A 72,089-nucleotide genomic window follows, 5' to 3' on the forward strand; every position below is an offset into this window, starting at 1 on the left:
TCCGGGTATGCCAATAAGCAGGGATTGCTACGGTATGAGTTTCAAGGTGGGTTTTGCAAAGGACACTTTGACAGAATGTGCCTAGGAGGTTGGGGCCCGGAGTTGTCAGTTCCCCCATAAATGTACCCAGGAATCATGCCTGATTCTCGGATAAATGTAGGCACATTGTCCCGCAATATCTCCCCTTGAAAATGCAAGCGTGACTCACCACTAGGGTACCCTGCTTCAGCACAGCCCAGAAAGGAGAATGGGGCACAGGGATTAAACATCTATTCCTGTAGCTGAGGGAATCCTTAGTTTACGGGGAGTACTCCAGTTTGTGCCCAAGTGACTCATCACCAGAATAGGGTCCGTGGGAACCCCAACTGTATATAAGGTTGAGGGGGGACTCTGAGAGTCCAGACTGAGTCCAATAGAAAGTGTGTAGGGAATAAGGCAGATAGAAATACAACTGCAAAATGTTTCCTTGTCTGTCCCCTAAGACTCTGAAGTACAGTAAAATATACTTCATTAAATGTAATGTGCTTCTTACAATAGCAACGAATATCCAAACAGGCTGCCCAAGCTAACCATAGGCGCTGGTATGTCTGCTGGACATCTGAGTTCAAAGCAGTCAGAGGATGCCCAGAGGTGAGAATAGCATTTGGTCAGCGGGGAAAGGCGGAGTACCAGGTGCGGAGATCAATTGCAGTCCTCCGGGCTGACACGTGCTCTGCCAGACCTGGTGGAGCCTGCCCCAGTGGGTGGCATTGAGATAGCCAGGGAGAGAGGTGGCAGGCTTGCACATCTCTCTTGGCTATTTCAGATTTCCCGCTGACCCAGCTTTTCTAGCCGGCTTGGCTCTGATTGGTTGCTTGGGAATTTTCCCTTGCATTGATTGGCTGCTGAGTTTTGTGAATGAAACTCAGAATACTATAAGAATCTGTGAGCCAATCAGATTGTAGTTCTCCAGTAGTAAGAGCGCGGGCAGGCTTCTCAAAGTTGCTTCTACGCGAATAGCAGAGCAACCGGCTTCAAATTCAAGCCTGAAAAGCCTGCCAGAGTCTAAGTCCTGACTTTTGCACCCAAGTTCTCAGAAACGATCGTAGCAGACGCAGCTGGGATTTTATGCCGATTTGAGTTCCAGGAAATTTGGAGTAACTCGCAGTCAGAAGGGACCAAGTTCACAGAAGAAAACATACCAGTGGCGTGTGGAACTTTGTGCCGATTTGGGTTCCAGGAGATTCCAGGAGTCCCAGTCAGGGTAAAACTCGCCCAAAGAGTTCCCGGCACCTAGGAAAGTCTAGTTTTTGAACCCAGGCCCAAAGTACAATAAGTGAGTTTTTTTTCTGTATTTTGTTTATCATTGTGTGTAAGTGAATTTATGCTGAATAAATTACAATTTATTTCATGACCTTGTTTTGCTTAATGTATGATCCCGGTAAAAACGTGTAAATAACCTGGTCTCCCGTGACAACATACACTATGGAAAATTGTACACTGCTTGTTACTGTACACAGCTTTTATCGAAGTCTAAAATACTAATCCTTTAAATTGGATTACACAAAACAATTCTAACATCTGTCATAACATACAGGCTTTAATTTGAAACATATAGTATACAAGTAAATGGAAACAGTGTGACTTATTTTTTGAATATTAGGAAACAAATGTATTTGTGTATTATTAGTCAGCATATGATATTAATATAAAGTGCTCAATCTACCCAAATAATTATATTCATATGTTAATCAATTGCATATAGATCCATTTTATTTTTATACGTTTTATTTGTTCTGAAATACAAATACTGCTGGAAAAAATCACGATGAAATAAATCAATAACCTGAAGCACATACAGCATATTCTTAAGCAGGATCACAGATTTCGTAAAAAGTTTTTCCCACACATGACAAAAGATGCATTTATATACTGTTATGGTCTATTGTAACTAGAATACAAATACATGTGGCCAGAGTTCCCCCTCTGGGCTTCCTGCCTTCCCTTTACCTCGCAGTTCCCTTTACCATGCAGTTGTCAGCAGAGGAGTGCGCGTGCACCCGGTGAGCACTGGTAGAAGTGGGGAACAGTGGCAGGCATTGGGTGCTGATAGCTGAGGCGACCGGGTCGCCGGAGGCCCCCCGGCAGCTCCCTTCACAGGGCGCCACCATTTTTGTCTAAATCACGCATGTGCGAAGCTTGCGCATGGTCAGACGGCACAGAGTGGCGGCATAGATAGAGACAACTCTGCATGGGGAACTACAGCGCCCAGTAGGCATAGGGGCAAGGCAGCAGTTGACTCATGGCAGCCAATAGGGCGCAAGTTTCCCCTGAAGGGGATGTAGATACATTTGGCACACTGTGAGACATGCAGTCAGAGCTGGGACAAGGAAGGGGTAGGTTGTGTGTGCAGGGGTCTATGACTCCTGCACTAGGCCAGAAACCCCCATTTGTCCCCAGCTAGGCCCCAACTCCCCTCAGCTTGTGGTTGCTGCAGGGACAGGCCCATAGATAAGGACACTGCCCTGAAGTACTAGAGTGAGGGACCCAGACAGGACACAGTGGTCTCCTGTTCACCGGTGATCTGGGACCAGACACCTGCACTAAAGAAACACTGCATACAGTGGTACAATCCATGCAGGACCCACCCACCATAGAGGCGGAGGCTACACGGTTATCTTCCCTGGATCCGTGAATCCCATTAGCATCACTGCGCACCTGGCTGTGGACACACCCGGCAGGTACCGTTATCCAGCAAGTGCACCAACTCAACACTTTAGTGGGGTCAGCGCTGTCTCACACATTTGGGTGGGTTGGGTCTTGGAGACACTGGGAAGGTTCGGTGTCCAAGAGCACCTCAGTACCTTGGGGGACGGTATACCCTACGTTGTGTGTGTGTGTGTGTGTGTGTGTGTGTGTGTGTATGTGTGTGTGTGTGTGTAATTTGGGGGGTTTCTGAGAGCTTGCTGGGCATCTGTGTGTTTGTTAACTTTGTCCAGCTGGTCTCAGCTGTTTTGGAGGTTAGTGGCATTTCCCACCCAGGGTTTAAAGCTCGCCCTTCCCCACTGTCCAGGTAAGCAGGTTTTCTTTTCATGCAGCTGGTTGCGACAGGTTCAATGCCAGGACCGTCCTTCCTCTAATTATAGAGGTAAATAAGGATTTTAACCTCCTAGTGTTAGGACCTGCGATATTATGGTCATGCCTTGAAAGTGGCTCGAAGGCTTATACGCTTTGGCCAAAGGGTTAACTAAATTACCCTTTTATCAAGAGCTATATAGGTATTTCACTTTGTATTTTTGTCACAATAGATGTTGCTCTAGACTTCTTTGTTTCTTGTTTTATACAATTAGCCACGCCCAGTAGCACCCCTTTTGACACTTATATGTATATATTGTGGTAATTTTGGGGGGGTTTTGAGAGCTTGCCGGGTATCTGTGTGTTGGGTATTGAATGTTAACCTGCCTTCTGAGACTAAGAAATGTATTGAAAATAATTTTGGCTTCAGATGGCAGAAGAGTAATTTAACCTATCTTGGGGTAAGAACAGAACCTTATATAAAACACTACAAGTCAAATATCCCTACATATATAGAAAACGAAAGAAATATCTGGAAGAATGGTCAAAATACTGTATATTCTGGATTAAGAGAATATATTCCATTAGGATGACATTACAGCCAAGATTCTTATACCTTTTTAGGTAGCCTCCGATCCCACATTTATTAAAGGACCTTCAGACCTTGCAACAGAACATACAAAGTCCCTGTGTCATTGACAAAACATTTTGTGGTCTTTGTATCGAAGTAGAGAACAGTATGTTTTGAGCACTGCTCCATTTTTTGCAGCAGAACTAATGTCATATGATCTCCTGTTCCATCACCAATATTTAAGTAATATACTCCACATTGGCCTGTGTGTGATCATCCCTCTATCTATAGGTGGGATTTAGATATGTATTATCATTGCACCATGTTGATGTATAGCAATGTTTCCCGTGGTTACACCAGATGGGGTTTGATTCACATACAGGATTAGTATTTTCAATCTGGGTTTGAGCCCTAGAAAATTATGTTGTTGTACTAAGTTGTTTTATGTTATTGCCAACTATTTTATATTTAATACATGTTTAACTGTGTGTTAACTTATATGTATGTTTAGTAATATGATTGGCTATTGAATATATATCTTAGTTTTATTCTATCATCTCCTCCAATTCTTTCAGGGTAAATATGTGTATTTTATATAATCATGTTTTCTATAGTGTTGGTAGCACGGATAATGATTGCAGCTGAGTAGGGTTTTTTTTCATCAATTACCATCATTGGAGTGTGTATATAATACCGGACCTCCCCCCTCACGTTATCCCTTTGAAAAAGTTAGCCGAGACTGACGAAACGCGTCAGGGAGCGTCGTGACGTCAGACGCACTGACATTGAAGTCTACATCCAGCGCAGGAGCGGACTGATCCTAGCGCTAGTGCTGCAGGCACTACCTACACGGAACTTTTTGTCTGGGACTATTCAAAGCACACCAGCCCTGGGAATCTGCTGGTACACTGCTCGTTCGCCAACGGAGCCTGGGAATGCCCCCAAAGTCTGCAATTTGACCGGATGACTCACATCAGTCCTGGAAATTTGCTGAGACGCTGCTCCTTCACCAACGGAGCCTGGGACTGCCCCAAGAGCTTGCAGTTAGACCGGATGGTGGTGATTATTATCACATATGCTTGATTTTATTGTACTTCTTGTAAGTGCGTTTTTTACCCCTCCCTCCCCCCTCCCCTTCATTAAATATACTTTTATACGCTATGGGCGTGCGCTCTCTCCTCTTCTTTCCTTTTTATATATATATATATATATATATATATAGATATATATATATATATATATATTTGCACCATTCTATGCACTATTATCACTTGATATTTTCTTATTGAAGATTAATATATTAGGTTTAAGCACCATCATATAACACTTCTCTTTTTTGCTTTGTTTGTAAAGGCAAGTAAATATATATAGTAACAAAATAGATTCAACAATAATTGTATATAGTGCTAAATGTGCAATCACTGAAAACTTAAGAAAGAAAGTTATAGAACCAGTCCTTTTGAATTAGTCCATATACTGTAGTACTAGACAATTGATGCTGGTATGGGGGTCTCCGGCTGCTCTCAAAATGGATGAACCACATCCAATGGAAACCTAGAGGAGAAAAAGAAGAGTGAGCGCACGCCCCATAGCGTAAAAAGGTACATTTAATAGTGACAAAAGGGGAAGGAGGGGGAGGAAAATCACTCAAAAGGATACCAGAAGTACCAGATTGACCCAGGTCGGTATTCTTCCCTTACTAATTTAAGGGGGGATTTGTGGTTGCTTTTTATAATCTGGTACTTCGGGATTTTGAGTCACTATGTTGTAGGAAAACTAAAATCAATAAGAATCTCTCCAAAGGATAACTGGACGCATTGAACAAATTTAAAGATAATCAGAATATTGTTATCAGGCTGGCTGACAAGAGGGGAGGCATTGTCATCCAGGACATTTTTGCGTATCTCGATGAGGCACGCAGACTCCTGGGTGATTTAGCCTCCTAATCCACTTTGGAGTCTGATCCGGTCGCTTGCTATCAGAATTTGTTAAAGGAACTCCTCACTCAAGCTCAAATAGATGGCATTATCTCCAAATTGGAATTTAAGTTTTTATTCAATTCACATCCACGCACTCCTGTTTTTTATCATTTGCCCAAGGTGCACAAGTCCTTGCTCAGTCCCCCTGGTATGCTTATCATATCCGGGGTGGAGTCCATGATGTCGGGTCTATCTCAGTATGTTTATTACTATCTCCAACCCTTTGTAGCTCAGCTCAGGTCACATATTAGGGATACGCCCACGTCATTGACTCCATCTCGGATTTTTTTTTGTAACAATTTTTTTATTGGTCACAGTCATAGATAAATTTACATACAGTAGTGTCATGGGCCCACAACATTTCGGTTCATTACTTTCAGAGAAGGACCAATAACAGTTTTCCATTTTCAGTAGGAGAAATAGTAAAGGGGAGAGGAGGGGGGGTGGGAGACAAACATGGGAGGAAGGGAAAAGGGGGGGGAAGGGGGGGATGTGGACTTGCCCAGAGGTGTCCCCGTGTTGCTCTCCAATTGTTTGGGGGGGCTAGTAGACCTAGGTGCTTTGAATTTTTGGGGGTTTATCTCTCGATCCAAGGGTCCCATGTGTGCCGGGGTAGACCTGGCTCAGTCTAGCCGGGGTCAGGTACCACTGGAATATAATTTTATAGATGTTTTTTCTTATTGTCGTACAAATTGAGGTTTTAGGAGCTTGCTCCCAAATATCCTCCCAGTTTTCCAGGTCTATTGGGAGACCTAGTTCGTCCGACCATTTTTGCATATAGCGGTGTTTTGGGGGGTCTGATTGCGGTTCCGTGCTTTTGTCCATCTCGGATTTTAAGTGGAAATCCACTTATCTTTGGGCCACATGTGATGTGGCCTCACTTTACACCTGTATAGACCATGCCAGGTGGATTGAAGCTTTAAGATACTGGCTGGACAAGGACTTGTGTATTCAAAACAAACATAAAAATTTCATTTTGGATAGTGTAAAATTTATCTTAAACAACAACTATTTTTTATTTGAAGACCCTTATTATTTACAGATCTGTGGAACGGCCATGGGAACGAGGTTCGCCCCCAGCTATGCAAATCTCTTCATGGGATTTTGGGAGGAGAGGTTTGTGTGGCAAAATAGGGACCTTGGGGCGGGCCTCGTGTACTATGGCTGTTTCATAGATGACATTATTATGATTTGGGATGGAGAGGAGGCTGTTTTATCCAATATTTTGAGTTCCTTTGACAATAACCCCTTAGGACTTAAATTTACATTTAACATTGATGCAGCATCCATAGTCTTTTTAGATTTAGTTCTTACTTCAGATTCAGATTCAAATATTATTACTTCCACCCACTTCAAATCTGTCTCCGTCAACAATTATGTTCATGCGTCCAGGAATCACCATCAACAGTGGCTCAAAAACTTTCATCTGGGGCAGTTTCACAGATTAAAAAGAAACTGCACCAGAGAAAGTGATTTTCTCCAGCAGTCGGATATACTTGGCCAGAAGTTTTTAGCCAAAGGCTATGATAATCAACTAGTCTCTGATTCTTTCAGTAAAGTGAAATTTTTAGCTAGCAGACCTATGTTTAAAAAATGTAAAGCCAAAAAGAGGGGGTCGCGCTTGAGTTATGATGCCCAAAAGATACTAAAAATACTGGTTTCTCCACTGTGAGATTTATAAACACGTACAATCAGTCTTATAGATGCATTAATAAAATTCTTAATGATCATTGGGGTGTCCTCAAGTGTGATCCTCATTTGAAATCTGTTCTTCCAGAAAAAGCCTCCATTGTATATAGGAAGGCTAGGAGTATAAAGAGCATTATAGCTCCTACCAAACTTATGTCAGCTGGTCCATCCACCACGTCCGTAATTGGGGGTCCCAATGGTAACCATAGGTGCGGACGTGGTCGGTGTATCACCTGCAAACATTTGGAAACTAAGTCTCAATTTAGTTCCTTTACCAGAGGCACTATTTATCAAGTAAGGAGATACATCAACTGTCAGAGTTCCTTTGTAGTTTATTGCATTGTGGTTGCGGCCAGCAATATGTTGGCCGCACCACACATTCTCAGTGTTCGCTTCCTAGAGCACAGGAGAAATGTTTTAAAGGGGATTAATACTCATAGTATTCCCCGCCATTTCAAAATAGCACATAACCAGGACCCCAAATCCATGACCATCATGGGGCTTGAATACATTTCTCCTTGTTCTTTGGGAGGTGACCGATTTAAGATTCTTTGCCGACAGGAAACGTTATGGATCCACCATTTGGGCACACTTGCCCCTGGTGGACAGAATGAGTGTTTAGATGCAAGCACTTTGGTTTAGTCTCCTCCTCTTTTGTGGACTGTCCTTGCTTTGGTACTGGGTTTCACTTCACCGTATCTGGTCTCTAGTTTGTTCTCCATGTGTATATGCATGTGTTCATCTTCTTGTCTCCCCTTTGTTACAACACATGTTCATGGTATACATGTGTATGTATACACATATATATATATATATGTACATATTTTTGTTATCCATCTAGTTTTTATCTAATAGGAGGCCTTGTCCACTCTCTCTCTCTTCTCTCTCTCTCAGGCCAATTCTATATAAACGTTTAATAACTATATATACTGTTCATATGTATTTTTTTTTAGGTCTTATCAGTTGTCAGTGGGTTTTATGATTTATTATTGTACTCACATACACATCTTTAGAGAAGTCTCTGTTTATGTCCCTTTTCCCCATCTTTAATTCTTTATATCAATTTTATTATATTTTATTTCATTTCAATTTATTTCTTTTATTAAATTTTACTTTTATTATTTTCATATGCAAATCATTATTTATCCATCCAATTATTGGTTATTATAATTTTATAGGTTTTTTATATAATATATGTGTATATGTCATTATTAAGGTTATATATATATGTGGTCGACAAATCACCAAAAAATCTACTCACCACCTAGTACCACACGTGTGCTGTTGGGGCCAATAGGAGCTCGCCACGATGTTAAATCCACTCGCCCGGGGCGTGCAAATGTATAGGTTTGTCGAACACTGCATATATATATATATATATATAAATATATATATATATATATATATATATATATATATATATATTTGTTTGTTTGCATTATGTATTCAGGTATATTTTGTTTCTGCTCATCTTGTAGTTAGTCATGTTAGTGTATCACTTAATACTTATTCTAAGTAGAAATTTCTTCTGTTTATAGTTATTTATCCCATTCTATTAGTCTATGTATTTTTGTTCAGTGCCAGTTTTTATATGTCTTCATTAATGTCATTGACTGGCCGTCTTAATACCTATTGCACGAATACCCATGATTTTGAACCTATCATCTGGCAGAAACGGGTTGCTAGGCAACCCTGTGGACATAAATACACAGCTCTAATACATCTAATGATCAGCCCTTTGAGAAAGTCGCTTGTTTGTGATGAAACGCGTCAGGGAGCGTCATTACTGTCCCAGCCAGCTTTATTCTAAAGCTTGCCGGGTGTATCGCGGGCTAACCGTGGGTCTTCTCTCCGTTTAAAACGAAGTTTCCCGCGCGGCGCCGCTTCAATAGATAAGCGCTAATGGCGCTTACTATTGAAAGCGCCCGAGGCGCCGGAAAACCGCCCGAAAACGGCCGAAGATAACCGCGCGCCGTCCGCAGCTGTTTTTTAACTGCGGCGGCAGCTGCATTAGTTTAAAGCTGGCCGAGACTGTATGTCACTACGATATCACGCATGCGCACGAGGAGGCTGCATCGAGCGTGGAATACTACTGCGGCCAGCTAATACAGGAGACAGCCTCTGGGACTCCAAATAGACTGTTTTTAATCGTTTGAAGGTTCCTCTGGATCCCTGCATCAGCCACCCCACTTCTACAGCCTAGAGGGTACATCGGATTGTGTAATACAGACGCAGAGTGACCAGATTGGCGGTGATATTATTCACAAATTGCCTAATTTTAATTTACCCTTGTGAGTGATTTTCCTCCCCCTTCTTCCCCTTTTGTCACTATTAAATGTACTTTTTTACACTATGGGGCGTGCGCTCTCTCTTCTTTTTCTCATATATATATATATACTGTATTTGTATAGCAAATTAGAAACCAGCAGCAAACCGGTAGAAAATGGTTCACAACTTACTGTATACGGCCTCCCTTGGATGTCACTTCTGAGGTACCATGATGTAAGCAAAAAGAATTTTGTACTGATAGCTGTGAATCTCCTCTTTTTCTAGGACCCAAACTGATACCTGTTGCCACAAGTGGCTTGAGGTCAGACAATGGGAAACAACTACAATGCAGGTGTGATATAACCGATTTCATATACTGTATATCATATGGAAACTTGATCCTAACAAAGGATAACCACAAGCTTATTAGAGCACATCCACATAACATTATACATCAACGCTGCACATTGCATTATGTATTCAGGTATATTTTGTTTCTGCTCATCTTGTAGTTAGTCATGTTAGTGTATCACTTAATACTTATTCTAAGTAGAAATTTCTTCTGTTTATAGTTATTTATCCCATTCTATTAGTCTATGTATTTTTGTTCAGTGCCAGTTTTTATATGTCTTCATTAATGTCATTGACTGGCCGTCTTAATACCTATTGCACGAATACCCATGATTTTGAACCTATCATCTGGCAGAAACGGGTTGCTAGGCAACCCTGTGGACATAAATACACAGCTCTAATACATCTAATGATCAGCCCTTTGAGAAAGTCGCTTGTTTGTGATGAAACGCGTCAGGGAGCGTCATTACTGTCCCAGCCAGCTTTATTCTAAAGCTTGCCGGGTGTATCGCGGGCTAACCGTGGGTCTTCTCTCCGTTTAAAACGAAGTTTCCCGCGCGGCGCCACTTCAATAGATAAGCGCTAATGGCGCTTACTATTGAAAGCGCCCGAGGCACCGGAAAACCGCCCGAAAACGGCCGAAGATAACCGCGCGCCGTCCGCAGCTGTTTTTTAACTGCGGCGGCAGCTGCATTAGTTTAAAGCTGGCCGAGACTGTATGTCACTACGATATCACGCATGCGCACGAGGAGGCTGCATCGAGCGTGGAATACTACTGCGGCCAGCTAATACAGGAGACAGCCTCTGGGACTCCAAATAGACTGTTTTTAATCGTTTGAAGGTTCCTCTGGATCCCTGCATCAGCCACCCCACTTCTACAGCCTAGAGGGTACATCGGATTGTGTAATACAGACGCAGAGTGACCAGATTGGCGGTGATATTATTCACAAATTGCCTAATTTTAATTTACCCTTGTGAGTGATTTTCCTCCCCCTTCTTCCCCTTTTGTCACTATTAAATGTACTTTTTTACACTATGGGGCGTGCGCTCTCTCTTCTTTTTCTCATATATATATATATACTGTATTTGTATAGCAAATTAGAAACCAGCAGCAAACCGGTAGAAAATGGTTCACAACTTACTGTATACGGCCTCCCTTGGATGTCACTTCTGAGGGACCATGATGTAAGCAAAAAGAATTTTGTACTGATAGCTGTGAATCTCCTCTTTTTCTAGGACCCAAACTGATACCTGTTGCCACAAGTGGCTTGAGGTCAGACAATGGGAAACAACTACAATGCAGGTGTGATATAACCGATTTCATATACTGTATATCATATGGAAACTTGATCCTAACAAAGGATAACCACAAGCTTATTAGAGCACATCCACATAACATTATACATCAACGCTGCACATGTGCATGTCAATGTCAGTGCGGCCATCCAATCCTGGGAATCTAGGCCTATGTGATGGTGCTGGCACACCGTTTTTTTCAAACGTTTTTATTAGGCAGAAGTTAATGAACAACAGTACACAATATATACGAAGCCTAATATGGGTACATTTTCAAAGATATAGGACAGACAAGGTAGAACTTTGCCAGATACGGCGAGGCCTCTTGATCACTTTGTGGTCCTTGACTGAAGGTGGGGAGGAGGGCATCCTTCTATTGTTTGTCATCTGGTCCTGAAAGGATCAATGAGGAAGGAGGGGAGTGGCCTGGGGATCAGTCGAGAGAGAGGCAAGAAGGAAGAAACGAGGGGAAACAGAGCTGGGAGCGGGGGAGGGGTAGGGAAGGAAGGGGCAAGGTAGAGGGGAGAGGGGGGGGGGGTAGTAGGGTCCCCCTTCTCACCCGCCACCGGGAGCCGACTCCATCACACAACCAATCAAAATCTAGTACCATTGGGAGGGTAGCTTTTAAACCAAATCAGTGCTGTAACCAGAGGTCCCAGGGTTTGTAGAACTCACATGTGGACTGCTTTAGAAAAGCAGTCAGCTTCTCCATTAACATAACTTCATTGATGCTCCTTTTAACAGTTTGTTTGTAGGGAGGGGACACTTTCTTCCAGGATGCCGCAACAGCGCACCTCGCAGCTGTGAAAATGAAGGAGATTCATTTCCTTACTGGCCGGTGAATTTCCTCAATTGGTTTAGCCAGAATGTAGGTCAGTGGGTCAATCGGGATGGTGAGGTCCATTACCTCTTTTATGAGATTGTATGGTGATCCAATATTTCTGAATTACTGGGCATGTCCACCATATGTGGCCCATGTCCCCCTTTTGCCCACAGCCTCTTCAAGATATATCTGTAGCCAGGGGTTAGATTTGTTTTAGTCTCACTGGGGTGAGATACCAGTGGAATAATATCTTGTAAATATTCTCTTTTGTCGTGGTACATATGGAAGTCCTTGCCCCCGATTCCCATATATCTTCCCATCCTCTTTATCTATATCTATGTTCAAATCTGCTGCCCATTTGAGCATATACAGTACTCATGATCAGGCAAGTCTGCTGAGGTCTCCATTCCAGCGTATATTTTGGTGATTAGACCTTTTTGATAAGTTTTGTTTTTACACATCATTTCAAAACTCGTGAGAGGGGGAAATTCCAATTTTGGGGAAAAAAATTGTAGGAAGTGTCTGATCTGGAGATATTTGAACATATCCAATTCTGGGGTTGCAAATTTGGTTCGCAAAGCCTGAAAGCTCAAGAACTTCCCGTCGCTCCTTAGGTCAGCAATCGTCTTAATTCCCCTTAATTTAAATTGATCAAATTGCTTATGTTCACATACAGGGGGGAATTTGGGGTTGTTGAAAAGTGGTGTTACTGTTGGAGCTCTTTAATGCAACAAAGTGTAACAGGCCTGTACTTTGCAAAATTCTTTGGTACCACTTTAACTGCAACTGGGTAGGGTCCCCTCCGATGGTGCTCGCTACTTCGTGGGGCTTCCTGGCGATAATCTGCTGGGCCTCTCTATACGCTGTACTGCTCTCCCTCCAGTCAATGTCCGCTCTCTTTTAGCAGGACATAGACTGGCCCTGGGTCTCACCCGATCGAGCCTGAAGTCATCCAGGCTCCTGCAGATCTAACTCCACGTGCCCTGCCAACTACTCTTAAAGGCTCCTCTCTGCTCAGTCCCGTCTCTGATATAACCTTAGTTATTGGCTGATCTTATATCAATCATAAATCACATGTCCATTGCACACTGGGGAGGAACCTAGCAGGGGGCAGTACGAATGTGTTGCTTGCATCACACCAGGGGTTACAGCTGTGAAGGTTAAGATTCAAGACAAAGCATAAGAGACAGTGATGCAGAGTGTGAAGTTTTGATCTTTTAGGAGCAGTTAACCCCCTCCAAACTGCACTGCATGTCCACTGCAATGATGGGTTAAGATCCAGGGGACAGGGGCTCTCAGCATCACACATTGCGGTATCATGATTTAAGCGGGGGTAATGTTAGGGAAAAGAGCATGAGACAAATATTGACAAGAATCGTAAGAAGAGAGAAGGGTATACAGAGAGAAGAATACACAAAGAAGCTTGAGAGATCAAAAGGAGAAGACAGAGTAGGAAAAGTACAAGATGAGGATATGTTCAGGTGGAAGAGTAGAATAAAATGGAAATTATGGTAAAAAGGTAAAGTAAAGGTACAGTGCGTGTAGGTCCCTCTGTGAGGACTGAAACATAAATTTTTCAATAAAACGTGTGTGTGAGTGTATATATTGTATAAAAGGTATTTAACTGAACTATAAACAACTATGCCGACTTTCCCAGGGGTAAACCACCACAAAAAGTGTTTACGATTAACAACAAAAAATGTAACGATAAAAATTAAAGTGCTTTTAACAATATTCATTTTTTTATTCCTCATCAAAAATCTTCTCACACATTCAATAGATTTCAGTACTGCAACTACACCTCCCATAAGACATCTTCAGAAAACATACTCAAAGGGAAAACAATCCTTTTAAACATAAGAAAACATTAAATGGTTTGTTGAAAGGAAAAATCAAATGGATAATAGAAGATCACAGGTTGCATATTTGATCACAGCATAAATTATTACATGATCACAGCATACTGGATACTGGAAATCCTGCCACGTTTCAGCACTCCTTTAGAGCAGACTGTACACTATTTCAACATGTACCACGCAGGATGCAAAGCCCACCTCTGATTTTGTGACATCACACAACCCACACAATTGTCATTGAAAACTAACAGAAAGTATGAACAATGTGACATTTGACTGTGCAACTTTTTTTTAATAGTGGGGGTAGGATCTCAATATTTTTATCCATAAGGTTTAGAGTTCTTCCTCCTCACATACCACGTAGATTATCAGCTCTTCAGGGGAGGGTCTCCCTTTGCCTCATGTTCTCGCTTACCTGTTGCACTTCTCCCCATTATCTATAATGTATTTACCTTATATTGTCATTTTGTAAAGTGCTGTGTACATTATTGGGGCTATATGAATACTATTATACATACAGTCAGTGCCTGTCTAATGCCATCTGGTGTATGGATAAATCTCAAATTCAGCACCCATGAAACTTATTTATTCACTGACAATATATATTGTATTTACTTAATACATACAGAAAAGAAGGTAAAGTAGAAAGTATATCACTTGTAAAAACAGGTCTACTGAATGCGGCACGTAATCTATACAATAAAGGAATAGAGATGTCCATTTTAAATTGCCATTTATTCAATAATCAATGCCAGTCGATGTTTTAACAAACTGAAAGAATGAGAAAACATTTTTAGCAAAATTTAAGCATAATAAGAGTTTTAAAACAAAATGGTGACAAATGATGCCTCGATATAGTGAAAATTGAGATCAGAATAAACTTCGATAGCACATACTGCAGGTTGAGCTGTGTAAATGGTCCACATTTCTATTCACTGACAGTTCAAACACTTTTTGGCATTTGGCATATTTCCCCCTAATTATTACATGTTAGGCCTCGTCCACGGTGGTGCTGAGCGCGCTCGCTCATGCTGGACATGTTGCGACAATGCACGTGGCCTGCGTGAGCGGGCGCGCCTGCTCGGCACTCAGCCGCTTGCCGAACAAGCAAAATTGATTTTGCAGCTCGCAAGCGCGTCACATGAGCGGTTTGCCCAATGAGGGCGAACCAGCTCCGTGATTTCGTGGCAGACACGCCCCCAGACACGCGCGCACCCAGCCGGCCAGGAATCACCCGGCTGAGCAGGGCACAGCGCACCTGTTTCCACCCTGGACGACTCCTAAAGAGTGACAGTGTAAAAGGTGTTAAGTGAATTGCAAGTTGGCATGACGTTAAATGTGTATACTGTAAATGGAAGGTGAACATGAATCATTTTAATCCTTCAATATTACAAATTACATAACACTTATGATATTGAGATTTTTATATACATCCAATCTTTCTCTTAATACCAGACAAATCTGTTTAAAGCTTGAAATAGCAATGTATTTGTATTCAATTTAGAAATACTCTGCTAATTATTAAAAGGCCATGTTCTTGGTTTAAGGAAGCTTGTAAAATAAAAAGTAGAATGGAATAATTTTATCATCTTTAAAACCGCATGCTACTCGAATCATGTTACTGTGATGAAACATTTCTTCCCCTGTAAAAACAGCATTTGTAGTGATGTTGGTTTTTAGACCTTAATTGTTAGATGTAATAAAATATTGAACTACTAGTTTAGCTTTCATGTAAATAATAGGGACTTCAGACAAAGCCTTTTTGTATGAATAAGGCTGTTCCATTTAGGCGGCATGCTTTGAAGGATATTGGCTGGGACATCTTAAAGAACCTTTGCACTCTATAATTAGATTAGACTTCTTTTCACCAAATGTTGTACAGCCAAAATAAGTTCCTGTGGAAGCACTGATAAGATTTGCCATGGTGAAATAATGGCCTGGGGTGTTTTTATTGTGTATTAAATTATATGTAGCGCTGCTTCCCCTTCCTTCCCCCCACCACCGCTCTGGAAGATTGGCTCGCTACCAGGTGTGGGTTGGTGCATGGTACCTGTAGGCTGCAGGAGATCTGAGGATCTGCGATGACATTGGGATAACAGGACAGGCTTTTGGATGTCTCAGGCTTCATTCCCCTCTTGGTGCAAGCGCCTCCATCCACTGCAGGCTCCAGCGTGGCTGGAGACAGTCCCCACAGTGGAACTCATCATTCATACGCCTCCCCCCCCAATAGACTTTAGACTTAGGCAAGGAGTCTATGTAAAACAGGGCCTTCTTTATTCACATCCACTGCAGATGGTAATACAGTGAATGCATTCTTCAGTCACAGGCCACCGCTTCTGGATGGTACCTAGGCCAGATATCAACCTTGAGGCCTGGGGTTTCTCTTCAGCCCCTGAGGGGCTGAGGGCACGTCTCAATCCCAAGAGGGAGAGACTTAGACTGACTATAATTTAGAACTGCCTCTTCCTTAGGGCAGAAGGGGAGGGTAGAAGGTCTGCACCCAGATGGGCAACACACAGACCCTGTCACACCTTCACTCCTGCCACTCAAGGAAGCTGCAAGAGTAGGGGTAACCAAGATGGTGGGTCCTAACACGGCCTGCAGCTATCCGGACTTACGTGACAGGGAGGGCAGACTGGTAGCCACCAGGCATGGCTACAAATATATCCTGCTTTCTTTAATGAAATGACCCTGGTTATAGTTTTTGGAAATCCACATACAGTATACAGAAATCTCAGAATTTGCAAATGTATTTTGTTTTGTTTGGCCTTTATCTAAAAGTTCCTAATGATGACATGAACTGATGTAAGCCCATAAACATAAAACATACGACGAAAGATGGGCAACCGTTTCACCAAAGTCCAAATCCGTTACGAAAATAGCTTTCCGTGGCAAGTTTAACCTGGCTAATTTGTCTGTTTAATAAAGGATGCCACTAAAAAAAAATGTATTTCAAACAAAAATTTGAGGAAATTGGAGGAAATTTAACAGTGACACAAACTTTAAAAAAAAAACGTGCAGCGTAAAAACGTCTCAAATAGAGACAAGTGGAATTGCGTGCTTCCGCACGGCTTCTGAATAACATAAGTTCCAACCTTTCTGGTAGGTTTGTGGTTACATAAAAAAGTTTGTACAGACATTTGCAGTCCAAATTTTGACACATTCGCCCACCAATACATACAACGTCAAGTGGTGAAAATAAAGTCTCATGAAATCTGATGTAATAAGTACTTGTGGGAAACACATGGTAAAGCAGCCTATACGATTGGTTTCTTTATGTGACGGCGCTCGTCACAAATCGGGAGGCGGACCCACAGGGCTGAAGTAGGGATACAAATAAACCCACCACAACCCAGGGACAGAGTCCTTTAAGAGTATCCGTAGTCGGTAAGGAAACAAGGGTCAGGGCTGGCGGCAGAGTTGCAAAGTCCAGGGGACAGGCAGAGGTCAGGGCTGGCAGCAGAGGTGCAAAGTCCAGGGGACAGGCAGAAGTCAGGGCTGGCAGCAGAGTTGCAAAGTCCAGGGGACAGGCAGAGGTCAGGGCTGGCAGCAGAGTTGCAAAGTCCAGGGGACAGGCATAGGTCAGGGCTGGCAGCAGAGTTGCAAAGTCCAGGGGACAGGCAGAGGTCAGGGCTGGCAGCAGAGGTGCAAAGTCCAGGGGACAGGCATAGGTGCAAAGTTAAGGAGGCAAGCGGATGTCAGGGCAGGCGGAAGGCAGCGAGGTCGGGGTCAAGGTCCGGGGTCAGCAACAGAAATTCAAAACAGGCAAGAGGATAAGGCATTACTGCAAAGACCGACAGGAGCTGCAAACACACAGAACTTTGCTCGGCGACTCGCTATGGTAACTGCAGAATTATAAAGCAGCCTGCCAGCACCCAAAATGGCCACAGAGAGCAGAAAGGGCAGGAGAGACAGAAAACCTGGACCGAAGTAAAAAACTGTCACGGATCACGCAGAATCCTTACACTTTATCACATAACTCAATTTCACTTGGTATGTAACTTTGCGTCAACTATTTAAGCATGCAGTTACTCAAATGCACTTATCTGGTGGCATTCCCAAAGCTACATAATATGATGGTATGGGGACTAGAGCAAGTTAATATATATATATATGTAACGGGTATTCCCTATGAATACAACCGCGACTACCTGCTGTGCAACCTGTGTGGCTCTCAGGAGCCTAAGCCTCCGCTTGGGGAACCTGGGGTACATGCATATGCTACATTTCGTGGTGCAACGCCTCCACCTGGGAGGGATCCCAACGAAGTGGAAGAAGGCCCTCACAGGAAACAATCACACAAAGCAAACAATATAAAACAGGACTGGCTTTGCTGCATAGCAAAACATATATCATCACAACCTTCATGCGCCACGGCGGACGCTAATCACACTGCGCCACGGCGGACGCTAACCATACTAGACGTCACGGCGGACGCTAATCACACTAGGCGTCACGGCGGACGCTACCACCTCTGGCGTCACGGCGGACGCTAACCTCCCACAGAGTGATCCCACCCCGTGTCCAGTAACCCCCACCCAAATGTCTCGCACCCCCAAAGTCAAATACCACTGTGCATGTGTATGTGTGACTGCGCAGCCACTATGTCTGGTGATAGGCCTGGTTGGTGCACGTGAGTTGCAGGTTACCTGCCCGGGCTCCAGCCACGGGTACTGGCCTAATGCAGAGGGTCACTCACCCCTGCATCCACCTCTTACCCCTAGCTGGTCCGGATCCTGACTGCCTGTGTGGCTGCAAACCCCGTGAAATGTATCCATCTGTTCCCAGGCAAATCCCTCAGCCCTATTGGCTCCCTGGCATCAGGTGTCTCTGCCCCTATGCACCCTGGGGGCTGGCTGACTCATCTCGCGCATGCGCAAGCTATCTGGGGCCTCCCGCGCTGTGCTCTGCCACTGCGCATGCGCAACAGCCCTAACATGGCGGCGCCGTGCTTCCCGAGCCGCCGGGCCGGTGGCAACGCGATCGCGGCCTTAGCGACGGCCCGATCGCGTCCCCGGCAACCGGCCCGCTCGCGTCACTAGCTACCAGGGATTCCTCTGCTCGCGCGCCGGCCCCCCTCACTCCCTCGCACAAAGCGTCTTGCCAAAAGGGAGGAGGGGGTCAGCCACACTAAAGGGGGACCTGGCTACATCCTCCCCCTGGTGAAAACTCCAACATCCTCGCTTGGACCACATAACTTCCCACCAATGTACAAAAATTATATAATAAAAATGCAGTAATATATATAACTTAGCACAGGTAACTCTAAACGAGATTGCATAACTCGTTGAGCATCACAATCACAGACTGTATCTTACTACGAGAACACTGCTGAGCCTCATAATGGGGTGCCCCCATTTGATCGTAGGTAACCCGAGTTGGCGGGTACCTGACTCGTTGACTCCGTCGGAGTTGTTCTTCAGCAACTCCCTCGGGGGAGTAATACGCATAGTCCTGAGGCCTAGCCTCTTCCCTTGAGGGGAGAAATGTCTGTGAGGGTACAAAACACGGGCTCTGTGGATCCAAAGGCTGGCCTGTTGGTGCCACCTTAGTAGGCATTGGCCTACGGGGCCCTTTACCCGTAGCTCCTTCGGGAGATGCCCCTTCTGTGGGATGGTCCCTTTGAGAGGGTCCCTCCATAGGGTCTTCAGGAGTTTCAGAGTGAGTCTCGTTAGTTACAGTCTCTTGACCCACCTCTGATAGATCGAACTCACCGTTGAGCGGTGTGGCCTGTAGTTCCTCTTCTTCGTCTCCCACTTGGGGAATGGGGAGAAGGTGATTACGATGCCAAACCTTTACCCTGCCATCGGTGTCTCTGATGCGATAGACCGGGAGGCCGGGCATCTGTGACTCTACCTCATACACGCCATCTCTCCACCGGTCTGCCAGTTTATGTTTTCCGGGGATTCCCAAATTACGAAGTAACACTGCATCCCCAGGACGTAACTCTCGATACTTGACTTTATTGTCATATCGTCTCTTGTTACCAGCATTCAGTTTGGCTGTAGACTTCTCAGCCTGTTGATAAGCTTGTTGCAGACTGTCTTTTAGCCTTTGCACGTACTTAAAATGAGTGGTATTGAGTATCCCGTCCGTTGATACTCGGAGACGCACATCTACTGGAAGTCTGGCCTCCCGCCCAAACATGAGGAAGTACGGGGAGAACCCAGTGGACTCATGGCGAGTACAGTTGTACGCGTGTACCAAAGTTTCTACATGACGACTCCATTCTGTTTTCTGCATTCCCTTCAGGGTTCCAAGCATGTCTAACAGGGTCCTGTTGAATCGTTCAGGTAAAGCATCTCCTTCGGGGTGGGACGGGGTCGTCCGGGATTTGGCGATGTTCAGCATTTTAAGTAATTCTCGGATCAGAGTACTTTCAAAATCTCGCCCTTGGTCGGAGTGAAGTCGGTTTGGAAGACCGTAATGAACGAAGAACTTTTCCCATAGAACTTTCGCTACCATGATAGCCTTCTGGTCTTTTGTGGGGAAGGCCTGTGCATAGCGGGTGTAATGGTCCGTGATGATCAGCACATTACTGATTCCTCGACTATCAGGTTCGATACACAGGAAGTCCATACACACCAGGTCCATTGGACCAGAACTCTTCAGATGGGCCATGGGAGCTGCTCGGGTAGGCAACGTCTTGCGTTGAACGCACCGGGAACAACGGCGGCAGTGTTGTTCCACCGCTTCCCGCATCTTGGGCCAGAAAAACCGGTCTCGGACTAGCCCAAAAGTCTTCTCTACACCGAGATGCCCGTGTTCATCGTGTAAAGACTTCAACACCATATATCTCAAGTTTTGGGGTAGAACTAGTTGTCGCCTATCAGGGTGGTTATGATATTGGACTACCCTATAGAGCAAACAATTATCTATCTCGAACTTGTCCACCTCACGCATGAGTAACGCGACCAGATCTCGGGGAGCACTCTTCAATATAGCGGGGTTCTTTCGCTGAACGGCTTGTCGGATTATGCTGATCACTGGATCTCTTAATTGATAGTCCACTAAGTCTTTCCATCTTATGACTTTGTCCTGGGTTATGTTCATCCCTGCGGGGTCGCAGTAGGCAGCAGGGATCGCCTGCGACTGGCACCCTAACGAATCAGCAACTCTTAGTTCAGAGAAAGCGACCTGATCATTGATGACGGCCGCTATACTACACATTGCTCGCATCCCAGGTCCAGGGATCTCTTTCCATTCATCATCGTCAGTGGTAGCACTCAATCCTGGTCGTCGTGATAGAGCATCGGCCCCAATGTTCAGAGGCCCTGGCTTGTACTTCAGGGAGAATCGGTAGTTACATAGTGTCGCCAGCCATCGGTGTCCGGCTGCATCCAATTTGGCGGAAGTATTGATGTACGTGAGGGGATTGTTATCGGTCCTTACCTCAAACGTAACACCATAGAGGTAATCATGAAGTTTCTCCGTGATCGCCCATTTGAGAGCCAGGAACTCTAACTTGTGCACTGGATATTTCTGCTCACTGGGTGTCAGACTGCGGCTGATGTAGGCTACAGGCCGAAGCCCCTCGGGGTGCTTCTGATGAAGGACAGCGCCCAGTCCATTGAGACTGGCATCCACATGCAGGACATATGGTTGCTCTGGGTCAGCATATGCAAGCACTGGTGCTTCTGTCAGGCTTTTCTTCAAGTTCAGGAAGGCCCGTTCACACTCAGGCGTCCACTTATCGCCAAACGGTTGACGGGCCGACGTGGCCTTTCTCCCAGTATCTTCAGGGTATATCTTCAGCAAATTGTTCAAGGGTTTAGCTCGACTAGAGTACCCTTCCACGAACCGACGGTAATACCCACAGAAACCGAGGAAGGATCGCAGTTCCGCGACATTATCGGGACGCGGCCAGTTCACCACCGCTTCTACTTTGGCCGGATCAGTAGCAATCCCCTGGGCAGACACGATGTGTCCCACGTAGGTCACTGAGGTGTGGCAAAACCTACACTTGTCGAGTGATAGCTTCAATCCTTCTTGGCCAAGACGATCTATCACCTTCAGCAGCCTCTCCTCGTGTTCTTCTAAGGTCTTCCCAAAGACAATGATATCGTCCAGGTAAACCAGACACTCCCGCGGGTTCATGTCCCCTATTGTCTTTTCCATCAACCGCTGGAAGGTAGCAGGGGCTCCGCATATACCTTGGGGCATACGCGTGAACTGGTAGAAGCCCAGAGGACAGACGAAGGCAGTCTATTCCTGATCCTCTTCACTCATGGGTACCTGGTAGTACCCAGATCGCAAATCGAGCACACTAAACCATTGGCTCCCGTTCAGAGCATTCAGGATCTCTTCAATACGAGGGAGATTGTATTGGTCAGGTACCGTACGATTATTCAGCGTTCGATAATCGATGCACAATCTTACAGATCAATTCTTCTACCTTACTACCACTATGGGTGATGCATAAGGACTCCGCGACTCCGTCAGTATTCCAGCGGTCTTCATCTCCTCCAGGACATCCCTTACATCGTCCACATCCCTGGGGGCGATACGACGAGAACGTTCACGGAACGGAGTGGCGTCACTCAGCCTAATAGTGTGTTGGGCGCTGCGGCTGCGGCCCACATCCATCTCGCTGGTAGAAAATACTGTTCTTCTTTCCCTCAGCTTGGCCGTCAGTCGATCCTTCCACTCTGTTGGCAGGGTCGAATCTCCAAAGATGAAGTCTAGGTCGACTAACCTCTCACCTACTGCAGCGGCGTTCACCTGGGGCGCGGTTTCTACCGGGCTGACGGGATATATACTGCCCAGACTTTGTCCTACATCGATGTCCATTGGAAATGGAGAGATGTTTTGGATATACACATGGGTTCGGAGAGGAACTCGGGTCGTCCACTCTCTTACTTCAGGTATTACCCGATACCCTCTCTGGATCTCTTCCTCAGGGTCACTCTCCAGAGAGAACAGATGATCGGTCTCCTCCCGATCCGGATAACAGCACCAGACGGCCAGGCGTTTCACTCCCCCTGGTGAAATGGTCGTCAGTCCGCGTTGACGATTGTAGAGGTCCCCGTGACGCTCTAGGGCATATACTCGGTTGCACTCCTCTCTCAGTACAGGATCCAGGCGTGTATTGGCCATTGGCAATTCATTAGTCTCCTTCAGGTAGGCTCTGATTACAGCTCGTACTATATCCGTATTTGTCCCCAGGATGACCGGGTACTGACACTGTCCTTGAGGCTTTAGGCACACCATTGCCTCCACATTCATGGGATGTTTCTTGCCGGTATTCAATTGAAGTATCTCCAGTTGAATGCTCACAATCCCATCGATAGGGTAATCCTCGTTGCTCAACCCCCTCACCTTCATATGTTCCGCCGACCGCAGGGGACAATGCTTCAGGTGCTGGTCGTAGAAGTGCCGGTATATTATGGTCACTTGAGACCCGGTGTCCAATAGAGCAGCAGCATAGATTCCCTCTACTACCACCCGTACAATGGCCGAAGGCCCCACCTGACAGTAACCATCTCCCCCTGGAGTTCCTTCGCCTGGGCTCAGGTCAGGAGGGGCTTCGGAAGGCGTGGGGGTGGCCTAGGTGGTTTTGGCTTCTGAGGTCTGCCTCTGACAGATCATAGCCCTGGCCGAGCTTCCTTTACGGGGCGTTTCCTTTTCTTGGGTTACTCCATTAGGGCACTCTCTAGAGAAATGGCCTTTCTGTCCACAGGTATAGCAGACGACGTCTTTGAGGTCCAGTCGTCTTGAGTAAGTGGGGGAGGATCTCCCCGAAGCCCGCCCTTTCGTTGAGGGCGACTTGGGTGGCGCATCTTCCTCTTTGACAGGTGTCTTGGTCCGGCGAGCGGAGGCTCCCGGGGTGTCACTGACCGGAGGATCTCTGACCTTGGTGCCTGCATGCAGCTTGGTATAGGCCTCATGCCCTTTTACGATCCCCAGAATGTCCATGAAGGTAGGGGGAGGTCCCTCCTTTAGTGAGCACCTGATCATGATCACGATGTGATGAGTGAGGATGGCCCCTCGGAGGAACTGCTTGCGCCGATATTCGTCCATCTCTGAAGATAGGATGAGGCCGCAAGTTCGCAATTTCCACAGGACCAGCTGGATGCGTTGCAGGAAGTCGGACAGGTCTTCCTTCTCCTTCTGTCGAAGAGCGTAATATTTGAACCACAGCTCGCTCTCCTCTTCCTCTTTGCCATAGATCTGGACTAACAAATCTACCATCTGGTGAGCAGAGAGATCAGGGTCTTGGTCACGCTGTGTACTGACCATGGTGGCCGCTGGGGGTCGTAGGCTTACCAGGATTCTCTGCCGTCTGACCGTTTCAGAGCAGGGCCATTCGTCGATCACCTTGAGGGTGTGCTCCTTCCAAGAATCGATACTTTCTTCGCCTGTGGGGACAGGAACCGTTCCTGAGAACGCCTTCAATTTCCTATAATGTTGGGCTTGAGCGGACGTAGTTATCGCTTCCACTAGCTGCGGGAATGTCACTCTTAGCAGAGAACCATCATTGTCGGAGCTACTGGCTATCACTGCTCGCTGCCTGTTATGGGTTGGGGTAGAACTGTTCACGGACCTGTTATTAACCGGTGATGTTGGCGGACTACCGGCCCAGCTGGTGGCCCCTTGCCTAGCATCTGAAGAGAAGGTCACTCTGGGTAGGGATATATCTCTGTCGTCCCAACCCTCATGTCTGGGGAGGGAAGTGACGTGACTGGAAACAGTTCCCGGGTAAATTAGAGGGCACCCTTGCGGCAAAGTCTCTGGTAGATACACTACTCGTGGGCCTCTATCAGGAAGTATAGCTTGTTCAGTGGCTAGCAATAGGGTGTTCTCTTGCCGGTCAATGTTATAGTGCTTGCTGATGAGGCGGGCGCCCGCCAGACCAGGTAATGTCCTTACTGCGCTGCAGACAGTAAACATGGAGACATCAGCAGGCACCCCGTGTACGGCGACCACGTGTCGCAGAAGCTCTCCTAGCTTTTCGGCCCAGTCGGCCACTTGTTTGGGCGTGAGCGCAGACATGCTGACTGACAGGGTAACGGTAACTACAAAGTGGGGCACCCCAGGACTATCTCAGCAGCGCCTCCAAATGTAACGGGTATTCCCTATGAATACAACCGCGACTACCTGCTGTGCAACCTGTGTGGCTCTCAGGAGCCTAAGCCTCCGCTTGGGGAACCAGGGGTACAGGCATATGGTACATCTCGTGGTGCAACGCCTCCACCTGGGAGGGATCCCAACGAAGTGGAAGAAGGCCCTCACAGGAAACAATCACACAAAGCAAACAATATAAAACAGGACTGGCTTTACTGCATAGCAAAACATATATCATCACAACCTTCATGCGCCACGGCGTACGCTAATCACACTGCGCCACGGCGGACGCTAACCATACTAGACGTCACGGCGGACGCTAATCACACTAGGCGAAACGGCGGACACTACCACCTCTGGCGTCACGGCGGACGCTAACCTCCCACAGAGTGATCCCACCTCGTGTCCAGTAACCCCCACCCAAATGTCTCGCAACCCCAAAGTCAAATACCACTGTGCATGTGTATGTGTGACTGCGCAGCCACTATGTCTGGTGATAGGCCTGGTTGGTGCACGTGAGTTGCAGGTTACCTGCCCGGGCTCCAGCCACGGGTACCGCGATATCACTGGAGATCCGCCCGATCCGACGTTGTCCTCCACACCGCGTTGGGTGAATTCCAGCGCGGATAATATCACCTTAGTCCCAGGGTCTTTGGTGGTGTTCTGAGCCCAGAACCCACCTCGCAGGGCCGCACGGATTCAGCACTGTGTCCCTGACTAAGCTACCAATAAATGGGGCAGTGTCCCTATCTAGGGCCTGTCCCTATACTCCACAAGCTACTAGGTGGCTCAGGACTTAACTGGGACCTTGGGGGCTGCTGGCCTAATGCAGAGGGTCACTCACCCCTGCATCCACCTCTTGCCCCTAGCTGGTCCGGATCCTGACTGCCTGCGTGGCTGCAAACCCCGCGAAATGTATCCATCTGTTCCCAGGCAAATCCCTCAGCCCTATTGGCTCCCTGGCGTCAGGTGTCTCTGCCCCTATGCACCCTGGGGGCTGGCAGACTCATCTCGCGCATGCGCGAGCTATCTGGGGCCTCCCGCGCTGTGCTCTGCCACTGCGCATGTGCAACAGCCCTAACATGGCGGCGCCCTGCTTCCCGAGGCGCCGGGCCGGTGGCAACGCTCGCGTCCCTAGCTACCAGGGATTCCTCTGCTCGCGCGCCGGCCCCCCCTCACTCCCTCGCACACAGCGTCTTGCCAAAAGGGAGGAGGGGGTCAGCCACACTAAAGGGGGACCTGGCTACATATATATGTAGAGAATGGTGTAACCAAACAATAAGTACAAGACAATATCCTTTAATCAGCTCGGATGTAGGACATAATCAGATTAATTTGAAGGGATTGGCAAGGTTCGGAACATCCAAAGACAAAGAGAAATGAAGACACTAGAATTTCAGAGTCTTTCAGTACTGCTCGGGACTGCTTCATGTCATTTTAAAATAGATGCATTACAAGCAAGTAATTTATCTGTAATGATAGAGGCAGTATTTTATTGACATTCTTTCAACAACTCACAAAACACTATTATCATGGAAGCTTGTCAATAGCTTCTATTTTACTTACAATAACTGTTAAACAGCTGTTGTCTAAAACCTTAATGAATCATGCCTTTAGTGTCTTTTTACTGCCAGTAGGAAACATGCAAGGTCAATCTGGAATAAAAATCATGTGTTTTTGATTGCCATTTTCATCATGCGTTCCTTTTTTAATTTTTTGGTTAATCTTTTTTTTTTTTTTTTAAATATTACTACATGGACATAACAAACAAAGCACAGAATATTTAGCTACAGTATCCTGGGAAATATGAAGCATTTCAGAAGTGGTTGCCACACTGAGATTTCAAATGATTAAGCAAGAGGCCTCATGTGCTTCTCAGAGATAACATGTCTGGGGATGTTGTGATGCACAAGGTGAAGCAGAATGCCTTCAATTGCCTGAGAAATTAGTGTTATCTCCAAGCAGCACATGCCTCAGCGGATATTACTGGAATAACAATATAACTTGGCCCAATAGTTTTTATTTCTATGTTATTAAGACAAATGTACACTCACGCTTGTTTGAGAGTGATCAACACAAAAATGTCGACCCATATGAAAAAAATGTAAATAACATATGCATATGCAATGTATGAGTTAGCCAATTCTAATATATGAAGACAAGCTAAAATTCATAACTACAGTAAATAATCTTGCTTTAAATAATGTAATGTGTCAGGTAAAATAATTGCTTCTGATCCATATAGTATTCATGTAACCATCCTAAGAAATTGATAATCGCCATATTGTTTTTTGGTGATCTCTGGGGAGGAAAAGTGCTATATACCACACCAAAATAGCTGTGTATGACAAATATTTAAGTTAAAGACGGGAGAATAACATACATATATAAAAGAGAGAAAAGTTGCGCCAAAAGTGGGTTTAAAAGAGAGAAAAGTTGCGCCAAAAGTGGGTTACATATACATATACATATATGTTGAAAATGTTTTCAATTTAAATTGACCGATCATAAGCATTCATATACTAGCCCAGTCAATAAAAGGTTTTTGGTTTATTCCCTGTAACTTACCAGCTATGGGTTAATAATGTATTTGAAAATGAACCCAACCAACTGCATATCTGTATATCTGAAATATGAAAGGGAAACAAAGAAAAAAGCTCCAACTTTCAGTTAATGTTTTGTCACAATTTATCAGAGCAGGAAAACCCTTCAATGACATAACCCCCCCCTCTAGGAAGAAGTACTAAAACATGAATCCAACAACTTTTGTGCAATATTAAGTTTGTTGCAAGTGCAGATCGTTTTTGCAGCAACAATTAAGGATGCTACATTAACCATACTTGAAGTTATTCTTTGTCATTTTAGATTCCAATATGAATCTCAAGTCAGTTAGAAGAAGCCAATCACCGAGAAAAACATTTACTCACAACACTGGGTAGAAACCAGTCCCATATAGCAACAACATTGAATTGCCAAGGTGAGAGCACTGAGCCATGTAAGACTTTTTTATTATTATTATTGTTATGGTGGTTTCATAAAAATAAAATCTGTGCTTGGTTATTACAGAATACACATGGCTGAAAATGATAATAGTGAGAAAAAAACACGGATTTCTTGCCTATGGCAATCCACACCTTACTTACTACAAAGAACTACTTTTGCCCACTCATGGGGCAACTCTCCCCATGAACACTTACTGTAACTAAGCTAATATTAAACCATGATAAGAAACACATTTTACTCAGGATTTTGCTCAGGACTGCTATACCGTATTTAATTCTATAGGGACCATGTATTTCCCTGATTTTTAATAAGCTGTCCATATTGGTATATTTCTATAGAGGTTTGCGCTTTTTTCCTTTTTGCTAATATTAAATCATGACAAAATGATCAAATTCTCCTATCGGGCTTCTGGAAACTATAGTGTTAATTTTCAATTATAGAAAGCAACCATCAGGCAACCAAAACCGCAAGATATCCTCAGAGGTGTATTTGCTATATAGAAGGACTATATCAGACACTGGTTCAAAAAGTCTCTAGTAACCCACACAGATAAAACTGGCATAGCATTACAAGCATACAAATGAATAGTATTTGCAGGTTTGCTAAATATAATAATGTATAGTGGTTTTATTTATTTTTTATGCGAAAGGATACCAACACTGGACTTTCATTTGTTGATGTTCATAAACTAGAGGTAAAATTCTACCAAACAAATGTGCCTGCTCCAGGCAAGGAAATTAGGTTGCAGTGGTTTTGCCACGACCATATCTCCGCTGGCATTTTGCCGCTAAGGTAAGTCTCTAACATTAGCCCATACTCTAAAACCCCCCAATCTTAACCCGTAATACGAATGCTAGTCCATACACTAAAAGCCTTAACCCCTTACCCTAAAACCCCTTAAGTTAACCCCCTAGCCAAAAACTTACCTTATAGTAGAACCTGCCAGTGGAGGTTCCAGTGGTGGAGCAGCTGTGCCAGATGGTCCCTCTTTGTCCAAACACCGGTGGGAACTTGGTCATGGCGAGACGGCTGCGACCAAATGTCCCATTCTGGCTAGCTCTAAAATAGAGTGACTATCTTAAATATAATCATATAAAGTAACGAAGTCATTCTGCAAAGTTATTCAGATCATTATTGTTTGTTGTACAGTAATTTAAAAATGATAAAATCACCTGCTGCAGTTCAAAAACAACTATATTAGATGCACAAAACTACAGTAAGAAATTCAGCACATAGAATATGAGTAGTGTAAATGGGAAACATATTGAATTAAGTCATCTTCTACATCAATATTTTGGGCCCACAGTCATTACCATCAGGACTGGTGAAAGAATGTACACATTATAAATCTGCAGTTGAACTATAATGTGTTGTCATTGTGAAGGAGAGCTGCCTGTGGGCGCCACCCTGCCTTCAGCAGGATCCTCATGGGATGGACGCGCTGCACTATGAGAAGGAGAAAGCCTGCCCTATTACTGCTCCCATACAACAACCGCAGAGCAACTCAGACCTCCTGTACCAAGCAGGTGAGCTACACCGGGGAAACACCCATGTAGTGGCCAGATCTTCCGTCGCAGGGGGGAACAGGTGCTACAAGTACAAAACCAGTTGTAAAACAAAGTAGCGAGAAGTCCAAAGGGGATCCAGGACACAAATATACATCTCCACCACTGATGCATTGGTTGCCAGAGCAGGGAAAAAATTAAGCCCTCTAAGTAATAACTTACCTATTACTTCCTATGTATTTGCTGGTAGATGCTTCCAAGGGAAATAGGAACACAGATTTGAACATACAAAGAAAGCCACTACCATTAGTGAACTTAAATCCTATAAGGTACGGTCCCTTTCAAAATGCTATGAAAATATTGTTGTGTTTAGCTCAATCTTCAGGAATTGTAAAGGATCAGCCAATAAATGTCAGTATTCCACTGGGGATACACAATTTTATATGGATAAAGAAAAGATGAGCAGTCCAGAACCATATAAATTGTTTCAACAAGGGGAAACTCATGATGAATAATACGGCAACATGCTGTGCAATCAAGCCATTAATATACACAAATAATAAAAGAAAAGGCTAATTAGGCATTTCAAAAAAACACATGAAGACATCAGGGATTTTTTACAGAAGAAAGCTACAGTAGCTTTTAATCTGGTAGAGAGGTAGCGACTGATATGGGCTAGTGGTGTCCATATTGTGGTATAGATGGCACACAACATTAAGTAACTGATCATTTGTTCTGCTTTATTGCTGTCCCCCAATACTATGACAATATAATATGACAAATGATTGGTTACAAGAAAAGTCTAATGTGTCTTGACATTTCTACTATTATGTTCCTGTTTGGAGGTAAGGTGCTGATCTTGTGGTGCAGTCCCTTACTGGTAATATTTGTCATTCATTGTGTCCAAAGGACTATTTTAATATAAGGGAATGCAGATCTGATATATGGCAGGCTATACATATACATATTATACATATTATACTGTGTAGAAATCCCAAAGTCCCCATATTAATGAAAGATAGAAGCATTGTAATCTCCCGCTCATATTAAAGTGATATTAAAGGGAGCACTGCAGTTTCTATTTTCCATAATATTATATGTGCTACAGATTAGTAAAAAGTTAGTAAAGGATTTGAGCACTTACTTTAAATACATATGGATTACTTTAAATACATACTGACTATAGAATAGGTCAGCAACTGTATTCACTTCTATGTAGTACTTTAGAAGCAAAGAAAGAACATCAGTTATTTGCTTATTCCATCTAATCATATGCGGAATGTATTAAATGCTCTGTTATATACAGTACATTATGTATTAAATCATTTCCCTTCTGTATACTGTACGTATTCATATTAAAGCTGCAGTCTCACACTGCCAATCCCAAATGCCTCCATAAATTTCCAGTGTTTGGGAAATTCTAGAAAGATTTGTTTTTGTTACACATATATATGTACACACACACACACACACACACACACACACACACACACACCTAAATGAGAAGACAATTGAGAAGCTTCAGGCACCTCAAATAATTATGGAGAGATGTACATACTTGAAAGCGAGAGGCAACACTCAATGTATTATTTCCTGGTAAAACATTCTATAAATAAATAAATGTATGCTGGGTATTAAACCAAGAGACACGAAAAAGAATTAATGGGTTCAGAAGATAACACACGTCTGTGACCTAATCACAATAGTGAATAAATTAAAATGGCAGTGAGCTGGACATATTGCAAAAAGAAATGAGCATGGTTGGACAAAGAATATCAAAAGACTAAGACGGTGACCAAAAGTAAGATGGCGGCTGAAATCCGAAAATGTGTTGAGGCCCGGTGGAGAAGAGAGGCCTAAAACGGCAGTAACTGGGAAAGCTTGCATCCAGCAGTAGGACAAAAAATAGGGGTAAAGGCCCCCAATCAACCAGTGCCATAGAGCATAATAATGACCCACTTTTTAATTAAATTGTCTTCCTGCACTTGAACCGGATCACAGGGTGTGATGATGCATGCTTGCGGCTGTAAGCAATTAACCCCTAGATGGCATAAGGTCTGGCAGAGATATGCAGAGTTGTAAGGGGGAAGTCCTGGAACCCCCCCAAGACCTCTCCAAAGTCTCTGAACGGAATAAACTTATGTGCCTGGGGCAGCTCTCATGGGGCAGCGATTGTACTCACATATGACAACCGGTTCTGTGTGCTCCAAGGCTGAAGTAGTAGACAATGTAGAAAATGCTTGTTCCGGTGGGGAGAAGCAGATCAGCGGGCACCACGATGCAGAAAGAATTGAATTAAAGCTGGACTGTGCTGTATAACAATTCCTTTATTTCGGCATGGATAAAAAGAGGAGAGGAAGCATACCCCTGCACCTGCTTCCCCTCCTCTTTTTATCCATGCCGAAATAAAGGAATTGTTATACAGCACAGTCCAGCTTTAATTCAATTCTTCCTGCTTCTCCCCACCGGAACAAGCATTTTCTACATTGCATCCAGCAGTAGTTCAACAAAGGCTGAGGATGTTATAGATGATCAGGAGGAGATTATAGATATAGTGCAAAATAAATGAGTTCTTCAGTATTCAGTGATACCTTTTTTATTTGGACTAACAATTGATATCGAAGAGAGGAAAACTCTCGAAAGCTTGTCTTATGATATCAATTGTTAGTCCAAATAAAAAAGTAATTTATTCTGCACTTTCGCAACTGGACTAACAAGGCTATTTCTGTTTAATTCTCGATATAGACCTCATATTAGAACTGCTTTAAAAACAGTTCAAACCCACATTGACCATCAAATGACACAAAATGTAGACAAAAAGTTATTGGGTAATGTATGCATTAGAGAAGAGGACAGGTAAATGTGAAACTGATACATTGGGTACTGTTTCACTAGTACAGTACTAGTCCTACTGTAGCTCTGGTGAAGGATATTATTTTTCCATAAAACAGTTCTGGGCCTCAATAAGAAACACAGGACAAGGACCAATAATAAAGTCTGAAAAGAAAAAAGTTGTTTTGAGAATAGTTAACTTTCAATCAATTTATAGTATTGTGACAGAGAATTGTGTATTGTGACAGTGAAACAATGAATTGAGAGACGCTGCAGCCAGTCCACAGAGCGTTAATCTCCTCAGAGAGAGAGAGAGCAGCAGCTGAAAACTGATTAATCAGAGGCTGGGCTCATCAGTGAAACAAGTGCTTTAAAAGACACAGGAAGCTGCTATACATGGAGACTGCTTTACTCCACAGAGAGAGGGGAAGTGAAAGTTCTCCCAGCTGGGGAGAGTCTGGCTGTATTGGACCCTAGGACTGGAAGCAGGCCTGCGGGGTCCAGCTGGGAACCACACCCAGGATAAAGACAAAGACTAACAGATAAGCAAAAACACTTTATTTGTTCTGTGCAGAGACTGTTACTTTGTTCCATAGATCAGGGCATGTTTTGGGCTGACAACCAGCTTAGCTGGTGGCCTCGTTAGTAAGGACCACCATAAAGGTCAGTTAGTTTCCCTGACAAGGATAGGATTTTATTTAATTATATTTGTGTTTTGCTTAAAGGAGCCGTTGTACCAGCAATAATGTGTGGCTATTGGAACGGAGAATTGCCTGTGGGGACCATGCTGTTCTAGCAGGATCTTCATGGGATGGAGGCGCTGCACCCTAGAAGGAAAGCCTGCCCTGTTGCCGCTCCCACACAACATCCGCGGAGCAACTCAGACCTCCTGTAACAAGCAGGTGAGCTACAGCACCAGAGAAACACCCATGTAGTGGCCAGATCTCCCGTGGAAGGGGGGGGGGGGGAACAGGTGCTACAACTCCATTAGAAGGTACACCATGTCTGGCCGCTTAGAATGAAATCCTCTCCCGAGTTTAGGTTGCTTTTGCTGATCGTTTCTCACTGCACATAGCTTACATGCTCCCTCTTATATTTGGTGCCAGCCCTATTTAAAAATACTGCCACAATAAGGTTTCTTTCTCTCCTCATTTTATTTTCTTGGGGTTGAGGAGGAGCGCAGGATAAGTTCGTGATATGTGAAAAAATAAAAATATATATAGTGCAGATGGTAGATCACTGCTAAAAAGATAATCAATAAATGAAATGAACTCACAAAAATCGTATTGTATTACTGCATGTCAGAGATCCATCTCTCTCTGACTGGAGCCCTTTGTGTAGCTGGGGTCAGGATGCCTCTCAGTGGAGTGGATGATATGCAAGTGAAAGAAACCACAAATAGTGCATACTGTATAAACTATAAATATGTATTAGTCACAAATGTTAAGGAAACTCACATTTTCCATAAATTCAATGGGTGGTGGAGAGAACCGCCGATAGAAGGGTGGTGGAGTGTAAGGCTGCTGCCCGGTGCTTCCTTTCACTTACACCTCACAGTGTAGTTCCGCATCAGTCTCTGCGGTCGCGTCACTTCCGGTTTCGCGTCACAGGTGAGGGCAGGAAGCCAAAATGGGTCTGGTGTCAGCAGTAGATTGCCAGTCCTTCAGTGAGCAGATTCTCTCCAAACTCTAACTCTACGCATTTCGCACACTGCTTCGTCAGGAGTATGATTGTATGGGTGTGCTCTTGTGTAATATATAGGCCCATCAATTAGTTAGAAAGAGATTTGTGTTTAATTTTAACCCCCTCAGCGCTCACACATAGCGCGAGGTCCAAAGCCCATAGGGGAAAATACATACATTTACAGTATACATGGTTAAATAATCTTTATTAAACTTGCTACATATAAAAAGTAAAAATAATTCTTTAAAAATTGTTTTTTCACAAACATGATATATGGGTATTTGTGTTGTATATATTAAAAATAGTAAATACCCACTAAAATGCTCATAAGTATTATTGCTAAGAATACACTTGATGTGTATGGAGGTAGAGAGGTAAATGGAGGAAGAGGAGAGAGGAAAGACATAATTAATATTCAATCATACATTATAAAGTTTATAACCTAATATTATAAAAAACCTTAATAAAGATTACAATAAATAAAATAAAATAAAATAAAATATATTTGTCAATACAAAGAGAGAATAAACACACTAAAAATAAAATAAGATATAATAGACTCATAAATTAAAAGGACAGTTAAAATGGACTGTAAAATTTAAGCTAAACTAAAAAAGCACCAATATCAATATCTACATTTAGACCTAGGGGGGACATAGTCTGCATTTTGTGGATCCAGTATGTTTCTCTTCTGGCCAGACTATTTAACCTATTGCCCCCCCGCCAATGTTTATTAACTTGTTCTATACCCATATAGAATAGGTATTTCGGGTCAGAGTTATGAAAATTTTAAAAATGTTTAGATAGGTTGTGGCTGATGAGACTTTTCTTGATGTTGCCCACATGTTCCAATATGCGGGTACGTATTGGTCTAGATGTGCGACCAATATACTGTAACCCGCATGGGCATTGCAATAAATATATTACGTAATCCAATTTGCAGTTTATATAACTTTCTACAATAAAAGTCTCCCCTGTTGTTTTTGAGGTAAAATTAAACTTATCCTTTGATTTGTATTTACATGCCGTGCATGAATAACAGCCATAAAAACCTATTGGTTTGTCCAACCAAGTATTAGCAGTGCCTTCTTTTTTGGTTTTAAAAGTAGTTGGTGCCAGTTTATTTTTGAGATTTGGGGCTCTTTTGAAAAGGATTTTGGGTTTCTCAGGAATATGGCCCCTGAGAACGGGGTCATTTTGTAAAATATGCCAGTGCTTGCAAATGATTCTTTTTATATCATTTGCATCTTTATTGTAAGGCGTAAGGAATGACATACTGTAGTTAGTTTCATTGTTAGTTGTTTTATCTTTGGTTTTATCCAATAATAATTCTTCTCTTTGGACTAAATTTACTTTTTCAACGGCTTTCTTTAAAACATGCTCATTATAATTTCTATCTTTAAATCTGTTTAGGAGGATCTTTGACTGTTGTTGGTACATTTCTTCTTCACTGCAGTTTCTTTTAATTCTTCGTAGTTGCCCGTAGGGGATGTTTTTTATCCATTGTGGATTGTGACAGCTATTTTTCTAGTATGAAATTGTTGCTGTCGACCTTTTGAAAGTCTATTATATCTTATTTTATTTTTAGTGTGTTTATTCTCTCTTTGTATTGACAAATATATTTTATTTTATTTTATTTTATTTATTGTAATCTTTATTAAGGTTTTTTATAATATTAGGTTATAAACTTTATAATGTATGATTGAATATTAATTATGTCTTTCCTCTCTCCTCTTCCTCCATTTACCTCTCTACCTCCATACACATCAAGTGTATTCTTAGCAATAATACTTATGAGCATTTTAGTGGGTATTTACTATTTTTAATATATACAACACAAATACCCATATATCATGTTTGTGAAAAAACAATTTTTAAAGAATTATTTTTACTTTTTGTATGTAGCAAGTTTAATAAAGATTATTTAACCATGTATACTGTAAATGTATGTATTTTCCCCTATGGGCTTTGGACCTCGCGCTATGTGTGAGCGCTGAGGGGGTTAAAATTAAACACAAATCTCTTTCTAACTAATTGATGGGCCTATATATTACACAAGAGCACACCCATACAATCATACTCCTGACGAAGCAGTGTGCGAAACGCGTAGAGTTAGAGTTTGGAGAGAATCTGCTCACTGAAGGACTGGCAATCTACTGCTGACACCAGACCCATTTTGGCTTCCTGCCCTCACCTGTGACGCGAAACCGGAAGTGACGCGACCGCAGAGACTGATGCGGAACTACACTGTGAGGTGTAAGTGAAAGGAAGCACCGGGCAGCAGCCTTACACTCCACCACCCTTCTATCGGCGGTTCTCTCCACCACCCATTGAATTTATGGAAAATGTGAGTTTCCTTAACATTTGTGACTAATACATATTTATAGTTTATACAGTATGCACTATTTGTGGTTTCTTTCACTTGCATATCATCCACTCCACTGAGAGGCATCCTGACCCCAGCTACACAAAGGGCTCCAGTCAGAGAGAGATGGATCTCTGACATGCAGTAATACAATACGATTTTTGTGAGTTCATTTCATTTATTGATTATCTTTTTAGCAGTGATCTACCATCTGCACTATATATATTTTTATTTTTTCACATATCACGAACTTATCCTGCGCTCCTCCTCAACCCCAAGAAAAGAAAATTCTACATCCTGGGACTTGGAACTGTCCCACCAGAGGAAGTTGAGCTGCACTTGTACACTTTTATTTCTATTATCACTTTGTGGTGTAAGGTTTATTGTGTGTATCTAAGGTGTGTCACTAATTACACCAATCTAATATTAATTGGGAAGCGCCCAGTCCATCCACATTCCCCACTCCCCCACCCACTCTCCTCATTTTAGCCTGAATGGTTCAGATATTACATGCTGCTTATAATGAGCGGCCAACAATGCTGTTTTGCAGCGAGTAAAATTATTTGCATGACTTGAGCATTCAAGTAAACAATGTAGTTTAATGCCACACCATCAGTTGACACATGAATGCACTATAAATGTATGTATTTATTTTAGGGTCCATTGTGGTTTTTGCTCTAGAGATTTTTCTTCTGGCAATTTATGTGGATGCCCTGTGTTTTAATGGTCATGCTGCATCTATGGGGTAATACTGTAGTATGGACTTGACTATGCAACATAAAGCATGTACATATTTTTTATTTTTTTTTGCAGTATTCAAACTGGGGGTGTTTAAATGCAACTGACGACAGAGAAGCCCAATGCTACATCCAACATGACAGAAATACACAGTAAAATTCTTATATATTCTCTTGAAAAAGGGTAATTTAGTTCAACCCTTTGGCCCAAGCGTTGTAAGCTTGCGAGCCACGACAAGGCAAACAACCGTTCGCAAGTCCTAACACTACCAGATAAAATACTAATATACCTCTATTAGGATTAAAATTCTCATTTACCTCTACTAGGAGGGAGAAAGACCACATTGGATCTATATCAGCAGAATGGGAAGTGGGGAAGTGGGGAGGGGCGGGCTTAAAACATGGGAAGGAGGAGCCACCAACCTCCAACAGCTGAAACAGCTGAGAATAGGTTAACAGAACACAAAACCCCAGCAAGCTCTTTTTGGGAACCCCTGAGCCCCCACAAAATATATGTATGTATTTAAGTGTCAAAATGGAGTGCTGTTGAGCGTGGCATATGTATACAACAGACGACAGAGAAGTCCAATGCTACATCCAACATGACAGAAATACACAGTAAAATACTTATATATTCTCTTGAAAAAGGTGTTTAAATGCCCAGGAAGTAGTATGGGTAACTAATCCGCTAAGTATCTTGAGAACCAGTGGTTCCCTGCATCTAAATGTAGCGCAGTTGAGATACAGAGGACCCCTTTTCAAATGCTGTAAAAAATAAAAATAGTGATTATAGGGGATATTGCTGCTTTAAATCCTCCCAAGTGGCATGTACAGAATAGTCATTCTCAGATGTCACTGTTAATGTGCAATATCTATACTACAGCTCCATGAAAATGGACCAGTGCGTTGACATATACATGATTCCTATTACCAGAGTTCTGCTTCTTCTAGAAAAACAGCAAATAAAAATATATCTTGTGAGCACACTCACATGTCTCAGTAGGTAGTCCCAAGTAGGTGATTGAGGGGGGTTGTAGCGAAGTGGGGGGCAGAGATAGTTTCCCATTACAGTCCATTGCCCCGGATCCAACAGTATTTAAGGTCATGGGGAATAGTGATAGGTCAGCACAGGCCCTGACTGCAGAGGGAGAGGCCGAGATAGGCAGTCAGAGCAAGAAAGGCAGAGAGACAGCCAGCAAAGGAAAGAGATGGAGAAGCTGGGAAACAGAGAGAAATGCTGGGAAAAAGAGATAAAGCCAGTAAGAGGGAGAAAGACAGAGGCAGATAAACAGCCAGCAAAAAAAAAAAGAGAGAGAGGGAGAGGCAATGCAGAGAAAAGGGGAGCAAGAGAGCAGGCCCAAGAGATAGCTAGAGGGAGCAAGTGGGACAGTCAGAATTAAAGAAAGGCCATCAGATGGAAAGAGCGAGCTTAAGAGACAGCCAGAGAGAGCAGGAGGGAAAGAAAGTAAGGCCCTAAGAGACAGTCAGAGGAAGAGGCAGCAATAAAAAGAGCAGGAGCAACAGGAGATCAGGGCAAAAGAGGGCTTGAGGCAGCCAGAAAGGGGGGAGCTAGAGACAGTTAGAAAGAGACAGCCAATAAAACTGACGGGGACGCTACAGATGGTTCATCACGCCAACGTGAATGCGGTACTCATGTGAGTGTAGAGAATGGATTGGAAGCCAGCCTCTTTCACTTATTTTAAGGGGGAGGTGTCATGATAAGATCATGAGATATTAAATATTTTAATCAATCTGGCACATGAGATGTTAACATTGGTTAAATTGTCTTAAAAATACATTAATTGTTTTATTGCAGGACGAACCGCTGTCCATGCCTACTGTAGTTTTATGTGCTGATCAAATGATCAAGGATATCTGATTTTGCAAATGGGGGGGGGGAGGATTGAAATATGGCTGTCCTGACACTAGAATAAACAGGACCCTTTCAAATGTACCTTGAAAGGAATTCTTAATGGGATCTTCAAATACCAGAGAGTGGGGCTAAGAAGATATTCCAAAAAACCTTTGTGCAGTAATTAAATATAGAATCCTGGCCTGAGAATAATTCGCAAAAACATATTTGTAACCGTTGTGATTACATGAATCAAATTATATAAAAATAGGGTTTCCTACTGTATGTATAATCTCTGATATCTGTTTCTCCTGCAAAAATAGACATTATGTGGCATGTATCTTAAGTACACAGAAGCAACAATGAAGAAGGTGTTTGTCTAAGAATTATAGAAACAGAGTTATGAAGTCTTATATATTGAGGCAACGTTTATACATCCAAAGAAAAGGGATTTTTTTTCTTAGTCGGAAAAATGTCAGACAGAGCTGATTGATGAAAGGGGTGGGCTTATGTTGTTATAAATTAAGGGAATTTAGGATATAAAGCCTTACTTTTTCATTATGAGCCAAATTTCAATCAATCAAGGGAGTGTCTGATGTCAACAAGATAGTATGAGACGTGTAGTCTCATACGTTTCAACTCAAGATCTTTGTGACAAAGAAAACGTATTCATGTTTAGTGGTAACTTATAGGAATTCTATGATTATCTTTTTTGTATTTGATTAAATTGTCTGCATTTATTAAACTGTATGTTCATATTATAATCTTTTTCTAGAACCTACGTACTGTACCTTTTGTATATTAAAGCTAAACTTTGATGAGTAATACTTTGGGCTGTGATTGAACTGTTGCACTCCTTGTCATTTTCATTTTCAAACACATTTTTCAACAACAGATGTGTGTTAAGTGTTTAATTTTCTTTAGTACACAGAGACCGAAGACTCTTGGCAGATATAATTTTTGCTTCATCTATGGTGGTGGAAGCAGTTTAAAGATATACATTGTAAATTGTAATGGGTAAATATGAACTCATTTAAAGTATCTTGCGAAGGAGAAATGTGGGACAGCGAGTTAGCTGTGTGTATTAACCCTGGTTGCATATGTCACATGCTCACAAGTGGGCCATTCATGACAGATGCTATATTGGAACTGATTGAGGCAAGATATTGTTAATTTGAGGATGCACAGATGGTGAAAAGTGAAATAACTAGATCTCTGTTTGTATTAACCCTTGTCCCATATACAGATCATGTGTTCACAGGTGTGCCCTATTGAGCATGTGACCTGTATATATGACAAGTGTTCATTCAGACAACTATTTTGCTTTCACTTTTCTCTACACATGCACCCTCAAATGAATAATACCTCCCCTCAATCCATCCGAATATACCATCTGTCGTGAACAGCACACTTGTGAGCAAGTGACTTGTATACATTATGCAACCAGGGTTAATACACACAGCTAACCCGCTACTACCACCAAAGATAATGCAAAAACTATATTTGTCAGGGTCTTTTGCCACTGTATACTAAATAAAAACTATGCACTTAACACACAAACATCTGTTGTAGCAAAATATGTCCGAAAAAGTAAATTACTCTCCACAAAGCGTGCAACAGTTCAATCAGAGCCCAAAGTATTACTTACCACAGTTCATCATTAATATACACAATGTACAGATGCAGCAACGAGTATTAGAACTCTGCCTGGGTAGGATCTGGGGCAGTCTCACAGTAAATGCCTCAATGTTGCTGCAACATTGCTTCAACATTTCTGTGAGACTCTTAATGGCCCATAGGGTTAACACAGCAGGGAGTCCCTGCAAACTGAATGGGACTACAGGGAACCCCTGCTGTGTTAATCCGATGGGCTATTAAGAATTTTACAGAAATGTTGAGGCATTTACTGTGAGATGTGCTCCAAAATCTCCCAGGAATTTCTCAGGTAAGTGTTCTAATACTGGTCGCTGCATCAGTACAGTACAGTGCTTATGTTACAGAAAAAGATTACAAGAAAGATGCAGTATAAAATGCAGACAATTTCATCAAATAAAAAGGATTCCTATACGTTACCAGTAAACATGTATAAAGTTTCTTCCTCAAAAAGGTCTTGAGTTGAAAAGTATGAGACTTCACGTATCTTGTTGAATAACACAAACCTACGAATCAAATGTTGAAGTGGATTGAAAAATTAAATATGAAACATACAGAACACCTACAAGCTCAAATTGAACCCCCAAAATACCCACAACATATATATAAGCATATAAGTTTCACAGAGGAGTGCTACTGAGCATGGCAATATATATTTAAAACCAGAGACATAACATAAAACACAGACAAAGCTCAGTGCACATCCAGAAAAACTTATATACGGTACAGTGCCTAAATATACATGTATAAATAACTAATAAATAAAATGGTCTTTTAGTTTAACATTTTGGCCAAATTGTTGTAAGCCCTTGAGCCAAACTTCACGGCAGACCACGTTTCAAGGGTCCCTACACTAATATAAATTCTTAATAACCTGTGCATTGCCAGGAAGAATGATTTATAATAAACAGATTTATTATAAATCATTCTTCCTGGCAATGCACAGGTTATTAAGAATTTATATTAGTGTAGGGACCCTTGAAACGTGGTCTGCCGTGAAGTTTGGCTCAAGGGCTTACAACAATTTGGCCAAAATGTTAAACTAAAAGACCATTTTATTTTTTAGTTATTTATACATGTATATTTAGGCACTGTACCGTATATAAGTTTTTCTGGATGTGCACTGAGCTTTGTCTGTGTTTTATGTTATGTCTCTGGTTTTAAAAATTAAATATGACACAGAAATCAAATACAGAAAATAATTTTCTTAAAAGAGATTTATAAATGTTTTTAACACTTAACCATAATCACTGCAGCATTCCCATCACACCCCCAAAAACATTGTTTTGATTGTGTAATGTGTTATTGGTTATCTTGCTGCTCAGTGTCGAAAATGGTAAAGAAGACTTTATCTGGCTCTTTGCTGTCACATCCAATATATGTTTCTTACTGTGACTAGAGTTCAATATGCTTATTCATTGTTTTGAACTGTTGCATATTTATATAACCTTTTAATAAGTACTGCTTTTCAGAAAAGATATCCTTGCAGCATTAATTAGCAAGCTTGTAGAGAGAATGTATGTCTTATTGTTTATTTTCTAGAGGACTATGTGCTCTTTAACATTGCTGGAAGAGAGAGACTTTTTTAGTAGCAGCTAGTTCAAAACACTATATTATCATTGTGTCCCCTCTGTGCCCTGAATAAAAAAAATGTTACAGCTTCAATGCACCCTCCATACTGTACTTTGCTGACTGCAAACTGTAAATACCTCAACCTACACAAATGATAGATTTCATTGTTTTTTCAAATACTGCATGGATATCCCCACTTGTATCTCTTTCTCCCATGGTTTGGTATTATTCCTTTCCATAAATGTTATGACTGGGGGAAAAAAACCCACTGTAACTGTAACTGTTTAAAAGATTTACTCAGTGGCCTTAAGCAGTGATAATTTTGGTATGTTTGAATATCAAAAGGTGTTTTTTTTTTTCCCCTCTCTTAACTATGTGCTGTTAATTGACCAACTGGAACAAGCTGATTTATTGGGGCGGGGGGAGGGTCATGTGACTGCTTAAGATGTATAAAACACTTATTCCCCTTGCATTGGCAAGGAAGCATTGGCATCTTAAGAGTGATCATTTTAAGTGATAAATACAGTTAGACTACATTTTGACTAGAGGTGACTGGGGACTGCATCCTTTCTGCAAACTCTTTTACTCAAGACAACAAACGGTAAGCTATTCAGATCACACTATGATCCCATGCTTGCTAACCTGCCTATTTCAACCCCCCACCCCTTTACAACTTATTCACTGCAGTCTCTCCCATAACTGACTGCACAATTACACTGAAACCCTGAATGACTCTAGCATTGCAATACAGCTAAACACATTTGACAAGGAACAGGCACACACCTGCTGTTTAGTCTGTACACACTGACTCTGCTCACAACAGCTCCTTGCAGCACTGCCTACCTCTAGCATCATGAACCTGCTATGTATTTTAACTTTTTTCTTTCTCCTGGCCTCATGGAGATGTTACTCCCTCTATCCACTACAAACTCCTCCATCCTGGCCCACACCCAACATCACCATATACCCTGGACTACTCAAAAGCCTTTCACTATCTACTGAATGTTGGTGGAACTCTAAAAACCAGCATACCAACCACCTCTCACTCAAATGGCAAACATCACAAATCTACAACTTGCAAACAACTACCCAAATTTATACTCATACTATTACTCTCTTTAGCAGGTGATATTGAACCTAACCCAGGTCCTCCCATTTCAGCTCTGTCCCATGCCCCTGAGAATTCCACCTTTAAATTCCAAAAAGGGCTGTCGCCCATATAAACATCCAGAGCCTGCTGCCCAAACTGGACGAACTAAGGGCATGGTGCCTTATGCATAAACCCAAAGCCATCGTTCTTACAGAAACATGGCTATCCCCTAAAACCCCTGATGCAAATATCGCCATCCAGGGATACTCCATTTTTAGGAGAGATAGGTCAAAGAGAGGAGGAGGGGTGTTATTTTATATTGCAGACACATTACAATTTACACTGCTAAATTGCCCACCAAGCCCACCCTCTTTTGAAATTCTAGTTGGCAAAATCTGCCTCCCCCTTTCTAAGCAAATCTTGCTTGCTGGCATCTACCGCCCCCCTCAAGCCCCTCTACAATCCCTGACTGATATCACCCAATTTCTTGGCTCCATTTCCTCTCTGAATGAGAAGAGTGAGCTGCTAGTTCTTGGGGATTTCAACTTCAATTGTCTTGACCCTATAAACCACAAAATCCAGATACAACTCAAGTCACTTAACCTATCGCAACTCATTTCCCAACCCACACGGATAAACCTGAAATCGCATAACTATTCCTTGCTATACTGGATTCTCTCCTCAAACCCCAGCAGAATCCAATCCTCTGGCATCCTTCCTGATATTTTCAGTGACCATGAGTACATGAGAGTAACCATTCACTTGTTTTTAGTGCAGGCTAATCAGCCGGTTTTGTCAGGCTTGTTTAAGCCGTTTTTAAATACCTTACTGTGTAAGGAAAATTAAACCGCCCCATTCAAGCCCTAAAGTTCTCCTCACTAGAACATTTAAAAACTTTAACCCACAACAGTTTCTGGATGACCTTAGCAACTGCCCATGGCACAGAATCGATTTAATTCCCGACCCTGATTCTGCGCTCAACTATTTCCAATCTGAGTTCTTAAAACTCTGCGATACCCATGCTCCACTACGCAAAATAAGGGTACGGGGGGGCCACCTTCCATGGGTTACACCTGACCTTATAGCACTCTACCAGTTCAGGGATGCCTTGTGGAAAAGCTACAAAGTAACTGGCACTACCAAGGATCTGAATCACTACAGATGCATGAGGAACATGTGCACAAGACAAACAAGGCATGCAAAAGCACAATATTACTCTGACAATCTCCACCAAAATACATCAAACCCAGCTAACTTGTGGAAGGTTATCAACAATATATTCCAGCCTCCTAACCATCAACAGCCAAGTAATATCACTAAGGGGGATATTACTCTGACAAATCCCACTGACATTGCAAATGCATTCAATGATTACTTTGTGGGGTGTGCCACTAACTTATTAGCGAAACGCAGCCCAAACCACAAACCTGAATCTTATCCTAGGAGTACCCCTATAATCCCACCCCCTCCCAACACTGCCCACAATTTTCAATTTGGCCCAGTATCTGAAGAGGAGATTATACAAGCGCTCCTCAAACTAAAACTAAGCAGCCAATGTGGACCTGACTTACTACAATCTAGGTTCCTACGACTTGGTGCCCCAGCCATTGCCAAACCAATTGCTTTCATAGTCAACTCTATCCTGTCTGCAGGCCATATCCCTAAGACCTGGAAAAGTGCCAGAGTTGTCCCAATCTTCAAAAGTGGGGACAAAAACACTGTCTCAAACTACAGGCCAATCTCACTTCTCCCAATTCTATCCAAAGTCATGGAAAATGTGTCCACTCCCAACTAAGCTATTTCTATACCAAAACAAATTTCCCTAGCCAATTCCAATCTGGCTTTCGTCCCAAACACTCCACCGTAACTACCCTGCTAAAAGTTTGCAATGAAATCCAGTGTGGAATGGAACGGGGACAACTCACTGGTGCAGTATTCCTAGATTTTGCAAAGGCTTTTGACACAGTTGATCATGCTATCCTGCTTAACAAACTCCAGAGCTCTGCAATAGGGAAGCATGCTTTAAACTGGTTTCAGTCCTACCTATCAGGAAGATCCCAACATGTGTCCATCTCAGGCTCTAACTCCAACCCCCTGGATATCACCTGTGGTGTCCCGCAAGGCTCTGTACTGGGGCCCCTACTCTTCTCAGTGTTCATTAATGATCTTCCCACAGCTTGTAAGGAAGCCTCAATACACATGTATGCAGATGACACAATCCTATATGCACACAGCCATAGCCTCTCTGACCTTCAACACATACTTCAGTCTGACTTTTTGAGACTCGAAAACTGGATTTCCCAAAACAAACTGTATTTAAACACTGACAAGACTGTAACAATGGTATTTGGGACCAAGACTAAATTTGTAAAGCTTCCAGTGACTGAGCTCCTGATTAGAACCAACGCTAACACCACCCTAACACCTGTCACTAGTTTTAAATACCTGGGCTTATGGTTTGACTCCAACTTAACATTCGGGATGCACATTGATACCCTGACAACCAAGACCTACGCCAAACTAGGGGTACTTTACAGGAACAAATCCTCCCTAAGTCTCCTGGTCAGAAAGCGTATTGCACAGCAGATGCTAATGCCAATTATTGACTATGGAGACATAGTATATGGCTCGGCACCTCAAACCCACCTTAGCAAACTTGACACCCTCTACAATTCAATTTGTCGTTTTGTTCTCCAATGCAACTATAACACACATCACTGCGAAATGCTCAAAGAACTAGATTGGTCAACACTAGAGTCTAGGCGCAAAGTTCACCTTTTCTGTCTTGCCTTTAAATTCTTCATGGGCAAGCTACCCAGCTACCTGAACAAGCTCCTCACCCCTACCACTTGCAGCACTTATCACCTGAGATCAGACTCCAAAAGACTGTTCATGGTCCCAAGGCTCAACAAAGTATCCAGACGTTCCTCCTTCTCCTACTGTGCACCCCAAAACTTGAACAACCTACCAGAGACTCTCATATCCACCACCAGTCTAAATTCTTTCAAATCTAAGGCTGTCTCACATTTTAACCTGGTCTGTAACTGTTTCATACGCTCATAATATATATATTCTTTAACTGTGCACGCAATGTCTTGTATATAATGTATACCCTGTTCATTTATGTAACTGTACTTGTAACCATGTATAATTTGTTTTACTCTGTGCCCAGGACATACTTGAAAATGAGAGGTAACTCTCAATGTATTACTTCCTGGTAAAATATTTTATAAATAAATAAATAATAACCCACAAGCATAATATATGTAGTCTTTTACCATGAATAAAAGTATATGTACAGTGTAAAATGTCCTTATTTTTCTTTCTTCGGTTATCTCATTACCACAGTACTCAGCATTCTTGTCTCATCACATAAAAATAAACGTTTATTTTGAAGATACTCACATATAAAAATAGTGCAAAATAGCGGTGACGTTCCAAATAAGTCATAATATTCTTAAAGATAATTGCATAGTTTTTTGTTTCTGAGTGGAATTCTTGTATTTGATCTTAATATCATTATAAAACTTCTCTCCATCTCCTAGTTTTCTCACATCCTTCTGGTGTAATGCCTCTGCTCTCATCCTGATGTAATCCCTCTGTCCTCCCCCTCAATTTTCCCTCTAGTTACCCTGCTAGATATTTATCCCGATAATATCCCTTAGGCCGCTCTCACTATCACTGATGTCATCTGGTAAAATACTGCCCACGCCTCCATACAGAGAATAATGTAATATGGCATGTCTTCTGGAAAGATCCAACCTCATGTAATTGCCTCTTCTGGTTGCATCAGCTCTAACAGTTGTCTATAGTTACTCAAATGTCAACTGCAGAGAACTCAGCCCAGCTGCACTCCCAGTATAACTAAATATATAATCCCACTGTAACTGAATCTATCAGAAAAGACCAATTTCAATATTAGATTATCATATGCAATATAATATGTATATAAAGAATGAACTGTTGCAAATATACTGTAGGCTTGGCATTTTGTCTTCATACCGGATTCACACAAATTAAAAAATAATAGCACTGAACTTGATTTCTTACATACTGTACAGTACCAATAAAGGTATGACATGCCCTAGGAAAGAAGTGGCCAACTCCAGTCCTCAAGGGCCACCAACAGCTCAGATTTTCAGGATAACCCTACTCCAGCACAGGTGGCTCAATCAGTGTCTCAGTCATTCTGTTTAAAGACCAAGTTATAATGACTGAGCCACTGATTGAGCCATCTGTGCTGAAGCAGGGATATCCTGAAAACCTGCCCTGCTGGTGGTCCTTGAGGACTGGAGTTGGCCATCCCTGCCCTAGTTTGTGTCTGTGACTGGAAGTCATGTTGGGCACTGGAGGTGTTGCATGCTGGGGAAATGTACAGCACAACCATTTTTGTGTCATGTCATATGATATGGTTTTAAACAGTTAGGGGGTTATTCGTTTAATGAATAACCCTATTAAACTGTAAAAGGTATGCTTCTGGATAACTGTTGAGAAACACATGGCCACTATTGTATGTGAACAGTTTACAAAGAAAATCTTTCATTCATGTTTTTTCCTCAAGTGATCTCCAGTAAAACAAGGCCACAGTAACATCACAGTATGAAAAGGCAATCGCTACTGAAGTAATCACATTAGCAGTTTTGAAATTATCAGTACAACACAGTCAGGCATTGATAGCTTGGATAGTCTGAGTGGACTATAAACAAATAGATGGTATGTATTCATCATATAGCACCCCAGTGTTTTCTGTGCCTACTGTATGGTTCACCATTCAAACAGCTGTAGCCGGGACCCCTTTTTCCACCATTTGTTGTTGTGGGGTGGGAGATGCTGCACCTAGGGAACATTCCGATAACAGAGGTTCCGCGCAAGAGGGAGCCGCCATGTTTAGGTTGGCGCCGGCGCAGAACTGGCCTGGCAGAAGGTTGCGCATGCGCAGACAAGGGGAGCAAAGCCCGCGAAGGAGAGCTCGGATAGGAGGGGAGTTAGGGAACTAGGGGTCCCAGCAGCCCCGTGGGCCCCCGTGACGCGCGAGGGCCAATCAGGTACGAGGAAGGGAGGAAAAGGAAGTGATGGGGCACATGTTGGGTCAGAGCTAGCTGTAGGAGGAAGGAAAAGGAGCTCCGGTGTAGGGAGGCCGTCCCCCCCTACCTAGGCCGCATGCCCCAGGCCCAGTTAGGCCCTGAGTCCCAGTAGTGTGAAGCTGAGCTAGGGACTGGCCATAGACAGACAGGTTCCGGATTCCCTTACTGTTACACGATCGCTACTGGGACAGTTCTAAGTCAGCGGGAGGTCTGGGATCAGGCCCCGCTACCAAGTCGCAGCGTGTCTGGGTGGGATCGCCCCGGACACCTACGGGTGACGTCATCTACGCCCACACTGATCCTTTGTGAAGATAGTTGCAGAACCGGGTACTGGAGTGCCCGGCAGGTAAACTTCAAGTGCACCAACGGTACCATCATTCACTCAGGACACGTGGCTGCCTAGTCACATACATACACATTCACTGACTCACTTGAGGGTGGGGGACTTATTCCAAAAGGGAACTGGACACGGGGTGGGATCACCCGGTGAAGGGAAGGGGAGAGTGAGCGTTCGGCAGGACGCTGAGAGTAGTGTCTCCTCTAGGGAGGGACACCTGTTGATAAAGCTTATGTTGCTACAAGTAAAGTATATTGGTTAAGGTATATTGCTGTGTGGTGTGTGTGTGTATTAATGTACATAAGTTCCTGCGAAGACCCACTTCCCCTCGGGCGGAAGCTGTCGCAGTTGGAGGCGCTGCACCAAGTTATTAGTATTGTGCGTACCCCAGGCTCTCCGTGGCAGAGGCTCAGGCCCTGTGAGCCTACAGGTTATACAGCATATGGTAGTGGTCTGTGTTCGCTAGGAACCAGGGCTACACAGCTATAGCATTTTATTTTTTTAACAATTTTCCCTCACATTTCTAGATTGGAATTTATAAGATATGTACATATTTATTTATTTTTACCAATTTGCACTGATAAATTACCTTTTTTTAAGGAATCCGTTTTTTTTTTTTTACAATAGAAAAAATGACACCTTTTTTGTGAGTGTCCTGCAGCACACAGCATTACTAATTATTGCACTATGATTGGCTTACATCACAAGGAGATCCTGCCATCCTATGTCGTTGATTAGTTTAGTTTGGCAGACGGTATAGCAAGCATGGGGGCAAAAACACAAATAAATGTCTGAATATCAAAAAAATAATCAGTGCTCATAAATGTTTAAAGAAAAATAAAAGCTCGGTCGAATAGGATGCAAGACCTTCTGCATTGAGCTCGGTGCGTGTCCGAACAGAAGAAAGGAGTATCTCAAAAGCCTGCAGCAAGAGAAACTTAAAGAATAAAGTATGTTTCGGGATAAACAGTCCATGAAGCATTTACCAGGGCTTTAAAGAAAGAGGACACCGCGCGATTGCGTCAATGAATTTGTGTGTGCTGTTTGGTTCTCTGGACAACTGCTGTTAATTGCAGAGGAGCCTATTGGTGACTGTGCAACAAAACCATCCATCAGCAAAAACACTTCCTGATGCAGACAACCTCAAACATAAATCTAAAAGAAACTGCTAATGCTTTAATATATAAGTGGGTGGAACGAATTGATGGCAATGTGGTGCCTAGTCCGATTTTTTATAACGAGCCTTTTGATGCTTTGGACGGTCCGATTCTTTGCCTTTCCTTTTTTTCCCCCAAAGAGCATAAACCTGTATTGGTTTGTGTGGATGTGTCAGTCGTCCCCGTTGCTGACACCCATTCTGTTCATGCAGCAATAACTGAAATGTTTCAGGAGTACAAACTTGGGAAAATGTGGCCACAACTAACACAGATTCTGCTCCCTACAGTATATGAAACAACCAAAGTAATGGACAGATTGAACATTTACCTTAGTGTGCACATGGTTGAAAACTTGAAATCACGGTGCGACACAGAAAACTCTGGGGAAGCCTCTTAGTACTCTCAACACGGTTACCAACACAGACCCAGATGCACAAAGCTCTGCTGTCAGGGCCCATAACGTCAGATTATCAAAATCAGTAACGGGCGTTATTTTCCCTGAGGTTAACATGAATTCACAAAGCTTATCACATGCAAATAACAGTCATTACCGATCTCCTTAGAATAGCCTTAACACCATGTTAAGTTAGCACTGCCATGCGTTAAAAAAGTAGCACACCTGAGATACCTGGGAGATATGCTAACAGGAGCCATTCAAATATATTTTGCATATCATTATATGATACAGTAAATATACCATTAGCATATCTCCCAATATCCCTCAAGTATGCTCTCTTTTGATCACAGTTGTTTGAGGGCTATATATGGCACTTTGGACTTTGGGTAAAATAGGTTTATCTCCCTGCGGTAACTATAACAGAGCTCTGTGGATAGGCGTTGTTAGAGAGAACACCTCTGGGCATATCATTAGCACTAACCTCCATTATAGTAACACAGGGGCTAGTTATGGCTTCTCCATTTTATTTATTTATTATTTATTTATAAAATATTTTACCAGGAAGTAATACATTGAGAGTTACCTCTCGTTTTCAAGTATGTCCTGGGCACAGAGTTAAGACAAATAATACATGTTTACATAATGAGCAGGGTATACATTATATACAAGACATTGCGTGCACAGTTAAAAATTATTTGTATTATGGGCGTGTGAAACAGTTACAGACCAGATTAAAATGTGAGACAGCCTTAGATTTGAAAGAACTTAGACATGGTGGTGGATGTAAGAGTCTCTGGTAGGTTGTTCCAGTTTTGGGGTGCACGGTAAGAGAAGGAGGAGCGGCCGGATACTTTGTTGAGCCTTGGGACCATGAACAGTCTTTTGGAGTCTGATCTCAGGTGATAGGTGCTGCATGTGGTAGGGGTGAGGAGCTTGTTCAGGTAGCTGGGTAGCTTGCCCATAAAGAATTTTAAGGCAAGACAGGAAAGGTGAACTTTGCGCCTAGACTCGAGTGATGACCAGTCTAGTTCTTTGAGCATTTCGCAGTGATGTGTGTTATAGTTGCATTGGAGAACAAAACGACAAATTGAGTTGTAGAGGGTGTCAAGTTTGCTAAGGTGGGTTTGAGGTGCCGAGCCATATACTATGTCCCCATAGTCAATAATTTGCATTAGCATCTGCTGTGCGATATATTTTCTGACCAGGAGACTTAGGGAGGATTTGTTCCTGTAAAGTACCCCTAGTTTGGCGTAGGTCTTGGTTGTCAGGGTATCAATGTGCATCCCGAATGTTAAGTGGGAGTCAAACCATATACCCAGGTATTTAAAACTAGTAACAGGAGTTAGGGTGGTGTTAGCGTTGGTTCTAATCTGGAGCTCAGTTGCTTTATTTTTGTTAAATAAATATGACACGGTGTAATATGACGTGTTGTTGTTCATCTGAGATTGCATTTACCTAATTTTAAGACCTGCTAAGGAACAGATGATTGTTATTATGTCCTGATGTGTAAAACCATAGAATTCAAAGAGGGTGTACTTTCTTTTTCACACAACTGTGTGTATAAGTGTATGTATGTATATGTATGTATGTATGTATGTATGTATGTGTTTATATATATGTAACGCCCTTTCCCTATGCCTAAGGGAACCACGCGGGCGACTACTACACCTGCTGCTATACCTGTTGCTCACAGGAGGCCTAAGCCGGTTCCTTTGGGAGCCTGGGGTGAGCTCTTTCTCCTTACGTGCAGCGCCTCCACCTATGAGGGATCTCAGCGTTGGTGGGATAACACCTCACAGGAACTGTATACACAGTAGTAAGCAATACACCACACAAAGTATATACTAATCTTTACTGTACACACTAAACACAGATAACACAATAAACTCTACCCACAGTATAACACAGTGACCCAACACATGGTGGTTCCCCCAAAGTACTGAGGGTGCTGTGGCACCAATAACCTGTGGTCTCCGTCACAGCAATCCACACCCAAGTGTGAGGTCGCGCTTCCCCCTGTAACTGTTGGTGCACATTGGGTACCTGCCTGGGTACTCCAATACGGTGCTGATTGTCGTGGTGGGTTGGAGCAGGTCCCAAGTAGCGGGGCCTCCAATACAAATCCCCTCTCTCCTAAAGGGTTCAGATCCTCCCCGCCATGTGAGCTGCAGCAGGAGGGTCTCACAAAATGTCTGTAGGGCCTCTGACCTGGTCCCAGACCGCCGAGCACCGCATGTCCTTCTAGTCGCCAGCGCAGAAGTACAGTGCTAGTATAAAGGGGAGCGTCTCTATCTGGGGCCTTCCCTACAACACTGTCTCCAACGTGACTCAGGGCTAACTGGGACCTAGGGGGCAAGATCTAGGCCTAACCCAGGAAGCTTCTGCTCCCCGGACACTTCCTGTCTCCTTGGTGCCTCCGTCCAGACTGGTTCGCGGGCTCTCAACACGCGGAGGATATCCTGTCCCTCCTGCTGCTAAACTATAGTATACTTCATACTTTGTCGTGCCTTACACCGGTGTGCATGCGCCAAGCTATCCCTAGGACGACCAGAGGACGCTTTATCACTACGTATGCGCCAGGTGATTACCTTGACTAACGGAAGATGCTCCACTGGTGCGCATGCGCCAGACAAGCACTAAGACAAGCAGAGGATGCTACATCATGGCCTGCCAAGTGGTTACTATGGACGCTTTGTGCTTAGCGATCTATGAGCCGGGATTCCCTATGACGTAAGCAATATGGTGGAGCCTTACATAAGATATTCAGCACATGATGACATTTTCGTGGTTTCAATGATTTTTAATTGTTTTGGAGTAATTGTTTAATTGTTAGGTACTATTGTCTACACTTTGGGTATATATATGTGGTGTCTCTGTCAGTCTTCCCTTACATCTCCCTGAGGAAGGCCCCGTTTTGAGGACCGAAATGTTGGTTTAGATGTAACACTTTTTCACCAATACACTTTTGTTGAAAAACCAAGTTTTGAGTGCTGCCTCTTGATTGCCTGACTTCGGAACGGTATCGTGGATAGATAGATAGAATCAGTAACATTTCTATAAAAAACGAATAAGCTTCATTTACAATAAAAAGGGGAATCATGTAGATCCAGTCATCCACTCATCAAAATAACACGTCCACAGAGGATTGGATACTGGAAAAACTAGGACCCACACAATCAAGCAGCCCCAGATCAAAAAAGGGATTCAATCCTGCTTGCAGTTGTTGTATGCGAGGAATGTAGCTTAGAGTTGGCGTCCTCGTAAAGGTGGATGGATGGCAACTTCCGGGTATCCGTCGTCACGGTATCGCATAGCTGCGTGATGACTTCACCACAACCAGTTTGGCGCCTAAATGACACTTCATCAGGGGTTGGTTTGAAAGACCCTAAAGCAAGGTTTAAATACCAAAAGATAATACCTTCAAGCCAATCAGGATCACACCAGGTCATTAATAGTACTGTAAGACAACCAATCAGAGTAATGCATGCCAATATGCATAGAAACAGCTACACACATAGCAATACATAAAATACAACTAAACAGAAATAATACATAAAGCAATTATACATGAAACATAAAATAACATGGAAACTTATAACAGAAATGAAAAATGAAAATAGAATAGACAGATGAAACATGTACTAATGTATATAATCACATTCATTACCCAAATGATAAAGAGCATCATAACCACAGAAAATATTAGTAAAGATGGATACCGAAAAGAAGGACATCCATATCAAGAAATTACTCTAAAAAATTAACAAAGGTCAAGGTAAAATGATAAACCTAATGATCTATAGAGGTTTCATTTTAAATTAAAAATATCAATAGTACTATATAAGATTAATATGAGAGTCTTAAATATATAAACTCATAAAACAAAACAAAAAATAGACCTAGATAAGTGAACTTAGCTTGAAAATAAAAAGAACATCCACATATCATAACTCGTAATATCAAAAAATGATTGCTAAGGAATAAATTATCATATGAACTCTGCTTTCTATGTATTCTGTACACAGCAATTAAATAAAAAGCAGCAAACACTTAGAATGAAGGATTTAGTGGTCATAGGGTAATAAATAAAGCAGATCCTATTTTGAGATTTTGAGATCAATTAGTTAAGTAAATCTCCTGGTGCTTTACTGCCAAGGGTATAAATCCAAAATTGTTCCTTCTGGAGGACAATATGGTCTCTGTCCCCTCTCCTTGGATCTCTGGGAACAATTTCAATCCCTCTAAAATGCAGTCCATCAGTTTTGCCCTCATAATGGGTCAAAAAATGCTGCGCCAATTTGTGTAGCTTCTTCCCTTTATCCAAATTGCATTGGGCATTTTTGATCCCATTAATATGTTCACCAATCCTCGTTTTAAGTGGTCTAGTTGTTTTACCAACATACCACAGATTGCATGGACAATCAATGATATACACAACAAATGTTGTTAAACAATTAATAAATTGTGTAATTTTGTGTGTTTGTCAGTATTTACATCACATATGCTTTTATCACGCGTCATGTGTTTGCACATAACATTTTCCACATATGTAGTTCTCTACTGGTCTAGATAGAATTAGAGGAATGTTTTTAATATTTCTTGCCTTTCTAAATGCTATTTTGGGTTTCGTTGTGATTTTATCCTGTAGAATAGAGTCCATTTGGAGGACACCCCAATGTTTCTGTAAGATCTTTCTGATCTTATTCTCTTGCTTACAGAACCCAGTAATGAATAATGATGTATTACCAAACTTATTCACCGCCACTTTGGTTTTGTGTTTATTGGGGATTAGCAATTGATCTCTAGGCTAATCTTGACTTTTTTGGATGGAGTTACTAACAAGTAATGAATCATAGCCTTTATCAGTAAAACCCTTGGCTAAAACTCCAGATTGTTCGTCAAAATCTGATACCTGAGAGCAAGTTCTACGAACTCATAGCATTTGGCCATATGGGATGTTATTAAGCCACTTGCTAGAGTGATTGCTCCGATAGTCTAGGTATGAATTTTCTTCAACTTGTTTAAAGTAAGTTTTTGTAATGATATTATTATTCTCAATTTTTAAATTGAGGTCTGTAGACGGAACGTTCACAGAGGTACACAATTAGGAGGCTTTCATAAGGTGAAATTATAATAAGGCTTTATTGTGCCTTTTCCTTTTCACCAGGAAAACATCCAAACAAGGGGGGGGGGGGGGAACAAAGCTTCTATTCTAGTGAAACACTATGCAATTAATTCACATCTCTCTTAGTCAAGCATTTCTAGCAGCCCCAAAACATATAGCATGAAAGAAGCAGATATAAGCAGTCTCTTAATATTGAAAGTCTTATCTGTTAGCTGCTGTAGAGTAAGCTTCTCTGCTCTCCTGGAACCGCACCCGTGCGTGCACAGAAAATATCAGCATCCAGGTTTAGAAGTCTTATTTGGTGTCTTACAATCAGCTATGCTGGGCAGAGCTTAAGACATGTGGTGTCTCCAAATGTCAGCTCTCAGTCAGAGCTAAGGAGTCACTTTCTGTCTCAACAGAAAGGCTTTTGTAAGCTATCTAAATCAGGCAGGTGGTGTTTATTAATTGACTACCAGCAGTTAACCACCACACTTCTAGATTAAAGGCACATTACTTGAACAGGGATTACTCCCCTGTTACAAGGTCCAAGAAATTAATCTCACTACTGTGATTTGCACCACTAAGTACAAGATTTCTATAATTTGTATTTAAATAACTGATAAATCTATTGAGATTTTCCATGGTCCCTGCCCAAACAATCAAGATATCATCTGTATATTTTCGATAATATTTAAGATGTTTACTGAATAATTTGTATTCCAGAGGAAACCTAGCTCCCATTTCCCCATAAACAATCCCGCATAATTTGGTGCAAATCATGCAGTATCCAATCCTCTGTGGACGTGTTATTTTGTTGAGTGGATGACTGGATCTATATAATCCTCTTTTTTATTGTAAATGATACTTGTTCGTTTTTTATATAAATTTTTACTGAATTGCAATTGATTTTGTTTTTCCTCTTGCACCCTTTTTTTGTTTTATATGTTCCGATTGACCCCGCTGACCACGGGAGAATAGGAGCTGCAGAGGGACGACTATTCTTGCTTGGACGATATAAAGATTTTTGGTACATCGCGCACTGTACCTTCTCTCTACATTTGTCTCATTAATACCGCCCTATTTTTAGGGTTCTACGATTGATGCCCACTGCCATGGAACATTCCTCAGGAAAATAAAATTACGGTAAGATTGTGAAACAATTTTCTATTTTCCTGAGCATATCCATGGCAATGGCACCAAATAGGGTGGCTGGAGATAAAAGTCGTACAACATACTGATACTGCACAAATGCCTCAATTTTGTATGGACAACAGCCTGAATTACTTCCCTGCCAAAGCATGTGTCTGCTGATGCCTTTACATCTAAATGATAAAATGTAGCCATGGATCTGGTGAAACAAGTCCATAAACCTTCTGGAAGCTGCCTCTCTTGTGCAGTGTAAGTTTTCTTGATGCGTGAAATAATCCAGAGACACAGTAGCTTTTGAGGCAGCTTATCCCTTTCTTTTCCCTGAAGGGAAAATGAAGAAACTTTCTGAACTTTTGAATTGTTTTGTATAGCAAGGTTTATATTGAGACACCTTACAAACTCCAAAGAATGTAGAAGTTGCTCTTTATGATTCCCTGGCATCAGGCAGGATGATGGTAATATTTCCTGGTTTAAATGAAAAAATGACATGACCTTAGGCAAATATTGGACCACTGATCGTAGTACTACCTTGACCTTAACAGAGTTTTAGTTAGCACTTGTAAAACAAGGGGCAGATCCCACAGGGGAAGAGGTACCCTGACTTGTGGCTTTATCCAATACATACCTAAAAAAAAATGTGCTATCAGATCTAGGGTAGCCTCGTAAGGCAGATAGTGCCGAGACTTGTACATTCAGTGAACTGGTACCGAGTCTCAGGTCAAAATCTCTTTGCAAGACTTCCAAAAATGGATGCTATAGATGGTTTTACATAAAATCCATATTGGAGAGATTGCACAAATAATGGAAACTCTGCCATATCCTGTGATACACTTTAAAAGTAGAGGCCTTTCTTGCTTGCCTTAAAGTTTTAATAACTTTCTTGTATAAGCCTCTCTTGTGTAGTATGCCCCGCCCCGCTCAACATCCAGGCCATCAAAGGCGAACTCTCTGGTTTGGGATAAAATAGTGTCCCTTGTGATAGATCTGTCATCACTGATAACTTCCACGATAAAATGTAGCCATGGATCTGGTGAAACGAGTCCTTAAACCTTCTGGAAGCTGCCTCTCTTGTGCAGTGTAAGTTTTCTTGATGCGTGAAATAATCCAGAGACACAGTAGCTTTTGAGGCAGCTTATCCCTTTCTTTTCCCTGAAGGGAAAATGAAGAAACTTTCTGAACTTTTGAATTGTTTTGTATAGCAAGGTTTATATTGAGACACCTTACAAACTCCAAAGAATGTAGAAGTTGCTCTTTATGATTCCCTGGCATCAGGCAGGATGATGGTAATATTTCCTGGTTTAAATGAAAAAATGACATGACCTTAGGCAAATATTGGACCACTGATCGTAGTACTACCTTGACCTTAACAGAGTTTTAGTTAGCACTTGTAAAACAAGGGGCAGATCCCACAGGGGAAGAGGTACCCTGACTTGTGGCTTTATCCAATACATACCTAAAAAAAAATGTGCTATCAGATCTAGGGTAGCCTCGTAAGGCAGATAGTGCCGAGACTTGTACATTCAGTGAACTGGTACCGAGTCTCAGGTCAAAATCTCTTTGCAAGACTTCCAAAAATGGATGCTATAGATGGTTTTACATAAAATCCATATTGGAGAGATTGCACAAATAATGGAAACTCTGCCATATCCTGTGATACACTTTAAAAGTAGAGGCCTTTCTTGCTTGCCTTAAAGTTTTAATAACTTTCTTGTATAAGCCTCTCTTGTGTAGTATGCCCCGCCCCGCTCAACATCCAGGCCATCAAAGGCGAACTCTCTGGTTTGGGATAAAATAGTGTCCCTTGTGATAGATCTGTCATCACTGATAACTTCCACGATTGATCCTTTCGCGCACTGACGAGTAGAGGAAACCATATTGTGCATGAAAAAAATAATAATAAAAAAATTGAATGATAGCCACTTCTTCTGCCTTGTTCTGTTTTATCTTTTTGTGTACCAGCGATAATAGAAGTACTGGAGGAAAGATGTAGCTAGACGGAAATCCCATCTGAATGAGAGAGCATCTGTGTGACCTATTCTTGAACGTAAACTTCCTGTTTATGACTGAAACCATCAAATCGACCTGAGGTCTTCCCCATTTCTGAACTATCTTGAGAAAGATGTTGTCTGATAGGGACCATTCCCCTGGTGCCACAGTCTGCAAACTTGGAAAGTCTGTCTGTGAATATAGGTTTGCTGGACTATGCTATGAGGTCTTTGAGATGCTTTTTTGCCCACTTGAATGTAGGACAAAACTCTTCTAACAAGAGACTTCTTGTACCCTCTTGATTTCTTAGATACATTACTGTCGTGAAATTGTCTGATCTGACCTTTAAGCTTTTCCCTTTGATTTCTTGAGGAAATAAGATTATCGCTTGCATTACTGCTCGTTTCTAAATATGTGTGAAACTAGATGTTCTGCCTTTTTGGAACAATCAATACACACTTACCCACTTAAGCAAAGTGGCACAGTGAGGTTTGAATGTACCCCATGGAACTATTGATGCAGAGTGCTTATTTTAAAAGTTGGCTACATCCAAGACAACAAGAGGCTCAAAGTGAATGAAGATACTGTGAAAAAATTATGAGACCGTAGGCAAACCATAATTTCTGGAAAAACTAGCAGAGGGAGAGAAAAATAAATGTATGAATGAAAACAAAAAACTATACACCAAAAAAAAAAAAAGAATTGTCATTACATGAAGCAAAACCTTTTTTTACTTTAATAAACAAGTTAAGATTTTGCTATAAGAAAAACAGTTTATTTTTTAGAAATGCTTGTCATTCAGTGAATTTGTACGATGTGTTGCAGTTCTCACTGCACTAAAGACGGGTCTTCTACTTCTATTTGACGAGTACAGCACATACAGATAAAGCCTGATTTATGTGAAATTTCCACCTGAAAGTGTGCACCTCATCCGTGGCCACACCACACACCTCGCCACACTGAGCCCGAACTGACCTCGTTTATCGTTAGCTGGAATTATTATTTGTTTTGTTGCAGTTCAGGGCATGTCTGGCAGGTGGCGCACTGAATATCTTTGTCTATGATAGTCTTGATGCTACATTGCAGTGTCTGAAGCAGGCATCTGAGGAGAAGATAACATGTACACGTGTCTTTGTCTTTCACACTTTGTTAAAAAACACTATGCATTTAAGGAACTGTCTCGTAACTGTTGTACTGTGCTGTGCATGGCATGGAACATGGTGCTTACTCCATGCCACACAAGACCAGCTTACAGTTATGCCTATATAATATATTGCACCATTCAAGTCAGGACAGATAAGAATGCAACTCTATCTGATATCTATAAGTATATCGTTGATATCGTATAGGTATGACTTCTACAAACAAACACCAAACCAAGAAGGGAGGAGGAATTCTAATATAGATGCAACTTAATTGCTTTATTAGAACACCTCTGTGTCCCGGTAAGAGGGGCGGGTGTTGGGCACTGCATGCATCGTGAATGGGTATGTTCGATCATGACAGCTTTGGAAGGAACAAGAGATTGGTCACGACCAAAAGATAGAATAAAAGGCCATCCCGAACCGATCCCTCCAATCTACCTTCAATACATTACCTGCTCCAACTTGAGAGCTTGCCTCAATACCATTACCAGTACGGACCAACCAAGTCTGAAAATAGAAGAAACTTTATCAAAACTACCTGCCCTTACATGAGTACCTGCCTCCACCTAAGTACTTGCTCCAATACCATTACCAATACAGACCAACCAACTCCGAAAACAAGATGAACCTACATCCCAACTACATCATCAACACGAACATCTGTACATACAGCACACCCTTTGCATCAACAACAGGTCACTGAAGAAGATTGTACATTTGGAAGAAGAGCGGAGAAATTTGTATTATTGTATTTTTCATAAAGTCATTTTCTGTAATCTAATTAAAAAGTATTTTAAAATATAATTTTTTTTTTTTTTGCCATCTGAAATATTTAGTGGAAAAAGTGGTGGGTTATATTTAAATACCGTTACATATGATATTGTATCGTACTAAATGAGCGGGAATAAGGGACGCGTTACATTCCATTTAGATTTTTAAGACAAATTAGCACACTACTAGCCTACTATAATTTCTGCGGAGTATTGCAACCAACGGTAAAGCTCAATTTTCCCAGCTGCGATGCATTCGCAGGATAACTGCGAGCAGCCGAAAAATTATCGGGGGCGCGTACACATCATCTGTAAGACAAATGTGCCAGTAAATTATGCTATTTCTTTTTGTACGTATTTTTATCTTGTTGTAGTAGTAACAATACACGTAACGAAGAACAGAAACCCAACTTAAAGCACTCTTCCTCCCTGAGCTGTATGATTGGTTAGTTGGTTAAAATAAAACTTTATTGATCATAATTGCTAAATTAAGGGTGATTAAAATATACAGACAATGGACACTAACTACCCTCCTATCTTAGAGACACAAGAGATGTCCTAAAAAGATTAGAGGGTATAGTGATGTCCAAAGACACAATAATCGTCAGTCTAGATGTCGAAGGACTCAAAGCGATTACCTATTTTCTAAAGACTAGAGACTGCCTGTACCAGACACACAATACATTCATAGCTGATCTTCTTGAATTTGTTTAACAAGAAATTATTTTCTTTTTGGAAACAAGTTCTATCACCAGGTCCAAGGAACTGCCATGGGCACCAAATGTGCACCTTCATACGCCAATCTGTACGTGGGTTGATGGGAGACGCAGATATTTTATTCCGAACAACAGGAAATATACACATCTCACATTTATTTATGGATACGCTATATCGATGATGTGATGATGCTGTGGAACGGACCAATTGATATATTAAAACAGTTCATTAATATACTGAATACTAATCAATTGAACCTACGCCTGACTCTTGAATATGATCTGAACACTATTGTGTTTTTAGACTTACGTATTTCAAGAGGTGTAGACGACTCCATAGTAACAACAATTTTTAGGAAATCTACCGTGACAAACAGCTTACTTATAGCCAGCAGTCACCACCCTAGGACACTAGTGAATGTTATTCCCATAGGCCAATTCCTACGGCTCAAGAGGAACTGCAGCTCTAATGATGAGTTTGAAAAACAGTCTGCACCCATGTCCAGGCGATTCTACGACAGAGGCTACAGCAAGAGGGTGGTAAAACTGGCCTACAAAAGGGCAAAATATACACTCCGGAGAGAACTGTTGAATGACACTGCACCTACACCCAAAGATAGAGTGGTACGCTTTGTAGGGACATTCAATAAACAATGGCACAATGCAAGAGATATACTTCAAAGACATTGGCATGTCCTTATGGCAGATACTCAGATCAAAGATGTATTACACCCCTATCCATCAATGGTCAGCAGGTGAGTGCGGAACTTAAAGGATCTATTAGTTCACAGTCACTTTAATGCAATCCAACCGAGAACATGGCTCCCGGCAAAACCCATGGGATTGTTCTGCTGCAGCAGATGCAAAGCATGTCAGCACATGAAAACCACAAAATAATTCTCAAATTGGGACAAATCAAAGGTGCATCATATACGAAAGTTCATCAACTGTCTTAGTTCAGGTATCATTTACCAAGGAGAGTGTACAGTATATGCGGAAAAATCTATGTACAGTAGGCAAAACAAGACGCCTACTAAAACAGAGGGTACTAGAGCATATTGTACCATTCGCAACCAAGCTGATAAGCCACTGGCTAGGCATATAAACAATTGCCACCATGGAGACATCACAGCCATTAAGTTTCTAGGCATCGACCAGATCACATGTGGCCCTAGACTTTTGCAGACATACTGTAGGCAAAGTGGATCTATACTTTAAAAACACTTTCACCCAATGGCCTCAATGAAGGTTTCCTGTTCACATCCTTTATCTAAGCATTAGGACTTATGGCTCAGGTTACTTACCATCAACAAACTGGGCCAGGTATTAGCTCATTAGCCTCTTTCAATTTTCTGATACTATCTAACATCACATTAACTTTATAAGCCATCTGCCTCATGCCATTACTTGTCAGCGGGGGTTCAATAAATCCTGACATTAGTCTATAATTAACATTACAGAAAATGAACATGATCACAACAAAGTGGAAGTCCTGTATCCACCAGAGGGCAGTTACTATAAACTACCCTATCCACTATATTGACATACACAGGATGCAATAATATGATCACTAATTATCTAAAATACATGTAATTCTTTTACTGTTACCACTATGGGAGGGAGTCACATCCCTCTTTTGCCCATTTATTTTTATTTAGGACACCAAACTATGCACTAAATACCCACTCAATTATGTGATTATTATGTTCAGAAAATGGATAGGTTACAACAGTATAACAGTCAAATAGGCAGTATTTAGACTGATTATACTTATTGTGCAGGAACTTCAGTGTACTTGCAAATAGCTACGTATGAAACTATGGGGGCTATGCACTAAGCTCCGATAAGTCACTTTTAGACCGCAAAGTGCTCATCGATCATGATTTTTGGCTCAACCCGATGCACTAAGCTACGCAAACAGGCACTTTGCGGTCTAAAAATGACTTTTTTTAGGAATTTTTTCTAAGTCCAACTTTGCTCGATCGCAACCCTGTTTTGCGTGAAATTCTGCCCTTAAGCGGGATGCACTAAGCAACGCAACCTTAGCAAACGCGTAAGTTACGTTGATCAGAACACACACAAATAATCAGCCAGGATTATATAAAGCCCCCTAATGTTGCACTCAAAAGCAGGTGACAAGGTAAGTACAATATCACTACATAGAAGGCCACAGAATAGCCTAACCCTGAAATAGGGTAACCGCCAAAGGTCACAAAAGGAAAATAATAAATACTTTAATCAATAACTAAAAACCGACGAAACACAATAAAATGCACAGAGGTGCAGGGATAAAATCCCCAGATGTGAGGAGTCACGGAACAAAAACAGGAATGGGTAATGTTCCCAAATAACACAGCTATATAATGCAATCTGCAGAGAACTGTGTGCAGCAGCACCGTATCCCATATAATCATAGACTGCTGTGAGCCAGAAGGGACAAGCAGGTTTAGTGTGTAACCCCGTAGAGTAGGTGCAAGGTGGCCCGCAAGTAAATACACATGGAACCGGACCGGTAGGTTCCTGTATCTAATGGAGCAATAATGTATGCCCTGTGCCTGCAATGCGCTCACATACAACCTGTCAGGCAGTCTCTTGCAGCTGGTATAGTAGCAGCGTGTGCCCCGCAAATCATCTGGAGCTTCCCGTGTCTCCTACCACAAGCCGGTCTCACATGGTACGGTAGCCAATCAGAGCGTGGGAAATACATCCCAACTCTGATTGGCTCTAGTACCATGTGACACGCTTTCAAAGACGTCACATCTGTTCTCCCCCAAGCCTCTGTCACATGGTCTACTAGAGCCAATCAGAGATGGGATGGAGTTCCCATGCTCTGATTGGCTACGGTACCATGTGAGACCGGCCATGTTTCTTTTAATGACGTCATCTTAAAGGTAATTGAAGCAAAGCCATTCTGATTGGCTATGCTTTCATTGCCTTTAAATGACGTCATCATTTTTTTTCTCATCGGCCAAATCACATGTTTTTCACGGCCCAATCAGGACCGTGGGAAACATTTGACCAAAATGTGATGTCATAGGCCTATAAAAGCCTATGTCGTCTCATTTTGAAGCTAGTCGCCGAGGAGGGAACATCTCCCCTCCTAAGAAGAGAAGAAGGGCGTGGGGTAAGAAGACGGAAGAAGCCGGAAGAAGATGGAAGAAGACCCCAGAAGACCCCAAAGAAGAAAGAAGACACAGACGTGGATTTGTTATGGTTTTTTATTTTATGGCTTACCTGTGGATTGGTTCCTGTGCTTCCGGGTCGCTTGGCTTTCGGAGAGTGGACATCTAATGGTGAGTAAACAAAAGAAAAGTTTATAATTTTTACTTTTACAGGTTTTATGATTTTTCATTCATGTCTTTTATTTTTTCACTCCCATTTAATGCCCATTAATGTATCTATGTATATAATACATTCACGGACACTGAATGGGTGTATTGTATCTGAATTTTGTATGTAAATGCTTTGTATTTTATGCTGTATTATTGCCCCTGTATGTTATGTTTATCTATCTGTATGGATAGACATACAGGGATAATAATTGATTGTTTGGCTCATGTTTAGGTTCTTTTCATGTATGGATAATGTATTTAGCATCTTTATTTTGTCATTGTTGAGAATAATGTAATTTGTATTTAGCTAAAGGCTTCTTTATGGTAGTAAGATTAGCATGATGGTGGTTACTTTAAATTAGAATTGTTTTGGCAATGGTTTAGCTTTAGCAATTGAATAGGGAATTGTATAATTGATTTGTATTGTATTTTAATTGTTTGAGAAATGGATTAATTGATTGATGCTAATTGTATTGATGTTGGTTACTTTCTAATTGATTTTCAGGATGGCATTGGTGGTTAGGGGACATTGTTCATAGTGTATTTTATTGTTACATATATTTTGCATAGTGTTATATGATGCACAGATTATTTGCATCATGTACACACTCAATGCAATTGTGTGACATTTCATAGACATTTGTGTAGCTGCAGTTTGGTTTTTTTATATTTGCAATAGCTGCTGGATTTATTTTAACATGCAATGTGGTGGTTTTAAGATTAAAAATTCATGTTTTGATTTGTGGATGTTTTATGTGTTTCATAATGGGCAAATAATATATTATCCATAACTGGATAATAGTTATTTTGCACATTATTGTACTGTATGTGTTGGGGGGGGGTGTATTGGCCCCCAAGGGGGTGTATTAGCCCCAATGGTATATGGGTAGGCCTCTCTTGTGGGTAGTGGGTGAGGGTGGTTAGGCCTCACGGGGTGGGGGGTTAGAGTGGGTGGGTATGTAGGCCTCCCGAGTGGTGGGTGAGGGTGGGTTAACCCCTTAATGACTGTAGCGGTTAATAACCGCTAAGGTGATTAAGGGGTTAGGGGACATTACATTGGCTATTGTAATTGTTGTGCATGTTTTACAGCACCGTAGGGGCATGGGCAGAATGAAGATGAGGATGAAGACGGCCTTCATCGTGGGTGGATGTAAAACGTAAGTGTTAAATGTTTTGACTGTATTTATTGTAATTTATATGTATTTAAAATGGGCAAATGCATTATTATCCATATGTGGATAATAGTAATTTTGCCCATTACAGTACTGTATGTGTTGGAGGGCGGGGGGGATGTGTGTTGTTTATTGGGGGCAATTGTCCCCAATAAACATGCTAATATGCCTTAACCCTTTCATTGCCTTAGCGGCTATCCGCTAAGGTAATGAAGCTGCATTAATGTATTTTTATTAATAGTGTGCGGGAGCAGGGGTCCCCTGAGCTGAACCGCATTGATTTCTGCCTCAGAGACCCCCTGCTTCCCGAGTTACAGGCCCCGGTTTGGGGCATCGGTGCCAGTGCGGACGCCATCTTTATAGAGCCCACGTCGCGTCTTGGACGCTATAAAGATGGCGGCGGCACTGGCACCCGATGCCCCATACCGGGGCCTGTAACTCAGGAAGCAGGGGGTCTCTGAGGCAGAAATCAATGCGTTTCAGCTCAGGGGACCCCCTGCTCCTGCACACTATTATTTAAAATACATTAAAGCAGCTTCATTACTATAGCGGATAGCCGCTACGGTAATGAATTATTGTTTATTGTTATGTATGTTTTAATACTAGTGTAGATGTGCAGGAGGTCTCCTGAGCTGAACCGCATTGGTTTCAGGTCCGAGGACCCACTAGTTCAGGAGATACAGGCCCCTTTATGGGGTGCCAGTATCCCCTGCAGAATGTAAATAACCCGGTCACGTGACGCGGGAGCTTTAAACTGCAGGGGATACTGGCACCCCATAACGGGGCCTGTATCTCCTGAAGTAGGGGGTCCTCGGACCTGAAACCAATGCGGTTCAGCTCAGGAGACCCCCTGCTCATGTACACTATTATTAAAATGTATTTATTTAGTGTACGATCGCCTGTAACAGTCTTGCATGGAGATAGCAAATCTCCATGCAAATGTTACAGGCGGCTTTTTTTCTATCAGCTAGCGAACGGAAAGGTTCAGAACGCTAACAGGGGGGAAAAAAGCAACACGTACGCTGTGGCTGTTTTGAGCTATTTTGAGCAGGTACATTAAAAAATGGCCTCAAGGCCTTAGTGCATCGCGTCCCCGGCTTCACTTTTTAACGAACCTGCTTTTTGGCCAAATCAGAACGCAAAGCCATTGAGCTTAGTGCATAGCCCCCTAAGTGTCATCACATTTGCTTCAGTCTATGATTCATTCAATAGGACTAGCACATATTGAGGCTAACACAGGGATTCTTCAGACCAATCAGATTGTGATCCCCCCAAAATGACGAGTGCTGCAGAGTGTATAATCCAAAGGTATATGGTACATTAGCCTGGCTGTGTGGGCTACTCCTAGCTGATTACGGGGGCTGTTCTACATGAAGGGCGGGGTGATGTCACGTCCGGTTAGGTTCATTACATAAGTTGCTACATATCGAGTAATGGTACTCTTTGACAAAGCCCCACAGGGGTGAAACGCGTTAGAGTTCACAGGGGACCCATCCCCTCTTTTATCCATTTTTGTCTATGGTCAAATAAAGAAATATTTTCTACAACAGCACAGTCCAGCCTCACATTTTTGCATAGCAGTGCCCGCTGATTTCCTCCCTTCATTGAGAGGTGTTCATCTGCTCATTTATACAGCCAGGAGCACGCCTACCCGGACGGAGCTACGAGATGCAGTAAGTGATCTTCAAATACTTTTACCAGAGCCGCCCCACGTGAATTGGCCATATACTGTATGCGGGACTTTATATATACAGGGGTCCGGTGCCGGTTGAGAGACCTACCCCGGTCATCCCTTCTTTATCGCTAGGCTATTTCCCACACTAGGGGTTCAAGTCGGTTGACTTGGCTTTGTTCATTCAGTTACATCACTGCTCTGACTCCCAACTATCCGAATGTATTTGCAAAACTAATGTACCATATATCTATGGATTATAGACTCTGCAGCACTTGTCATTTTGGGGGGATTATCCACCCCAAGCTCTTCTTCAGTACTTACTTTAGCAATTCACCGTATTACAGTCCATCACACTTACCTATAGACTATACAAGTGTAGTATTAATCACTACACACTTGTACTCCCCCCTATACCTAGTTATACCATTCACTAAGGGGATACTGCATTTCAGACCCCTTAAAGATACTTGATTGAATCAAGCTCAGTTATCTATTTTTACTTACTGTGGATCCAGAGTGACAACTACACTCGACATAGGATCTGTAGTTAGTGTCCGTTGTCTTTATATTTTAATCACCATTATTTTAGCAATTATGATCAATAAAGTTTTATTTTAACCAACTAACCAATCATACATCTCAGGGAGGAAGAGTGCTATAAGTTGGGTTTCTGTTCTTCGTTACGTGTACCCTAATTGCCTACCCAACAGCACCCCTCCCTTATCACTATAAAATCCTACAATCACTTAGCTTTTTATCCTGAAGGGATCTGAGGGGAATCCCTGGTGTATGACCCTAACAGCTGGGCCTGAGTAGAGTGATAAGATTGCGGTCGTGATCAAAAGCTGCAGCGGGGTACCCCTATACGTTAGCAATGTAGTAGATTCAATTAATAATACAACTATCTGCATGTGTACATTAGTACAGTAGCAAAATGTATAAACATCTACATAAACATTTTTTCACAGATGTATTTCTTGATTTTAAAAGAAACCTGATTTCCTCTTGGTTTTATTTTAAAGAAAATAAACACTGAGACATTCCTGGGTGTACTAATGATGTGCCATGAAAATATAACCTTTCATGGGAACTGTATGAACTAAACTAAACTCAGCTTATTTGAAATAACTTACACCAGACACAAACATATGGGGGTGGTAAGGCCACAGCACAATATATTAAACCATCATAACAATACAGAACTCAAACCATTACATAATTACGTTAACCTCTCAACTCCCAGCCAGAGAAACAGTTCATAAATAACCATGGCTCCGCCCCCGAGCCAGGATCCTCCATTACAGTCATAACCAAAACAACAATATAGTAATTCCAAAGACCATGCTCAATATGAACCCACCGCCAAGCCATTTAATACCTTAATTTGGATTTGGCCCATACAAACAATAATATAGCTTTTCTAACCTTTCTTGAATCCCTACATTAAAAATGTCAATACCAATATCTAATAAATGTACTAAATCCTTCCTATACAGGCCTTTACATATTCTAGCACAAAAGTCTCACCATACATACCCCCAATAGATTTAACAAACCCAGTCACTGCTTTGGTAAGCATCATTCTGCAATGCTCTAGGCCAGGGTTCTGTAACCTTTCAACGAACAGCCTTTTTTTAATTTATTTTTTAACCAAAATATTTTGAGAGCCGTAACACAAGCATGATTATAAATACACCCACACACATGTGATACATACATATACTGTACACACACTCTAATACCGTATGTTAATGTATATACAAACACATACATATACAGTTAGGTCTGGAAATAATTGGACACTTATACAAGTTTTGTTATTTCGGCTGTGTACCAAAATAAATTCAAGTTACAGTTAAATAATGAATATGGCTTAAAGTGCAGTCTATCAGCTTTAATTTGAGGGTATTCACATCCAAACTGCAGGAAGGGTTTAGGGATTACATCTCTTTAATATGTAGCACCCTCTTTTTCAAGGGACCAAAAGTAATTGGACAATTGACTCAAAAGCTGTATCATGGACAGGTGTGGGCTATTTCTTCATTATTTCATCATCAATTAAGCAGGTAAAGGGTCTAGAGTTTATTCCAGGTGTGGCATTCACATTTGGAAGCTGTTGCTGTGAACCCACAACATGCGGTCAATGCAAGTGAAACAGGGCATCCTTAGGCTGTAAAAAAAAAAAAAGAAGAAAATCCATCTGAGAGATAGCAGGAACATTAGGAGTGTCCAAATCAACAGTTTGGTACATTCTGAGGAAGAAAAAAAAGAACACACTGGTGAGCTCTGCAACACAAAAGGCCTGAACGTCCACCGAAGACAACAGATGTGGATGATCGTAGGATCCTTTCCATGGTAAAGAAAAACCCCTTCACAACATCCAGCCAAGTGAAAAACACTCTCCAGTGCATATCATTATCCAAGTCTACCATAAAAAGAAGAATTCACAAGAGCAAATACAGAGATTCACCACAAGGTGCAAACCATTCATAAGCCTAAAGAATAGAAAGGTCAGATTAGACTTTGCCAAACAATATCTAAAAAAGCCAGCCCAGTTCTGGAACAGCATTCTTTGGACAGATGAAACTAAGATCAACCTGTACCAGAATGATGGGAAGAAAAAAGTATGGAGAAGGCTTGGAAAGGCTCATGATCCGAAGCATACCACATCATCTGTAAAACATGGTGGAGGCAGTGTGATGGCATGGGCATGCATGGCTTACAATGGCACTGGGTTACTAGTGTTTATTGATGATGTGACAGAAGACAGAAGCAGCCGGATGAATTCTGAAGTGTATAGGGATATATTGTCTGTTCAGATTCAGCCAAATTCAGCGAAGTTGATTGGACGGCGCTTCACTTTACAGATGGACAATGACCCAAACATACTGCGAAAGCAACCGAGGAGTTTTTTAAGGCAAAGAAGTGGAATATTCTGCAATGGCCGAGTCTGATCTCAACCCGATCGAGCATGCATTTCACTTGCTGAAGACAAACCTTAAGGCAGAAAGACCCACGAACAAACAACAACTGAAGACAGCTGCAGTAAAGGCCTGGCAAAGCATCACAAAGGAGGAAACCCAGCGTTTGGTGATGTCCATGTGTTCCAGACTTCAAGCAGTCATTGCCTGCAAAGGATTCTCAACAAAGTATTGAAAATGAACATTTTATTTATGATTATGTTAATTTGTCCAATTACATTTGAGACCCTGCAATAAGGGGACTGTGTATGAAAATGGTTGCAATTCGCAAACGTTTCATACGATATTTTTGTTCAACCCCTTCAATTAAAGCTGAAAGTCTGCACTTCTATTGCATCTCGGTTGTTTCATTTCAAAATTGTGGTGGCGTACAGAGCCAAAATTATGAAAGGATATCGTCGGAAAAAAAGGTAACCAGACACAAACTAACTTCACAACCGGGCGAAACCTGCATGCATTGTAAGCAAACTCCAATGCAAAACCGCACTAAATCCTGCAGTGGAGGTCTACATGCCCATCATTGGGAGCCTGTGACATAACTGTGCACATATTGTTACCTGAATGAAAACCCACCAGATTGCCTTATATGCAGCATCAGATGACCAATATCTGAATACCAGCTATACCACTCATTGCAGCCAGGATTACCATTTTTACCAGTACATATAATCAAGCACTCTATACTGCATTTATCATACTTTGCAAATTTCTACAATGTTGTCTCAAAAGATAACATATTGAGAACTTCCAGCTACCAGGTCATAGCTACCTTTGACAATACCATTCCACACGGACTTTAACATTCTCCAGATGTATGAGATTTAATTACATGGTGGTTATTGTGTGTTATATTAATCCTATTCTTATTTGTTGCTGTGACTAAAGTTTACTAGCTTATTCAGTAGAAGGGGTTTAATATATGACGAGATCTAAGGTTTAGTTATTTGTGTTTTGTTACACTTCACACACTGATGCGGGTTGATTAAGCTTAATCAAGTTCCAGGTCTCCTTATTTTTTCTTCCAATTTTTGGGAGCTTTTATGCTTATTTTAGTAAATTTTAATAAATATCTTTTTGTTTTATATTACATCATTGTATCATCCGTTATTTCAGAAAACTTGGTATACCACAACACTTACAAACATCATTTATGCTCCCGAGTGCCTTTTTCCCTTTGCAAGTCACTTTTGTGGAGTTGTGGGAATCTCCATTTCACTTAGGCAGCTTTTACATATCACCTGTATTATTATTTTCCTCACACCAATTAGCGCCATGATTCACTTTTTAGGTCTTGTATACAGCCTGAAGCGCTGCAGCTCCCAGCACCCAATTCTTTTAATGATTGCATCATCTAAACCCAGGCGCACATCTTCTGTTGCTGCTCCTATTCGAAATGTATATGAACAAGAGTCATTATCAGCAACACCCAAAACCTTTTAAACAAGACTTGAAAACATATTTATATGATTGTAACTATTACTGCTGTGAAGTGCTATGTACATTAATGGCGCAATACAAATAAAGACATACATACATAGAACATTAATTAATTGAAACTCGGTTAGCAATCACTTATCTTTGTGCACAAATAAGGGGCCCTGAACCTCAGGTCTGCATCTTAAAAAGTCTTTCATAATATGCAGTGGACAAAATCGGACTTCCTTCCCCTCTCCCTGACGTATTAGGTTTTTAATGTCTTATAATACCATACACCGACTCATCTGCAACCTCCACATCACTGATGCTTAATGCTGCAAATAATGTCAATCAAAACAACTGCTTCAAATAATGTACATTCAAATGTTCAAAAATAAATAGCATCCAGTTTTTCAAAAAAC

The sequence above is a fragment of the Ascaphus truei genome, chromosome 2 (genome assembly GCF_040206685.1).
Source record: "Ascaphus truei isolate aAscTru1 chromosome 2, aAscTru1.hap1, whole genome shotgun sequence".
NCBI lineage: Eukaryota > Metazoa > Chordata > Amphibia > Anura > Ascaphidae > Ascaphus > Ascaphus truei.